Raw genomic sequence first — 72089 nt, 5'->3', positions numbered from 1 at the left:
ATGTTAGCTGCCAATCTATTCTAATCATCTCTCTTTGCCCCTCCTATTTCCTTTTACACTTCCCCTCTGAACTTTCTATATTCAGCCTGGTTCTCACTTGTATTTTTTTTTTATTCGTTCATGGGATGTGAACGTCGCTGGCAAGGCCAGCATTTATTGCCCATTCCTAGTTGCCCTTGAGAAGGTGGTGGTGAGCCGCCTTCTTGAACCACTGCAGTCCATGTGGTGAAGGTACTCCCACAGTGCTGTTAGGGAGGGAGTTCCAGGATTTTGACCTAGCGACAATGAAGATTGTCATTGCCTGGCACTTGTGTGGTGCGAATGTTGCTAGCCACTTATCAGCGCAAGCCTGAATGTCGGCCAGGTCTTGCTGCATGCGGGCATGGACTGCTTCATTATCTGAGGAGTTGCGAATGGCACTGAACACTGTGCAGTCATCAGCGAACATCCCCACTTCTGACCTTATGATGGAGGGTCATTGATGAAGCAGCTGAAGATGGTTGGGCCTAGGACACTCTCTTGAGGAACTCCTGCAGTGATATCCTGGGGCTGTGATGATTGACCTCCAACCACCACAACCATTTTCCTTTGTGCTAGGTATGACTCCAGTCCTCCAGCCAGTGGAGAGTTTCCCCCCCCCCCACCCCGGATTCCTCCACTCTGCTTGCGATCCACTCCGTTTGCGATCTCCCAGCTCTGACTTCAAGCTCTGTGCTTAAGCCTATCAGGAAAGGATGAACAGGCTGGGGCTCTTTTCTCTTGAAACGAGAAAGCTGAGGAGTGACCTAATAGAGGTCTTTAGAATTATGAAAGGTTTTGATATAGTGGATATAGAGACAGTGGGCTGGATTTTCATTCAGCAGTCGGGAAAGAGGCGGGAATACAACTTTCGGGTTTTAGTCCCGCCTCCATCAACATCTGGCCAATCTACGCGATTTTCCCTTGATTGACCTTGTTGAGCCTGCCCAGCGGGCTCAGCAGGCCAATTAAGGGCCACCCAGCAACAGGTGACATCAGACTGAAATTTCATCTGTCAAGACGTGCTGACAGATGAAATATCAGTGTTTCACAGCTGTTTGAAGCTGTCAAACACTGACATTCTGACTTCTAACTGTAGTGTATGTACCTTGAAGAAGAAACTATATTCTGCAGCCCCTGTATACTGCAGTACCAGTAGTGACCACCCCTGTATATAAGCCTGTGTAGTAACTTTGTATAGTAGTTCCAGTTTTGTCTCCATTCAGTAAACACCTGTTATAACCAACTTCTGTAGTCCGTGTCTCAATTATACACGGACGTTACATTGGCGACGAACAGATCCGAACTTACCTACAGTTCTGCACCACCTCACGGGGATCCATCCCTGAAGCGAAGTTGTTCAAGGTCGAGGCCAGAAGGAAGAAATCCCAACAAAAAAACAGAAGAAACGGGCGTCGACCGTGGGCAACCGCCCTCTGATTCATCGAATTCGAAGATTTGCAGGAGAGGCTGTCGAGAGCGGGGCTTGGTTATCCAGTCTATGGTGTTCCAGCTAATTGGGCTGGTGGCAGGTAGTACACTGATCCTTCCTGGGCTGCGGCAAGCTAGAGCTCAATCGGGTGGCTTTTCAACGGGGCCGAGCAGCATTGTCGGGAAGAGGAGAGAGAGAGAGATGGTGGAGCACACAGGGCGCGGTCGGTGCTACGAAGCCGGGCAGCGTACAGACCTGAGAAGAGGGAGGAAAGTGTCCCATAGGGTCTGCTCTGACGACGGGAGCAGTAATTAAAATAAAAGAAATTAGAAGCGCAGAAAGCCGCGAGGAGCTGCAGTTTGCCACAGGGACCGCGGAGAGCGGCGTTGGCAGCAGCGCGGGTTGAAGTGCGCGAAGAGCATAGGGCATCGCCATCAAGGCATAAAAACGCCAGCAACAGCGCTGGCAGCAGCGAAAAAGGCAGAAAGCACGGGAGGCGCCATCTTAATCCAGCGGGGAAGAAGGCAAAGCGCGGGAGGCGCCATTTTGTTCAATCGGGGAAGGCGGCCAAGCGCGGGAGGCGCCATCTTAGATCTCCAAGATGCCGAAGACTGGCAATATCACTGCCTTCGATAATGCAATAGAAGACTGGACCACGTATGTGGAAAGAGTCGAAGTATATTGCAAGGCAAATGAAGTAGCCGATGAGGAAAAGGCATCAGTACTACTAAACTTAATGGGAGCAAGAGCGTACGGCCTATTGCGGAACCTGATCACTCCAGTCAAACCGATGGAGAAGAGTTTTAACGAAATTGTTCATATCCTACAGGAACACCTAAATCCTACACCGCTGCTGATAGCAGAAAGATTTAAATTCCACAAGAGAAATCAGCATAAAGATGAGAGCAATGCTGATTACCTTACGGAACTACGCAAGCTATCAAAGCACTGCCAGTTCGGAGCAGGACTGGCAGATACCCTACGGGACAAATTTGTCTGTGGACTCCTGAGTGAAGGAACCCAGAAGAGGTTACTCTCAGAGAAAGAGCTGACGCTAGGTAAGGCTTTCAGTGTGGCAGTATCATACGAAGCAGCAGCAAGGGGAGCTGCGGAAATACAGCAAAAGCCACAGGAATACGGCACCCATGAAATGACACGGGGATTTGAAAAATGTTATCGCTGCGGCAGAACAACCCATGACCAGAAGGACTGCTGGTCCAAGGACAAAACATGCAGGCAATGCGGAAAGATGGGACACATGGCACGAGTTTGCAGGTCCGGGAAGAAGACTAACGACAACAAAAAGTCTACTAAGGAAAAGTACAGGAAACTACAAAAGATGACGGACAGTAGTTCCGAAGACCAGAAGAGCGATAGTGAATCCGGGAACAAGAGACTAAGCTGTCTCAAACTACACAATGTAATCACAAAAGAGGATCACCGAACCATTTGGGTCACCCTCACGATAGCAGGGTCCCAAGTCAAAATGGAATTGGATACAGGATCAGCCCTGACCGTCATAAATCGATGAGACTACGAGCGGCTATTCTCACACATACCCTTGAAAGACACATCCATTGTCTTGAAGACATATACGGGGCAGAAAGTATACCCCAGAGGGAAAATAAGGGTGCCTGTCGAATACAACGGCAAGGAAATACAGAAATTGTATCTGTACATACTGCAAGATGGTGGACCACCGTTATTGGGACGTGAATGGATCAGAAAGATAAGTTTAGACTGGCACTCCATTGAGGCACTGACTGTGGCTGGTAAAAAGGATGACGACGTCACACCTGGACGATTGTCAAAAATCTTGGCTAATGCTAAAGAGGTATTTCAACAAGAACTGGGAACTCTTAAAGGCATAACCGCCTCGATAAAAATAGAAGAGAATGCAATACCCAAGTTTTTCAAAGCAAGACCGGTACCGTATGCAATTCGCCCAGCCGTCGAGGCAGAGCTGGAGAATCTGGAGAATGCAGGCGTGTTAACTAAGGTAGACTGGAGCGAGTGGGTGACAACCATCATTCCTGTCATGAAGAAAATGTTAAACAATAAGTCTGAGGAGCCAAGGAAGGTTCGCATCCATGGGGACTTCAAGGTGACTGTGAACCCAATCCTTCACACAGTACAGTATCCTCTTCCGAGGATAGAAGATATTTTCACCTCACTATCTGGAGGGAAACGTTTTACAAAAATTGACCTAGCGCAAGCATATTTGCAGATGGAGGTTGAAGAATCCTCTAGGAAATATCTCACGATAAACACTCACAAAGGTCTTTACCAGTATAATCGACTGGTATTCGGAGTCGCATCAGCTCCGGCTATATGGCAAAGAGCGATGGAACAAGTCCTGCAAGGGATTCCGGGGACTCAGTGTTACTTGGACGACATCCTAGTGACAGGTGAAAATGACAGTGAACACATTGCCAACCTAGAGCAGGTGCTCACTAGACTAAGAGAACATGGGCTACGAGCCAATCGCCCCAAGTGCGAGTTTTTTAAGAAACAAATATCGTATTGTGGCCACGTGATTGATGAAGACGGGTTACATAAGTCCCCTGACAAAATTGAAGCGGTAGTTAAGGCTCCAGCGCCTGAAAATGTGTCGCAACTGAGGTCATTCCTCGGATTGGTGAATTACTACCATAAGTTTTTGCTGAATTTGTCCACAATTCTGCACCCACTGAACGCTCTGCTACAAACTGGAGTAGCATGGAAATGGAGCGATGAATGTAAGCGGGCCTTTCAGAAGTGTAAAGGCCTGATCACTTCAAGAGAAGTATTGGCTCACTACAACCCATCACTACCGATAAGACTGGCGTGTGATGCGTCTCCCTACGGCGTTGGAGCGGTACTGTCACATAAATCCCTTGATGGTTCAGAGAGGCTAATAGCTTTTGCGTCACGCTCGTTAACTGCAGCCAAGCGTAACTACGCCCAGATTGACAGAGAGGCCCTCAGCCTGGTGTGGGGGGTGAAGAAGTTCAATCACTACCTGCACGGATGGAAATTTACTCTACTAACTGATCATCAACCTCCTTTCTCCATTTTCAACCCTAAGAAGGGCATCCCGATAATGACAGCACAACGGCTACAGAGGTGGTCCCTTTTCCTAGGGGCACACCAATATGACATCAAGTACAAAGGAACTAAACAGCATGGGAATACTGATGGATTGTCGCGCCTACCGTTGCCGACGGTGGAAGAAGCACCTGCAGTGGATCCTGTGGAGATATTCCACTCGACCATAGTCGAATGTCTACCTGTGACGAATGCAAACATAGAAAAGGAAACACGAAATGACCCGACACTCTCCAGGGTCTATGATTTAACGGTGAAGGGATGGCCAGCACATGGCAAACCACTGTTGCCAGCATTCTCGCCAAGAAGAGAACAGCTGTCAGTGTGCCGAGGAACCTTGATGTGTGGATCCAGAGTAGTAATTCCACCCAAATTGAAGGATAGAGTGCTCAATGAGCTTCATGAGGGTCATCTGGGAGGGGTAAAAATGAAGAACTTAGCCAGAGCGTTTGTGTGGTGGCCGGGAATCGATAGAGAAATCGAAGAGATGACCAAGAGCTGTACAGGATGCCAGAAGGTCCAAAACGCCCCACCACAAGCCCCTCTACATCCATGGGAGTGGCCCTCATCTCCATGGCAAAGGGTACACATTGATTTTGCTGGTCCATTTATGGACTCGATGTTTTTAATTGCGGTGGATGCACATTCAAAGTGGCCAGAGGTAATAAAAATGTCCTCAACCACCACAGAAAAAACTATCACAGTCTTATGAACCATATTCGCCAGAAATGGGCTGCCTGAACAGATTTGCTCCGACAATGGACCACAGTTTGTGTCTGAAGAGTTCCGGAGGTTCTTAAAGAACAATGGTGTTAAGCATTACACATCCGCCCCATATCATCCAGCCACCAATGGATTGGCTGAGAGGTTCGTTCAAACATTCAAGAAGGCTGTCAAGGCAATGTGTAATGAAGACATACCCCTACAACACAAGGTGGATAACTTCTTGTTTGCCTACCGGAATGCGACACATGCGGTTACCAACCAAACTCCAGCCATGATGTTCTTCAATCGAAGACTAAGATGCCGCTTGGATTTGGTTAAGCCAAACATCAGAAGAGATGTGGAGAACAGGCAGTTTCAGAATATGAATGAAAGGCCAACCAGGAGTTTCAAGATAGGTCAACCAGTTTTGGCCCGGGACTACCGCACAGAGAAATGGCAGCCAGGAACGATCTGCACACGGCAAGGACCTCTAATGTATACTGTGGACGTTGGAGAGAGCATTGTAAGACGCCATGCTGACCAGATTCTAGAGTCACTGGAAAGCGTCAAATCTACACCACGATCCTATACACCTGGTGATGAAACCGAAGTACCAATTGCATCTACCTCAGAATCGGTGATATTGGAAGCAGACGAACCAAACAACGACGTTGGTCCTGAATCAACTTTGCCAGAAGAACCGGATACCCCAAAGAGGCGTTATCCAGACAGAATCAGGAAGCCTCCTCAAAGACTGAATTTATAATTGATTAACTTCAGCTAATGTGTATAGCAACTGTAATTGTAAATATGTTGTTTAATTATTAATCGAATGTTATGTACTGTTTAGCTAAAAGGGGAGGAATTGTAGTGTATGTACCTTGAAGAAGGAACTATATTCTGCAGCCCCTGTATACTGTAGTACCAGTAGTGACCACCCCTGTATATAAGCCTGTGAAGTAACTTTGTATAGTAGTTCCAGTTTTGTCTCCATTCAGTAAACACCTGTTATAACCAACTTCTGCAGTCCGTGTCTCAATTACACACGGACGTTACACTAACCTGAGTCCTTCTACGCAGACTCAGTTAGAACTCTCACCAGCACTGAAAGCTGAAGGCTGTCACATTTGACAATTCGCAGCCATTTTGCTTTCAGTGCCGGCTGAATGATGGACTCCCGACGCCTAGAGGAAGAAAGGCTGTTAAGGTAAGTACAGGTAATTTAAACTTCTTTACACACTTTAGACACACCAAACACACTTGCCTTTGCACTCATGCACCCATCACTCACCTGAACACCGACATCGCGACCCCTCCAAGTCCTTCAACCCGACGGCCCGCCTGCTCTAACCTGGCGTGGTTTGGAGCCATCGGGAATCCCTCATGACACCCTTCAAAATTGAGATTAGGCTGAAAACTGCCTGTTAACTACCTGTTAACAGGCAGTTAATTGGCACTAATCCCTTCCCGCCTCGGGTCAGCGGGTCCCAGTGCGGGGCGGGTACCCACCTCCTTTGAAACTTACGTGGAGGCGGGTTTTGGGCAGGATGGTGTCGGGACCCCCGAATTCGGGATTTTAGCCCCCCGCACGCCTAAAAGCCCGCCTCACGGCACACTGAAAATCTAGGCCAGTGTTTCTACTTGTGGGGAAGAGAAAAACTAGAGGCCATCAATATAAGATAGTCCCCAAGAAATGAAACAGCGAATTCAGAAGGAACATCTTTACCCAAAGAGTGGTGAGAATGTGGAAATCGCTACCACAAGGAGTGGTTGAGGTGAATAGCATAGGTGCATTTAAGGGGAGGCTAGATAAGCATATGAGGGAGAAGGGAATAGAGGGTTATGCTGATAGTTAGATGAGGAAAGACGGGAGGAGGCTCAAGTGAAGCATAAACGGCTGCACGGACTGGTTGGGCCTGTTTCTGTGCCGTATATCCTGTGTAATCCTATGTAATACTAAGGTGCTTCACACAGGTGTATGGAAAAATGGACACCGAGCCAAAGGAGAGGTTAGGTTACCAAAAGCTTAGTCTAAAGGAGGATCTTAAATAAGGAGAGGGAACTGGATAGGCTAGGGGTTTATGGAGGGAATTACACACAGTGAGACCTGGGCCGTTGAAGGCACAGTCGCCAATGGTGGAATGAAAGGAAAATTCATGGGTGGGCGTTGTACGGCTGGAGATAGGGAGGGGTGAGGTCATAGAGGGATTTAAACACAAGGATGTTAATTTTAAATTGGAGGCAATGTAGGTCAGCAAGGGAAGGTGTTTGGACCTAGAATTGTATGTAATTTCACCAGCATGCATTCAATTCCAGTCTATTTGCACATGGTTTGTGTTCTTAGCATAATGTAACCAACCTTATAATCTAGGGGTACCCTATACTAGAAAACTGGTTTCCTTGCACAAATGCTGCAGTTAAAGAATAAATTTGCCTGAGTCCAGTGTTGGGGCTCTGCCTAACATTGGAATGAATTGGGATGAGAATCCTTGGAGGTGGAATCTCATTCCCTACTCCAGGGAGTCTCATTCCACTTTGCTTTAAAGTCAATTCAGGCTCTCACACCCAAATTCTGCTCCAAGTTTAGCAAAGCGCTTTTAGTGTCACAGGAACACTAATCCTGTGGAGTGTGAATGCTCTGATAGAAGTATGCTTTGGCATTTTGGTCCAGGTAGATTACTACGATGGGCCAAGGAAACATAGTAGTGGGCTGTCAGCTTTGATATCTTACAACCTTGTTATGATTTTGATGTTTAAGGAAATCATTCTCTCCTGATCTTCAAAACAAAACCATTTAAATCTTCAGCTAAACAAGCGCATCAACTCAGGAATTTGAAAGCGTCTGTCCTAATGGTTAATGTGCAGCCTGATAGTCTTACAGTAATAGGCAGAATTATTTTAACCTTTAAAAGCAATTATCAAAGACAGAGATGGAATGGATTGGGGAGGACACGAAAGAGACAAGTTATGATTACCCTGCCAAGTTTACATTAGGGAACTCCCATGGTCCAATATAGATTTGGTTACATTCCAGGATAAACAAAATGAACGTACCTGTGTTCCGCCTATTCTTGGTACAGTATAGTTTCAATTTCAAAGGGAAGCTGAACATGGGATGGTACTTAGTAAGGACAGAGAGATGGAGGGTGGGCTTTTTTTGATGGGATGATGAAGATGGTTTTGAAAGGGAGAGGTCAGTGCCTAAGGAATGGGAACTGTTTGCAATATCAGCTTGCAATATCAGGCAGCATAGGTGCCTGCACGGGAAGTTGGGTGGTCAACAGTTTAGTGGGAATGGGATCAAGGCAGCAGAAGTAAACCTCACAGGCAAGATGTGATTCCAGACGCTAGGGTGGGTTGGGGCGGGGGGGTCATGTGGATGACACGACAGTGAGAGATGATTAAACACACAGACAACAAAATGAAACTGGCTATCCTAAAACTCTTCAACTTGGTTCTGAGTGTCGGTTATTTCCCTGATATCTGGAACAAAGGACTCATAACGCCCATATACAAAAGTGGGGACAAAATCGACCCAAACAACTATCGAGGCATCTGTGTAAACAGTAACCTGGGGAAGGTATTCTGTAGCATCATAAACAAAAGACTTATAAACTTCCTTGAGGAGCACAATGTCTTGAGTAAAAGCCAAATTGGATTCCTGCCAAACTATAGAACATCCGATCATATCTTCACCCTACAGACCCTAATTGACAAACACGTTCACCATAACAAAAGCAAAATCTACGCATGCTTTGTAGATTTCCAGAAGGCTTTCGACTCCATCTGGCATGACGGTTTATTCCTGAAACTTATCGAAAGTGGGGTAGGAGGGAAAACATATGATGTAATTAAATCAATGTATACAAACAACAAATGTGCAGTTAAAATTGGAGACAAACAAACAAAATACTTCCCACAGGGGCGGGGGGGTGACGCAGGGCTCGCCAATCTCACCGACACTCTTTAATATTTACATAAATGGATTGGCAAAACTACTTGAACAATCTACAGCACCCGGCCTCACCCTATATGAATCCAAGGTTAAATTCCTCCTCTATGCAGACGACCTGGTTCTGCTGTCACCTACTAAAGAGGGGCTACAGCAAAACCTGGACCTGCTGGAGTCGTACTGCCAGACTTGGGCCCTGACAATAAATCCCCAAAAAACCAAAGTCCTTGTGTTCCAGCAAAGATCCAAACATCAGGGACCCAAAATAAATTTCACAGTAGGAACAACCAAAATTGAACAAACCACTAACTACACATACTTGGGCTTAAAAATCAGTTCTACGGGAAACTTCAAACTGGCTGTGAATGAACTGAAAGAGAAAGCAAGAAGGGCTTTCTATGCCATCAAAAAATCAATCCAAATAGAAATCCCAATTAGCATTTGGCTCAAAATTTTCAAATCAGTAATTGAACCAATTGCACTCTATGGCAGTGAAGTATGGGGACCGCTAACTCAACAAGAATTTGCAAAATGGGACAAACACCCAATTGAGATCCTACATGCAGAATTCTGTAAAAGTATCCTCCGGACTCAAAGGAAAACAGTAAACAATGCATGCAGGGCGGAACTAGGCCAATATCCATTAATAATCACTATCCAAAAAAGAGCCACCAAATTTTGGAATCACCTACAAATGAGCAATCCCCAATGCTATCACTACGACGCCCTGAAATGCCAAGAGCTGACCATAAAGAAGAATACCCTCAGTCAACTAGTCCTGGGACTCAGTGAAGTAACTACTAACAATACTAACAATAACCAGCCCCAGGACAGTGACAGGGTAACACAAAGAATTCGACCCAACACAATCGTCGCTAAGCAAAAGGAAAAATATCTGACATATTGGGCAGAAACAACAAAAACCCAAAGCAAACTCAATTGCTACTTGGCCCTAAACAGACAATACAACATAGCTGATTACCTGACCATGGTAAAGGATAACAAACTGAGAAGAACCTTGACAAGGTACAGACTTAGCGAACATAGCCTAGCGATCGAAAAAGGCAGACACAGGCAGACCAGGCTGCCAAGAGAGGACAGGATATGCTCTCACTGCAGTCAGGGAGTGGTGGAGACAGAGATGCACTTCCTCACAGCTTGTGGAAAATATCAGGGCATCAGGGAGAATTTCTACCAAAAATTCTCACAAATATGCCCTGATTTCAGAAATCTGAATGACAACCAAAAACTCCCATTCCTACTGGGAGAGGAGAGAAGCTGTATAACACTGGCGGCACACTATGTTACAGCTTGCCATGAACAGAGGGACAACCAGTAAACTAAGAAAAGAATATATATAAACAATGCGAATGTATATTTATACACTCAAGGATATACCTGTTTATACACTGTATGAATAGAACTGCGTTTATGTGCTAAACCATAAATGTATTTTGATGCTTTGGCAACATAAGATGTAACTTATCATGCCAATAAAGCGATTTGAATTGTGAATTGTGAGAGACAGTGTTCAGGACTTGGGGCGGAGGAGAAATTCTGGCATAGCAAGTGGGAGGTGGGTAGGGGAACACTTTATTGCCCTCCAACAAGCCAGATGCATTAAAAGAGATCGGATTTTTTTTTTTAATGGATGCGATCTCACATAGCCCTATTCTCCTCACTTGCACAAAAAAAACATGCAATGCTTTGGAGCGTTTTCTTCCTTCCAAAAACACCTTCCCGGCCAGGAAGTGCCTGCAGCAACTGCCGGTGGTTGTTGAGGCTGGCGAGCAGAGTGGCCTCCGCCAGCTGTCAATCACGGCATTGTTGCGGAAGGTGGAACGCCGTGGGCGTTCGATTTCACCGGGCAGCGTTCGGATTTGGAACGTTGGGTGAGTAGCGGGCGAGCAGCGGATTGGCTTCCTCTTAGCAATGCGCCTTTGGAGGAGATCACCTTTAGGTTGCTGCACCCTTAAATTCATCGGTGCACACACACACTGAGAAAGAGAAAGCAAAGTTGCGTGTCTTTGGGGCCGGCTATAGGGGGGTGATGATGGCCCCCCCGGCTGGGGATGTTTAAAGAGGATTGGGTCACCCCATTCTCAATACAATACAATACAATACAATACAAATCGCTTTATTGGCATGATAAGGTACATCTTATGTTGCCAAAGCATCAAAATACATTTATGGTTGAACACATAAACGCGGTTCCATTCATACAGTGTATAAACAGGTATATCCCTGAGTTTATAAATATATTTTCGCCTTGTTTATATATACTCACTGCCAAGATTACCAAAGCTCAAGGCGGCCAGGCAGCCCCAGCTCCACAAACCCTGCAAAGCTCTCCAAAGCGAAACTAATTCGGTTGCAGTGTTAACTTTTTTTATTTTATTGGTTAGACTTAGAATCGTAGCAGGGCACAGCACAGGAGACCGTTCAGCCCACTGTGCCTGTGCCGGCTCTTCGGTAAGCGCCGATGGCCCGGAGCTTGCAGGGTCAGCGGCGAAGCGAAGGCCCCCCGGCCCCGAAATACGCACCTAACAACGATCTCGCGATCCCTGTGTTGAGAATGTCAGGTGATCTGACTTTCAGTTCAATTCAACGGAGGCGAGTGGGGAATTCCCTTGTACGAGCTGCTGTGACGTCAACAAGCTGCCTCAGCAGCCAATCAAAGAGTTAGGGAGCAAAACAAAGATTGGGGCTCTCGCATGGGGAAAAGGCAAACCTGAAATAAAGATGGGCAAACTTAAAAAAAATTCAAAAATATTTTTGAAAAGTTTCTTCATTTAAATTTTTATTAAAATTGATAAATTTGACACTGCATAAAATTAAAATGAGTTTTTCAGGGCCAGAACCTTTGTTTAGCAGTCAATACGCTGTTAAACCCCAAGTTACACCTAATTCCTTTGGATTTAACTTTTAGTGGGGAAATGAACTGCGGGAGAGCCGACGTTTTCTGTAGTTTTCCTGATTTGGGTGATTACACTGATTGCCGGCTCTGTGGGTGGGGATGGCCGCAGCCTGTTTCGGAGTTGTTAGTGACAGACCCCAACTTCAGCATTTCCGTCTGCAAATCCTGAAGTTGTGGTCAGTTTCAAAGGCGGAATGATGGCGAACGCTGCGGTTCGCCGTTGTCCTTGTAATGTTCGTGTGTAATTGAGACACGGACTGCAGAAGTTGGTTATAACAGGTGTTTACTGAATGGAGACAAAACTGGAACTACTATACAAAGTTACTTCACAGGCTTATATACAGGGGTGGTCACTACTGGTACTACAGTATACAGGGGCTGCAGAATATAGTTCCTTCTTCAAGGTGTACATACACTACAATTCCTCCCCTTTTAGCTAAACAGTACATAACATTCGATTAATAATTAAATAACATATTTACAATTACAGTTGCTATACACATTAGCTGAAGTTAATCAATTATAAATTCAGTCTTTGAGGAGGCTTCCTGATTCTGTCCGGATAACGCCTCTTTGGGGTATCAGGTTCTTCTGGCAAAGTTGATTCGGGATCAACGTCGTTGTTTGGTTCGTCTGCTTCCAATATCACCGATTCTGAGGTAGATGCAATTGGTACTTCGGTTTCATCACCAGGTGTATAGGATCGTGGTGTAGATTTGACGTTTTCCAGTGACTCTAGAATCTGGTCAGCATGGCGTCTTACAATGCTCTCTCCAACGTCCACGGTATACATTAGAGGTCCTTGCCGTGTGCAGATCGTTCCTGGCTGCCATTTCTCTGTGCGGTAGTCCCGGGCCAAAACTGGTTGACCTATCTTGAAACTCCTGGTTGGCCTTTCATTCATATTCTGAAACTGCCTGTTCTCCACATCTCTTCTGATGTTTGGCTTAACCAAATCCAAGCGGCATCTTAGTCTTCGATTGAAGAACATCATGGCTGGAGTTTGGTTGTTAACCGCATGTGTCGCATTCCGGTAGGCAAACAAGAAGTTATCCACCTTGTGTTGCAGGGGTATGTCTTCATTACACATTGCCTTGACAGCCTTCTTGAATGTTTGAACGAACCTCTCAGCCAATCCATTGGTGGCTGGATGATATGGGGCGGATGTGTAATGCTTAACACCATTGTTCTTTAAGAACCTCCGGAACTCTTCAGACACAAACTGTGGTCCATTGTCGGAGCAAATCTGTTCAGGCAGCCCATTTCTGGCGAATATGGTTCGTAAGACTGTGATAGTTTTTTCTGTGGTGGTTGAGGACATTTTTATTACCTCTGGCCACTTTGAATGTGCATCCATCGCAATTAAAAACATCGAGTCCATAAATGGACCAGCAAAATCAATGTGTACGCTTTGCCATGGAGATGAGGGCCACTCCCATGGATGTAGAGGGGCTTGTGGTGGGGCGTTTTGGACCTTCTGGCATCCTGTACAGCTCTTGGTCATCTCTTCGATTTCTCTATCGATTCCCGGCCACCACACAAACGCTTTGCCTAAGTTCTTCATTTTTACCCCTCCCAGATGACCCTCATGAAGCTCATTGAGCACTCTATCCTTCAATTTGGGTGGAATTACTACTCTGGATCCACACATCAAGGTTCCATGGCACACTGACAGCTGTTCTCTTCTCGGCGAGAATGCTGGCAACAGTGGTTCGCCATGTGTTGGCCATCCCTTCACCGTTAAATCATAGACCCTGGAGAGTGTCGGGTCATTTCGTGTTTCCTTTTCTATGTTTGCATTCGTCACAGGTAGACATTCAACTATGGTCGAGTGGAATATCTCCACAGGATCCACTGCAGGTGCTTCTTCCACCATCGGCAATGGTAGGCGCGACAATCCATCTTCATTCCCATGCTGTTTAGTTCCTTTGTACTGGATGTCATATTGGTGTGCCCCTAGGAAAAGGGACCACCTCTGTAGCCGTTGTGCTGTCATTATCGGGATGCCCTTCTTAGGGTTGAAAATGGAGACAAGAGGTTGATGATCAGTTAGTAGAGTAAATTTCTGTCCGTGCAGGTAGTGATTGAACTTCTTCACCCCCCACACCAGGCTGAGGGCCTCTCTGTCAATCTGGGCGTGGTTACGCTCGGCTGCAGTTAACGAGCGTGACGCAAAAGCTATCGGCCTCTCTGAACCATCAAGGGATTTATGTGACAGTACCGCTCCAACGCCGTAGGGAGACGCATCACACGCCAGTCTTATCAGTAGTGATGGGTTGTAGTGAGCCAATACTTCTCTTGAAGTGATCAGGCCTTTACACTTCTGAAAGGCCCACTTACATTCATCGCTCCATTTCCATGCTACTCCAGTTTGTAGCAGGGCGTTCAGTGGGTGCAGAATTGTGGACAAATTCGGCAAAAACTTATGGTAGTAATTCACCAATCCGAGGAATGACCTCAGTTGCGACACATTTTCAGGTGCTGGAGCCTTAACTACCGCTTCAATTTTGTCAGGGGACTTATGTAACCCCTCTTCATCAATCACATGGCCACAATACGATATTTGTTTCTTAAAAAACTCGCACTTGGGGCGATTGGCTCGTAGCCCATGTTCTCTTAGTCTAGTGAGCACCTGCTCTAGGTTGGCAAGGTGTTCGCTGTCATTTTCACCTGTCACTAGGATGTCGTCCAAGTAACACTGAATCCCCGGAATCCCTTGCAGGACTTGTTCCATCGCTCTTTGCCATATAGCCGGAGCTGATGCGACTCCGAATACCAGTCGATTATACTGGTAAAGACCTTTGTGAGTGTTTATCGTGAGATATTTCCTAGAGGATTCTTCAACCTCCATCTGCAAATATGCTTGCGCTAGGTCAATTTTTGTAAAATGTTTCCCTCCAGATAGTGAGATGAAAATATCTTCTATCCTCGGAAGAGGATACTGTACTGTGTGAAGGACTGGGTTCACAGTCACCTTGAAGTCCCCACGGATGCGAACCTTCCTTGGCTCCTCAGACTTATTGTTTAACGTTTTCTTCATGACAGGAACGATGGGTGTCGCTCACTCGCTCCGGTCTACCTTAGTTAACACGCCTGCATTCTCCAGGTTCTCCAGCCTGTCGTCAGAGCAGACCCTATGGGACACTTCCCTCCCTCTTCTCGGGTCTGTACGCTGCCCAGCTTCGTAGCACCGGCCGCGCCCTGTGTGCTCCACCCTCTCTCTCTCCTCTTCCCGACAACGCTGCTCGGCCCCGTTGAAAAGCCACCCGATCGAGCTCTAGCCCGCCGCAGCCCATAAAAGGATCAGTGTACTACCTGCCACCAGCCCGATTAGCTGGAACACCATAGACTGGATAACCAAGCCCCGCTCTCGACAGCCTCTCCTGCAAATCTTCGAATTCGATGAATCAGAGGGCGGTTGCCCACGGTCGACGCCCGTTTCTTCTTATTGTTTTTTTTTTCTTTTTGGATTTCTTCCTTCTGGCCTCGACCTCGAACAACTTCACTTCAGGGATGGATCCCCGTGAGGTGGTGCAAAACTGTAGGTAAGTTCGGATCTGTTCGTCGCCAATGTAATGTCCATGTGTAATTGAGACACGGACTGCAGAAGTTGGTTATAACAGGTGTTTACTGAATGGAGACAAAACTGGAACTACTATACAAAGTTACTACACAGGCTTATATACAGGGGTGGTCACTACTGGTACTGCAGTATACAGGGGCTGCAGAATATAGTTCCTTCTTCAAGGTACATACACTACAGTCCTGACCGCACATTCCGGGCCATATGATTAGTCCCACTCCCCTGTTCTTTCCCGAAGCTCTTTAATTCCCCCCCCTTCAAGTATTTATCCAATTTCCTTTTGAAAGTTACTATTGAATATTTCACTTAATGCATTCCAGATCACAACAATGTGTCAAAAAAATGCTTCCTCATTGTCGCCTTTGGTTCTTCACAAAATGCAGCGCGTGAACTGGTGGCTACGGATAGCCCATAATTTGCTGGGGAAAATAACAGCGAGTTTGATGCGTGGCCATTGTTAGTGTGTAAATAACCCAGCAGTTTGTGCTGAGGAAGAGATACGTGGCAAGTTGTAAATCGCCACAAATTGTTGGACGATTTGCGCGGCTCCGCCATTAGCCTTGCAAAGACGGGAGCTTGCCATCAACTTTGTCGGCCCATAAAGGGCATAATTCAAACTGTGGAGGCCCATTCCTGCAACTAGTCACTTGTTGCTAGAGGTTTTTAAAATTACATTTTTTGTTTCTAATTGCTTTTCCTTTTTGTCTCTTTTATTTCTCTCTCTCAATCCAATCTTTCTTTCCCTCAATCCAATCTTTCTTTCCCTCATTCTTTCTCTTTCTGTATCTAATTTGGCTCGGATTCACCCTATTTCCTTCTCCGTCATTCCTCTGTTTCTTTCATATCCTTAAGTCTCACTGTTTAAGGAGATAGACTGTTGGTCCCGTTGTTCACCAAGGTCACAGACGCACTTCCAGCAATTTGCGGCGCCAAACGTTTTTATGCTGAAGGGTGAGGAAAAAAATCTAACAAATGGGGCACGCTGCGAGATTATCCCTCCAGCAAATTCTGGGCCGATGTGTTTATACTCTTTGGTCACCTGAGTGTGTGTCGGAGATCGAAACCTGATCAGACATTTGGAGATGCCCTCCCCAGTTATCTTGTACATCGTGGATTCTGTCAGGATCACCCAGGAGCAGACCCAGCAGCAGGTTCTCCAGTTTGCTTGCACTGTGTACCAGGTGACCAAATATGAACCTGGATTTGTGGGAAGTGGGTCATTTCCTGCAGGTTATCCGATGACACATTTAACAGCTGTTGGATGAAGAGAGGTGCCTTGAGTATTTTAGACAAAGTATGTACTTCCATTATTTTTTTTTAATCTCCCCATTTTCCCCCCAGCTTTCTTCCCTTTTCTCTTTTTCCTGAGTGAGCGTAGATGGTGGTGTCCGCAGACTTTACGACCACAGAAAGCATCATAGCTGCACTCAATCCTGTCCTCACTAATGTCGGCTATGAGAGCACCTTGGATAGTGCATTTTGTGTCCTTGTGTTGACTCTGACTGATGTAATTTCCTACTGTTTTAACAAAGATATTTTTGATTACAACGGACTTTGTTTTGTTTATCCAATTCCATGCTCAAGCTGATAATTAGTATTTCTCTCCATTTTTATCTGCTGCAGTTGTGTGCTGGCAGAGGTTTTTTGTTGCAGAAGCTGGGTTCTGATGAATATGTTGGTTTCCAAAGAACCATACAGCACAGGAGGAGGCCATGTGGCCCATTATCTCTGTGCTGGCTCTTTGTTGGACAATCCAGAACTCATGGCGTGCCCTTCTCTCTCCCTATAGCCCTGTAACTTCCTCTGCTTCAAATATTTATCCAATTTTCCCTTAAAAGATTCCCTGCTCTCTGCCTCAACTGTTCCCTGTGACAAAGTATTCCATGCTCCAAGAGCCCACTGCATAAAGGAATTTCTCCCAGCCCATCTCCTCACTCTTTTCATGACAATTTTGAATTGATGACCACCTGTCATTAGAGGAATTGGTCTTTCTCTATTCATTTTATTAAAATCCTTCATAATTTTAAAACCTTTTAATAAAACTCACTTTGGCCATCTCTGCTCCAGCAGTGGGTGTCCCAGTTTCTGTCCCTTCTCATAACCAATGGGCCAGAATTTTCTTGAGCGGGGCATCTCGTGCCCAGTTAGACTTTTTCCTGCACCCTTTTGCCCAAAAATGTTTTACCCTATAAGTTGTTGGAAGAGCGAACTGATAACGGCGTGGTGAAGGCAACAGGGCATCTGGGACCTTAGTGAACAACAACAGCAACTTGCATTTATATAGCGCCTTTAACGTAGTAAAACGTCCCAAGGTGCTTCACAGGAGCGTTATCAAACAAAATTTGACACCGAGGCACATAAGGAGATTTTCGGGCAGATGACCAAAAGCTTGGTCAAAGAGGTAAGTTTTAAGAAGCAACTTAAAGGAGGATAGAGAGGTGGCGAGGTTTAGGGAGGGAATTCCAGAGCTTAGGGTCTTGGCAACGGAAGCACGGCTGCCAGTGGTGGAGCGATTAAAATCGGGGATGCTCAAAAAGGCCAGAATTGGAGGAGCACAGATATATTGGAGGGTTGTAGGGCTGAAGGAGGTTACAGAGATAAGGAGGGCTGAGGCCATGAAGGGATTTAAAAACAAGATGAGAGTTTTAAAATTGAGATGTTGCTTAACTGGGAGCCAATGTAGGTCAGCGAGCACAGGGGTGATGGATGAACAGGACCTGGTGCAAGTTAGGACACGGGCAGCGAATTTTAGATGACCTCAAGTTTACGGAGGCCAACAGGATATCTCCTTAAATAAAAACAGAATGCTGGAAATACTCAAGCAGGTCAGGCAGCATCTGTGGAGAGAGAAACAGAATTAACGTTTCAGGTCGATGACCCTTCGTCAGAACTGGAAAAAGCTGGATATGCAACAGGTTTTTAAGCAAGTGCAGGGGCAGGGAAAGGGGGGAGGGGAGGAAAGAACAAAAGGGAAGGTCTGTGATAGGATGGAAGGCAGGAGAGATTAAGAGACAAAAGGGATGATGATGCAAGGCAAAAGGAGAAGGTAATGGGACAAGTTAAGAAACAAAAGATGGCTCTAGATGAAGTGTAAATGGCACTGGCAGAATGAAAGACAGCTACCATGTGAGAGAGAGAAAAAAGATAGGGGCATAGGTTATGGTCTGAAATTGTTGAACTCAATGTTAAGTCCAGAAGGCTGTAAAGTGCCTAATCGAAAGATGAGGTGCTGTTCCTTGAGCTTACTTTGAGCTTCATTGGACCAGTGTAAGAGGCCGAAGACGGTGAGGCCTGAGTGGGAGTGGGGCGGAGAATTAAAGTGAATGGCGACCGGAAGCTCGGGGTCACCCTTACGGACTGAACAGAGGTGTTCCGCAAAGTGGTCACCCAATCTGCGTTTGGTCTCCCCAATGTAGAGGAGACTGCATCGTGAGCAGCAAATACAGTATACTAGATTGCAAGAAGCACAAGTAAATCGCTGTTTCACCTGGAAGGAGTGGTTGGGGCCCTGGACAGTGGGACGGGAGGAGGTAAAAGGGCATGTGTTGCATCTCCTGTGCTTGCATGGAAAGGTGCCGGGTGAAGGGGTGTTGGGGGTGATAGAGGAGTGGACTAGGGTGTCGCGGAGAGAGCGGTCCCTTCGGAATGCTGAAAGGGGAGGTGAGGGAAAGATGTGTTTGGTCGTGGGATCACGCTGGAGGTGGTGGAAATGGCGGAGGATGATCCGTTGAATGTGGAGGCTCGTGGGGTGAAAGGTGAGGACAAGGGGAACCCTATCGTGGTTCCGGGAGGGAGGGGAAGGGGTGAGAGCAGAAGTGCGGGAAATAGAATGGACACGGTCGAGGGCCGTGTCAACCACAGTAGAGGGGAATCCTTGGTTGAGGAAAAAGTGTATCTTCTTAACCAATTAGATTTAAGGATTGAGAAATAAACAGAGGATGGACTGAAAAGCAGGGTGAATTAGAGTGGTTGAATTCAGTGTCAAATCAGTTACAGAAAGAGAAGGAAAGAAAGATTAGATTAAGAGAGAGAGAAAAAAGATAGAAAGGAAAAGTAAGAAAAATTAAAACATTGAAAATTTGACATTTTCAGTATCTCCAACAACAATTCATTACTTGAAGGACTGAGACTCCACAGTTTAAATTGTTCACTTTCTGGGCCAGAGAGGTTGTTTGGCAGTCATTAACAATTATCACGTCATTAAAAAAGTACTTGCGCTATTAGTTACCAGCCTTAACTTTCTGTGGTGAGTTTAAAGGTCAATTAAAGTGCAAATGCAGCAACTTCATGACATTCACAGGGCGGTTAAAGGCGAGCTGCCATTTTTAAGAGGCTGGTGGCAGAATGACGCAAATCGCCCAGCAATTTGTGGCAATTCGCAATTCCCGGGGTGTCTCTTCCTCACAAGTTGCTGGACGGTTCACCTTTCTAACGATGCGCGCATTAAACTCGCCGTTACTCTGGTAGCAAATTCTGGACCATAGTTTCCTGTTCCTAGTCTCATTCTGATGAATCTGCTTTGAATGTTCTCTGTGGTTTTACTGTTCTTTCTATAGTGGGGCTCTCAGGTTGGTGCATAGCCCTCTTAACTGTGGCTGGACCATTGTTTTGTGCAAATTTATTGTAACTTTTTTCCATTTTACTGTAAAGTCCGTCAGTACGTAGTTAAGGGAATAAATCCATGGTTCTGATGGGCCAGGCTTATAATGCAATAAAATTCGCATTTTAAATTATTCCTGCCCAGTACACAGTGTACGAGAATTTGCTGAATGCCTCACCTGTGTGTCTGAGACTGTTATATTGTAACTTGAAGTCAGTACCAAAACTAGGGCACCAGATTGGATTAGGGGCTGATCTTAAGAAAGATGAGGAGTGAGCTAGCTGAGGTGAGATGGAAGGAGAAATTAGCACACAGGACTGTAGAGCAATAGTGAGATCTCAAAAAGATTGTAAAGGTAGAGAATATGTTCATTGCATTAAAAATGAAGGAAAGAATGCCGTGGATAAATAAAGGTTAGAAGCCAATTAAGAATAAAGAGGACCGGTAAGGAACTTAATCATCAAAAAACTAAAGGAGAACATGTGAAAATAAGAAAAGTGGTTAAGGAAAGCTAAGAGAGTATGAGGAAAAAAATTTAAAAAACATCAAAAGGAACAGTAAAATATTTCACAAGTATATCAGTAAAAATATAACTGTGAAAAGCAAGGTTGGATCCTGAGAGGAGAGGATTTTTAATTTGTAGGTAATGATCAAAAAATGGCAGAGGTATTTAAGTACTTGGCATCATTCTTTACTAAAGGAAAGGATATTGGAGCGGAGGTGAATCCTGAAGGGGCTGAGAGCAAGAGGAGCGATATTAGAAAGAAAGAAAGAATTTGCATTTACATAAGTGCCTTTCATGCCCTCAGGACATCCTAAAGCGCTTTACAGTCAATGAAGTACTTTTGAAATGTAGTCACTGTTGTAATCTTGAGAAATGCAGCAGCCAATTTATGCATAGCAAGGTCTTGCAAATCACAATGATATAATGAGCAGATCATCTGTTTTAATGATGTTGGTTGAGGGATAAATGTTAGCCAGGACACTGGGGAGAACTCCCCTGTTCTTCTTTGAATAGTGCCATGCGATCTTTTACATCCACCCGAGGGGGCAGACGGGACCTCGGTTTAATGACTCATCCAAAAGAAGGCACCTCTGACAGTGCAGCACCCCCTCGGCACTTCACTGAGGTTATGTGTTCAAGTTTCTGGAGTGGGACTTGAATGCACAACCGACAGACTCAGAGGCGAGAGTGCTACCATTGAACCAAGGCTGACACCTGATATTAGAATCATAGAAATTTACAGCACAGAAAGAGGCCATTTGGCCCATCTTGTCTGTGCCAGCTGACAAAGAGCTATCCAGCCTAATCCCATTATCCAGCTCATGGTCCATAGCCTTGTAGGTTACAGCACTTCAAGTGCATATCCCAAGTATTTTTTAAATGTGATGAGGGTTTCTGCCTTTCAGGCAGTGAGTTCCAGACCCCCACCACCCTCTGCGTAAAAAAATTTCTCCTCAAATCCCCATTAAACCTCCTACCAATTACTTTAAATCTATGCCCCCTGGTTATCAACCCCTCTGCTGAGGGAAATAGGTCCTTCCTATCCACTCTATCTAGGCTTCTCAATTTTTTACACCTCAATTAGGTCTCCCCTCAGCCTCCTCTGTTCCAAAGAAAACAACCCCAGCCTATTCAATCTTTCCTCACAGCTAAAATTCCCCAGCCCAGGCAACATCCTCTGCACTCTCTCTAGTGCAGTTACATCATTCCTGTAATGTGGTGACCAGAACTGCACGCAGTATTCTAGCTGCGACCTAACTAGTGTTTTATACAGTTCAAGCATAACCTCCCTGCTCTTATATTCTGTGCCTCAGCTAATAAAGGCAAGTATCCCGTATGTCTTCTTAACCACCTTATCTACCTGTCCTGCTACCTTCAGGGATCTGTAGACATGCACTCCAAGGTCCCGCTGATCCTCTACACTTCTCAGTATCGTACCATTTATTGCATATTCCCTTGCTTTGTTAGCCCTCCCCAAATGCATTATTTCACACTTCTCTGGATTTTTATTATGACTGATAAAAGAAAAGTTTTAGGCTAAAGGATGACAAAGCACCAGGGCCCAATGGGATTTGGTAGATAAATCATAAACCAGAGCACTTAGATCTGTGAGTAATAGCAACTTGAGATGTAAGCAACGTGATGAAGATAAGAATTTAAACTTTATATGCCCCACACCCCCAGACTCCATGGGCTTTGTGGCTTGGACATCCTTGTTTTAGAGGGTGCCATTTAGCTATAAAATGATTAAAGGAAAAATAGAGCACATGCACAGATAAAGACATTAACTTACTGTGCAAGGCTACAATTGGTTGAAGTAGCCTCCAATTTTACACTTTTTATCAGAGGTTATTAACTTCTATAACTAGCCTTCCTGTTTGTTTTATGAAAGAGGAATGGTTTAATGCTTTTTACAGCATCTTTGTAACTGGCCAGTCTGTTGATGCACGAGTTATGTGACTGCTGCATACCTTGTTACCTGCAGGCTTTTATCAATTTTTACAAGCCTTAAAACTGAAGAGTCTCGTGGGTGGCTAATCCACCTGAGTGGCTTGAGCCAATAATTAGATTCACTCCAGTGCAGTACTAAAAGCTGAATTGCCAAAAGTGCCATGCTTTGGATGAGTTGTTTAAACCAAAGTCCCGTCTGCATATTCAGATGGCCGTTAAAGATCCCATGAGACTGTTTTGCAGAACAGGGAGTTCTCCCTGAAGCAATGCCAGAAAAATAAACCGTTTAAAACTGGTCATTCATCTCAATGCTGTTAATGGGATGTTTAGTGCAGAATGGCTGCTGCGTTTACTACCAACATAATGGTCGCTGCAGTTTTAACATTAATTTATTCGGTGAAGAGTTATAGATGTTTCATTGTGATGAGGCAGTGTTGTGTAAATGCAAGTATTTGGTGTTTTGCAGTACACCCATTGTATTTTCAGCTGATACACTGCCTTTCAGTTCCTCTGTTCATTCAGCTGTGGCCCTGCTCTACTATTTTACTAAATAGATTTACAAATTACTCGGAAGAAAGAAGGTTGTCCCTGTCTGCTCCAACGGTTGAACATTTCAACTTAAAGCACCAGTCCAGCTTCGCCCAATGTTGTTCATCCTTATGTAACTCCCCCCACTCCTCCATCTGGAATGTCTTCTCCAGTATTACAGGCAAAGCTCATTGAAGCTACCATTCCCAAAGCCTGCCTTCCGTGGATTATTGGATAGTTTTATTTAGATTGGATGGCTAAGAGGTTGCTCCAGCCCCTCTTCTTGGGTAGGCCTTGAAACTCGCCTTGCCATCCTACCCTGAGCTCCAGAGAGCACAAGTTAAACGATTTTCTGTTTCTTTCCTTCACATCTAATGCTGTCAAGGCTGGTTGTGTGTGTGCCCGAAGCTCTATCAAACACTGTGACATGTTTCTGGCATTTGATGACAGCCTGCTGCCGAGGAACCCCTTCATGCTCTTGCTACAGAAAAACACGAGTTACTAACTGGTTCCTATGGTTAGCATCTTGCAGTCATCACAGAGATGACTCTGACATGTCTAAAGTGACAGTGATCACCAGAGGCCACGGGATGCTAGCTTGTGTTTGGGGATGATGTGGCACTTGATCTTTACAAGAGTGCATTGTTTGGTATCTGAGCCAAACTGATGTCAATTTTGAGAGAAGTTCACTCAATATTGTCACTGGACTGCCTTAACTAGTAATTGCAATCAATGGCCCGGTATTTGCGGTCAGCGGCGTTGATTTCCCCTATAACGGCATCAATTTCATTCTGACGCCATCTATAGGGGATCTGTGGCATCCAGGAACAGTGAACTCATCAAGCAGGCTAAGCAGCCAATCAGATTGAAGAACTCTCAGACAACAAACCAGGAAGTAAAAAGCACCTTTTAATCATCTTACAGAGAGCGAAATAAAGATTGGGACATACATATGGGATTAAGGTAGATGCTAAAATATTGTAAACAAACTTTAAAAAAAATTAAAATTAATTTTATTATTGTAAAAATTTATGGAATCTCTATCATGGAATGGAGGGAATGACATTCCACACTTCTAAAATTCATTTTTCAGGGCCAGATAGGTTGTTCGGCAGTAATTATGACTTGGTGCGCCATTTAAAAACTCAGTTACACCTCATTCAACAAGGCTTAACTTTTTCGGTGGTTTTTATAGTGATGTTAGTACGTAAAATGTTGAATCACTGATTCTGTGTTGATTGCATCGGCGAAGACTGCAACAGCACACCTTGTGGAGGAGCAGGGTATCACTGACAGCAACTTCTGGATTTCTGCGTTTACTGTGCAGAAGTTGCTGTCAGTTTCACAGAGCAATGACGGCGAACGCTGACAGTTTTGCCGTCATTACAACCGCAAATTCCGGGCCAATGCATCTGGAGCTACTGCTTGTCTCCTGGTCCTCTGCACAAGGCTTTCTAATGTAAAATTTGCCTCATCTAATAGTATAATGGCGCAGAAAATTTTAAAAAGCAGTACTGTAAATTGGCGGATTAGAGTTAGGATATGTACCTAAGTGCTGCATAATTGAGCTTTAATTGACATTATTTGAAGTTTAAAATTTCAGTGCTCTTTAGCCATTGTTCAAAGGAATAAAGTTCACTTTGAATCTTGCAGACTGTAAGCTTATTTTCTGCGTGTAACTTTTTTCCACAATCTTATCTCACTTGCTCTCTATTACAATTCCATTTTATCTAAAATAATCTGTTACCAGCGCTGCAACAATCCGTCCCAGACGTCTCTGTTCAATTGTAAAATAGTGAAGATAAGAACAACAGGATCTTGCAACCTAGTAATAAATGTGGGTGAAGTAATTTGTTGTATTTTTGGCCTAAACTTTTAACAGCTGTGGTAAAAATGATGTAGGCCGATGCTTTTGGGAGAAAAAAATTGCACCTTTGTGTAGAATCATGTATTTGGTTATACGCTGACTGACTTCCTTAAGGTGTACTTTAATCTGTTTTAAGGGTTGAGCTGTTTATAAGAAGTGGGCAGCTTTCCCATCAATGTTCGTCCGTTAGTGGTGCTATACAGCACTCGGTCCCACTCACCCCATTTACATTTCCAGCTGGCACAGTTCACCATCAAATGCTGGGCAGAATCTGAGCTGCTGAATCCTGTGGCAGTTCATAAGACCCACAAAAAAGCTGTGATGACACTATCACATTATTCCTGTTGCAGACGATGGTGCAAAGACAACATGGCCTGGAGTTTCCGCTCAGTTGCGCTGGGATTTTTTCGGCGCAATTCGTCCGAGGTCAGCGTAACCGCCACAAAATATCGTGGAATTTTAAGCGCAAATTACGTCCAGCGCAAATCGAGTTTCTGCGATCTTTTGTGCTAGTTTAAAAAAAGTAATGCTTGAAGCTGGCTCCGCCCACAAAACTGGCCACACACCCCCAGATCGAATTAATCACCATTGGGAATTACCGGTAATTGCGGCCGTTTGCGAATCTTCAAGGAGGCTTTTTTTTAGGCACAAGGACATTAATAGGCACATTTTAAAAGCTTTGGGGGCTAAATTTGGTTGATTTGTGCCTCCCGTTAGCGCCTGGGCAGGGCGCTGCTAACGTCTTCTACGTGGCTAACCGATAATGCCGCGTGGTACTGCACCACCGGCGAAGACATCATCGCCGTGCGCAGCGCCCCGCTCGTGCCCTGGCTGTAATACTGAGTGGCGCCGCCCGACTTACCGGGCGTATGTCCGCTGGGGCCAGGGGGGCCTACCTGCGGCCGGGGCGGTGCTACTTAAAGGGGAGGTGGTGGGCGACCATTTTTGTTGCTGGCCGCCTGCCAGCACCTGCCCCCGTTGCTGTCCCCGGCCCCCGTGAAACCCCGCGGGGTGCCGGCTGCTCTCCGTGAGCCCAGCACTTCTCTTGAGTGCCGGCCTCATTTGCCGGCACTCCCAATCCCTGGTGGCCCAGCTGGGCGCCGGGACGCGCTGCACCAGGCCCCGCCCCTCCTTACAAGTAGCAGCTCCAAGTGCCCCATCCTACTAACTCGCCGTCCTTCACGCCCAGCGTGCCGACTGGGGGCTAATCTTGTCGATCTCCTCCCTGTCCCAGTGCTGACCCTGTGGACTCTGGCAGAGGATCAGCTATCACCGCCCCTCTCCGCATCTCCCTCCAGAATATCCGTTCACTTGTGAACAAGGCCCTTGCCATCCATGAGCTTATTGTGGATGATTGCTTCGACATCATGGCCCTGACAGAAACCTGGCTGAGGGCTTTCATCACCAAATCACACCTTGGTCTGTCCCCCTACTTCTCTGGCACTTTTTCCTCCTTTGGGCATCTCACCTTGTTCCACCACTCTCGCCTCTCATTTAAAATTCTTCTTCTCTACCGCGCACCCAAATACCATAAAAATGTTCTCACCGAGCTATCTTCACTGTTTTCCTCCCTCAGCCTTAGCACTGAACGACCTCTCATCCTCGTTGATTTCAACCTCCATCTCAATTCATCATGCCCTCCTCTGAGTTCACTGCCCTCCTGTCCTCCCTTAATCTCTCCCTACATGTAAACTCCCCAACCCATATTCACAGCCACCACCTTGATCTTGCCACCTCATGTGGCCTCGCTACTCTCATTGTGTCAATCATAGATAAGGCCATCTCTGATCACTTCCTTGTATCGCTCTCCATCCACATCCCCCTCCCAACCTACTTCCTTCTGTATCCGTCCCTGAAAAAAACTCTCTCCCAAGTCACTTACAACTTCACTTTCAAAATCCCAACAGTCCAGCCTTTGGTCCTCCATTCACCATGACATTTCTGCAGCTACCGATCTGCTCAACCACACCCTCACCACCACCTTCAATGCCCTAGTCCTCATTAAAACAATTACTGTCTCTCACCCTGGCCGTTCCCCCTGGTACGGCCCTCATCTCCGCTCCCTTAAGTCCAAGGGACACAAACTTGAACGTTTATGGCGGACAACTGGTTTAGCCATTCACCGCCAGATCTGGCTGGACCACATAACGCATTGTCGGGTCCTGCTCTCCTCTGCCAAAACTATTCACTATTCCAGGATCATTCTGGAATGCAAAGATAACCCCGGCTTCTATTCTCTACTCCAAGCCCCCTTCTTAAACGCCTCTCCCCTGTCTCCTCCGCCCTCACCTCCAACAAGTGTGAAGAGTTCATGAACTTCTTTGTCTCTAAGATTGAGACCATCCGTTCAGCTGCCTCTGCCACTTCCCTTCCTTCCCCTAGCCCACCGGGCCAAACTTCCTCTAAGGCCCGCCCCACCCCCACCCTAGTCCTGAACTCACATCTTTCTCCAGTTTCACTGCGATCTCCCCTCATGCCCTCTCCGAGCTCATCTTGCCCATTAGACCCACTACCTGCTTCCTCGACCCTATCCCAACAAACTGCTGACCATCCAACTTACGTTTCTGGCTCCCATGTTAGCTGACATTGTTAACGGTTCTCTCTCCTCAGGTACTGTCCCCCTCTCCCTCAAATCTGCCGTCATCACCCCGCTCCTCAAAAAAACCTTGACCCCTCCATCTTTGCAAACTACCACCCCATCCCCAACCTCCCTTTCCTCTCAAGTCCTTGAACGTGTTGTCGCCGCCCAAATCCATGCCTATCTTTTCTGGAAGTCCATGTTTGAATCCCTCCAATTAGGTTTCCGTCCCTGCCACGGTACCAAAACGGCTCTTATCAAAGTCACAAATGACATCCTATGTGACTGTGGCCATCATAAACTATCCCTCCTTATCCTTCCCAACCTGTCTGCAGCCTTTGACTCAGTTGACCACACCATGTTCCTCCGAAGCCTCTCCACCGTCGTCCAGCTGGGTGGCACTTCACTGGCCTGGTTCCATTCTTATTTATCCAAGCGTAGCCAGAGAATCAACTGCAATGGCTTCTCTTCCCGCTCCCACATCGTCACCTCTGGAGTTCCCCAAGGATCTATCCTTGGCCCCCTCCTATTTCTCATCTACATGCTGCCCCTTGGTGACATCATCCAAAAACACAGCGTCAGTTTCCACATGTACGCTGACGGCACCCAGCTCTACCTCACCACCACTTCTCGCGACCCCTCCACTGTCTCTAAATTGTCAGACTGCTTGTCTGACATCCAGTACTGGATGAGCAGAAATTTCCTCCAACTAAATATTGGGAAGACCAAAGCCATTGTATTCAGTCCCTGCCACAAACTCCATTCCCTGGCCACCAACTCCGTCCCTCTCCTTGGCAACTGTCTGAGGCTGAACCAGACTGTTCGTAACCTTGGTGTCATATTTGACCCCGAGATTTCCGACCACATATCCGCGCCATCACTAAGACCGCCTATTTCAACCTCCGTAACATCACCCGTCTCCGCCCTTGCCTCAGCTCATCTGCTGCGGAAACCCTCATCCATGCCTTTGTTAACTCTAGACTTGACTATTCCAATGCTCTCCTGGCCGGCCTCCCATGTTCCAACCTCCATAAACTTGAGGTCATCCAAAACTCTTGCCGCCCATATCCTAACTCGCACCAAGTCCCGTTCACCCATCACCCCTGTGCTCGCTGACCTACATTGGCTCCCAGTTAAGCAATGCCCCGATTTTAAAATTCTCGTCCTTGTTTTCAAATCCCTCCATGACCTCGCCCCTCCCTATCTCTGAAATCTCCTTCTGCCCCACAAACCCCCCGAGATATCTGCGCTCCTCTAATTCTGCCCTCTTGCGCCACGCCGATTTTAATTGCTCCACCATTGGTGGCCTGGAATTCCCTCCCTAAACCTCTCCGCCTCTCTACCTCTCTTTCCTCCTTTTAAGACGCTCCTTAAAACCTACCTCTCTGATCAAGCGTTTAGTCATCTGCCCGAATTCTTCCTTATGTGGCTCGGTGTCAACACTCCTGTGAAGCGCCTTGGGATGTTTTACTGTGTTTTACTATGTTAAAGGCGCTATATAAATACAAGTTGTTTGTTGTTGTGTTTATTAACGAGTTAGATGATGGGATAGAAAGCACATATCCAAGTTTGCCGATGACACAAGGATAGGCGGCATTGTAGGCAGTGTAGGTGGAAGCATAAAATTACAAAGAAATATTAATAGAGTGAGCGAATGGGCAAAACTGTGGCAAATGGTTTTCAGTGTAGGCAAATGTGATGTCATCCACTTTGAACCTAAAAAGGATAGAGCAGGGTACTTTCTAAATGGTGAAAAGCTAGAAACAGTGGAGGTCCAAAGAGACATGTACATAGATCATTAAAATGTCATGACCAGGTACAGAAAATAATCAAAAAGGCTAATAGGATGCTGGCCTTTATATCCTAGAGGACTGGAATACAAGGGGGTATATGGAGTTAGGTCACAGATCAGCCATGATCTCATTGAATGGCGGAACAGGCTTGAAGGGTTAAATGGCCTCCTCCCGTACCTATGTGCTCCAGAGGCTGCATTAGATTAGAATAGAACCCACATTCTACCACTCCACTGTATGTTATTTATGGGCCTGAAAGCCCCTCCCCCGTTGATAATTTCAGCGAGTCTGTGATTCTTCTCCACCCACACCAGATGTGAGAAGGCTATAACTCTTCAAAATGGTATCACATTTAATGGACTGAAGAATAGAACAGAATTGAGCTCTGCTGTCTCAGACTTCATTGCAGCTGCCTCTGCCTTTGTTTACAGCTTTGTACTGCAGCACAGACAAGGAGAGAAATTCAGTTATTGCCGATAGGGAAGAGGAAGGCTATCAGCAGCAGCAGATGTTAGAACATTGTGCCTCTCTGGAGTGAGAACTGAGTGAAGCGTGTGGCTGGGATAGAAAGGTGGTTTACAGAAGCTTTGCTCGAGCCTTGCACGAAAGCTGCCTCTGTTCGATATTATAGCACTTTTTTTTAAAAAAGCAACATTTTATATTGCTGTCACTTTTTGACTTTTTTTTAAAAGGTGACAAAGGGTTAATTAGTTGAGCTGTTCTCTAAATTGCACCCCTTCTTAATTTGAGACCTGGCATTGGTTGCAGCTTTGGATGGGTGGAGCTTCAAGATTTCCAGGCCTTTAAAAACAGGAAGTTGAGTTGCTGTTACTCAGCATAATTCTTTGTCCTTTCAGAACTGCACTCTGCTCACCAGAGCGATGTCGTACCTCCCCAAACTTTTCAAGTACATCGATGACAATCAAGAGTTGTACATCAAAGTAAGTGTTTACTGTTACTGCTCTTTGTAGCTGTTAATCCGTTCTCTACAGCTTAAGTAGTACTTGGCTTTTTTTGTTGCTCTCCTACAAGCAATTTTTATTAAAAAAGAAAATCGCAAAGTGAATGAATAATCTGGGGAAAAAGAGGAAGCTGGCGGGGAAAGAGATGGAAGTTTGCTCTGCTGATCATGTGGCATTGCCAGGAGTGACCTGACCAGGAGTGTCTGATGTTTCTGCAGGTTGATGGAGAAATCCTTGTGCTTTTTCAGGAGTTTGTTTCTGTGTCACAGTTACATTGTTGTCAGTAGCTGTAATCTGGGCTCAGTGCTTCCATATGGCAGATTACCATGATTCAGAATCAGACCGTTCCACAACAACAATAGTCTCATTTTAAATAAACTTCCTGGCACTTGTGCTGTATGTAGTTCATCCGTCCAATGTTTCTTTTAAATTAGAAGATCATCTGTGATGGGCAGCGCACTGACTGAATGCAGCAGTGCGCGATTCAGTGTCTGCGATTGGGGGCAGGAAGGTGGGGTGGAGAGAAGATTTGGCTTTGCCTCTGCTGCCAGGCTATACTGGCTAGTGTCTGAATTGGCAGCCAGCCCTTAAGGCAGGTAATCGTCACACCTGAGCCCATGTTTTGGATGTTAAATTTCACTGTTTTCAATTAAATCAAAACTCCAGAGATATGGGCCTAGAAATTGCGGTTGGAGGCGTACCTCCGGAGTACGCCTCTGACCCATGAAACATTTCCGAAATTACCTGCTGGCGCCCAGGCTGTGAAGAGTTACGGTCTTGGGCCTTGAGGCGGAGGGCAGCATAATGGCCCACAGATCCCAGGGATGCAGGTGGTTCGGAAGCGTACCTGGGATCACGTGGGCCCGGTCCTCCAATGACGAAGGAGCATTCCATTGCAGTCATTTACAAAGGGAATCCTCTAATGAGATGCAATGGAATCCCCAAATGTAAAAATTATGCAATGTACAGAATTGTAATTTTATTCAAAGTTCCTTCATTGCACCAACCTCTCAAAATGTAATCTTTTGATAATTTTAAACATCATTAAGACTGTAATCAGGGCCAATACTTGCATAAACTCATTTAATAAAGTGTGTGCATAATTTAGGATATAAAGATGTTTAACTTAAGGCTTTGATATCCCCTTGCGCATCAACCGTAAGACTTACATGGCCAATTGCTGGCCAGTCGCTGGGCAAATAGCGCAACTCTGCGCCAGCAATACTCAGTTTTCAGGTGGTTCGGATGATCTGCCAAGACATACCTTGACAGATCGTGCACATGTGCATCCAGAACTTGCGGGGCATTTCAAATCAAATCAACTTTTATTGTCATTGTTAGTGCACAAGTGCAGTACCACGAAATGTAGGCTTGCGGCTCCCGAGAGTGTACATTTGGATTAAGACATTTAAACATTCAACATACATTTGGCTTGTAGTATATTAACATAACATAACCATAATAAAGTGCATTGGCAGATGTGCAGGCTTTAGAGTTTATTTGTGGAGTTCAGTAGGATGACAGCCCTGGGAAAGAAGCTGTTCCTAAATCTGGTCGTACGGGTGCGAATGCATCTGTAGCGTCTCCCAGATGGCAGGAGGGCGAACAGACTGTGGCTGGGGTGGGTAGGGCCTTTGATGATGGACCGTGACTGCCGTAGACAGCGTTTCTGGTATATGTGCTCTATGGTCGGTAGCCGGGTGCCGGTAATGCGTTGGGCAGTTTTGACTACCCGCTGCAGGGCTTTCCGGTCATAGTAGCTACAGCTGCCATACCATACTGTGATATAGTTTGTCAGGACGCTCTCTATAGTGCAGCGGTAAAAGTTAGAGGATCAGGGGTGACATTACATCCCTTCAGCCTCCTTAGGAAATATAGGCGCTGCTGGGCCTTCTTCACCAGAGAGGAGGTGTTGAGGGACCAGGAGAGGTCTTCGAGGAACTTAAAGCCTGTCCACCCTTTCCACCACAGCCCCATTGATGTGGATGGGGGTGTGACTTCCGCCTTTGGACTTCCTGAATTCCACAATGATTTCTTTTGTTTTCTTGCTGTTAAGGGCCAGGTTGTTATCGGCGCACCACTTCACGAGATGCTGGACCTCCTCCCTGTAGGCTGACTCACCGTTGTTGGTGATCTGACCTACTACCGTGGTGTCATCCGCAAACTTGATGATGGTGTTGGATGACACCACGGTAGTAGGCCAGATCGCCAACAACGAGGGTGAAGAGGGAGTAGAGGAGGGGATATGATGGCGTACACCATCGTAGACTCCGGCACTGAAAAATTCAGTCGGATCCTTCCTTGAAATCAACTCTCGGATCAAATCCAGCTTCAAGCTTTTTTTAAAAAAAAAAAACAAGCTCAGAACTATTTCCATACAGATTTAGATGAGCACTTGAAACGCCATAGCATGCAAGGCTACGGACCAAGTGCTGGAAAATGGGATTAGAATAGACAGGGCTTGATGGCCGGTGCGGACACGATGGGCCAAAGGACCTCTTTCTGTGCTGTATAACTCTATGGGCTGGATTGTCATTCAGCAGTCGGGAAGGAGGCGGGACTACAACTTGTTGAGCCTGCCCAGCGGGCTCAGCAGGCCAATTAAGGGCCACCCGGCAACAGGTGACATCACAGACTGAAATTTCATCTAAGAGTTTTTGACAGATGAAATATCAGTGTTTCACAGCTGTTTGAAGCTGTCAAACACTGACAGTCTGACTTCTAACATGAGTCCTTCTATGCAGACTCAGTTAGAACTGTCACCGGCACTGAAAGCTGAAGGCTGTCACTTTTGACAGATCGCAGCCATTCAGCTTTCAGTGCCAGCTGAGCGATGGACTCCCGACGCCTCGAGGAAGAAAGGCTGTTAAGGTAAGTACAGTAATTTAAACTTCTTTACACACTTTAGACACACCAAACACACTTACCTTTGCACTCATGCACCCATCACTCACCTGAACACAGACATTGCGATTCCCTCCAAGTCCTTCAACCCGACGGCCCACCTGCTCTAACCTGGCGTGGTTTGAAGCCATCTGGAATCCCACACGACACCCCTCAAAATAGGGATTAGGCTAAAAACTACCTGTTAATTGGCACTAATCCCTTCCCGCCTCGGGTCGGCAGGTCCCAGTGCGGGGCGGGCACCTGCCTCCCTTGAAACTTGCGTGGAGGCGGGTTTTGGGCAGGATGGTGTCGGGACCCCCGAATTCGGGATTTTTCACCCCCGCACGCCTAAAAGCCCGACTCACACAATCTGACCCTATGACTCTATAAAGTCAATGTATATTTTGTTTTATCCATAGTTCAGCAATTTACCCCCCCCCCCCCGGTGTGACGTGACAGTTTAAAGAAGTGGTTCTGTAATGTTGTCTGAGGCTCCTGATGTCGATTCGTTTCCCCCCAATGGTTGCCAGTCAGACTTTTACTTTTAATACATGGGATTCTGGGATCATATTCTTTTATCTTTCCTGTCTTTCTGTAAAAACTGTAAACCAGTTACCTTGGTCACTTGAGCTGTTTGCTTCTGGTTTGGCACCTAATCTGCCACTTAATTGCAAGTTATCTATGATTCTCTTGTGACCTCTCTAATCTCAGTTGAAGAGCAATTCACTGTTTACTTAATCTGTGGGGCAAATCACAGACGGTGAAGGTATCGTTTGAAGTTCCCTTACTGAGCTGTCTTGTTTCACTAGCGTCTCGCAGAATGGGTGGCAATTCAGAGTGTGTCCGCATTGCCAGAGAAGAGAGACGAAACCAAAAGGATGGTGGAGTTTGTGGCCAAAGAGGTGGAGCGACTGGGCGGATCAGTGGAACTGGCCGATATAGGTCAACAAATGGTGAGAACCAATAGAACCTATGTGTTTGGAACATCCTTCAGGCTTTTGATGATGTCTCTTCCAAATGTTCTTTCATTTTTCTCTCTTCTCCTCCAAGTGTTGAATCTTGGAGTATGGTTCCCTAGGTGCTGTCAGCCCACTCTCACCTTCTGACAGATGAATGGTTTATTTCATGTAACCAGCTCTTTAGAATTGTACATCTGAAATTATATACACCTCTCTATCTCTCTCCGCTGTAAAGTTTTACAATCTGCCATTGATCTTACATTTTATTGTTTGCAATGTACTTTTTATTTTAAATTAGCTTCCTGATGGAACAAAGATTCCTCTTCCTCCAATCCTATTGGCCACACTCGGCAATGACCCAGGAAAGAAGACTGTATGCATCTATGGGCATCTGGATGTTCAGCCTGCCCAAATTGAGGATGGATGGGACACTGAGCCCTTCACGTTGATAGAGAAAGACGGTAAGAAGGATTTTTTTTTTGTTATTGCAGTTGCTAGAATTCCATTTCTGGCCTGAGTTGTGGTCCTGATTTCACTGACTGCAATCCTGGTTTGATCACTTGGTCTCTAGTCTTCCATGTCATCTCTGGACCATGAACTTTGCCAGTCCGGTTGGAAAACTTTGAAATTCCAAAAACAAATTGGTCAACTGCTCAAATTTCCACGGTTCCTGTTTGACCAATACAAATGCAATGCATTTCATGGAAAGCACAACCCTTCAAACTGTTCTCCAACAGGAAATGGCATTTCAGGAGAAGTGTGATGGGGAAGAATTATTTTGACTATTCCTACAGGATGTCAAAATATTGTCCAATTATAGTCAACATTTCTTTTTAAAATTTGTTGGTACTCCTCATCTTTGCTCTGTTGGTAACACTCACTGCTGAGTATAGACCCCACTCAAGAGACTTGAGCACATAACCTGGGCTAACACTTCAGTGCCGCATGGAGGGAGTGCTGCATTCAGAGGTGCTGTCCTTCAATTTAACTGAAGCCCCGTCTGCTCTCTCAGGTGAATGTAAACGATCCCATGGTACTATTCGAAGAGTGGAGGAGTTCTCCCGGTGTCCTGGCCAACATTTATCCCTCAACCAACATCACCAAAAAACAATTATATCTGCTCATCGATCTCCTTGCTATTTGTGGGCCCATGCTGTATGCAAATTGGCTGTAGTGTTTGCCTATGAAACAACAGTGACTACACTTTAAAAGTAATTCATTGGTTATAAAGCACTTTGGGACACATCCCAAAGCCCTATATCAATGCAAGTTTTTTTTTTTTTTAATTTGTTCTTGGAATGTGCGTGACACTGGCGGACAGTAAGTACTGCACTATCTCCTGCGGCACTAAAAATCAACCATAGTGTGGGACTGGAGTCATGTGTTGGGTACTTTGAAGTAAATTAGTGAAACCAGTTGGAGTTTTGCATCTTTTGTGGACTACCCCACAAATTACTAAATTTTATTGCATTCAGTTTTACAACTTGTCATGGTGGGATTTGCACTCCTGACTTCTAGGTTTTTAGTCCAGTACCATCCCACTGGGCTACTGTACCCTTCTCTCCCTCCCATAGTCATGAAAGAATAACGAAATGAAATTATATGTGACAATTGGTCGTTTATAGAATTCTGCTCACTCTTTCAGTAGAGGTTAAATCTTAATCTGAAGATGTATTGTTTAATCATATGCAACAATATTAATTGCCCCAGTTGCCTTGAGACAGTGATTTTGACATTAGATTTTGATCTGAGAAAATGTGTTTTACTATTTAATACTAGAAGCCCACTTCCTTTATTATTTTGTGACCTAATGCATGGTAGCCAGATCCTGTTCTGAGCAATTATGTTTTTGTTAAACTATCAGCAGTTTAAAAACACGAGCAAGAAAAATGTGAAGTCATCTGCAATTGAAAACATTCAAAAAATCATGTGAAGATTTGTCATTGGTGCGTTGTGGTTACTTAAAAAAGAAAATCAGTGAATTGCCAAAGAATGAGTCTCTGCACAGATCTGAAAACTCACTAGTCACCCAACCTTATCCCTGTTTCCTATACATGGATTTTCTGAGCCTTCTCTGCCCACAGTCTTATTTTTCATATCTATTTTCACCCCCTTTTTTGATTATATTCATACACCTGCCCATTTCTTATTTTTCAGTTTTGAAGAAGGGTACGCACCCAAATCTTAATTTGTCTGTTCTTTCCACAAATGCTGCCGGACTGCTGAGAGTTTCCAGAAGTTTCTGTTTCATATTTCCAGGACCTGTCCCTGATTTTTGCTTTCTGCCCACATTCGTCCCATCAACACAGTTTTCACTGGTGCGCTGCACTCTGTGCTTTTCTATCTTCAAGACTAAAATATGTGCTATCTCTGTTTGATTTTGTGTAATGTGTTCTGTGAACTTCCAACGTACAACATTTAAACTTAAACCAGATGTGCAGTACAAGCCATCTAGGATGATCCTAAATGGCCTCTGCCGCCTCCTGATTCCTGACCTTGGAGGCAGCTGTCTTGGCTGCATTGGTCCGGGCAGGACATTGGAGCAGTGCAGTTAGGAGGTTTCCCTGCAATATTTGGTACAGCTCATCCTGGATAGAGGAGACCGGTCACCTATTAAGGGATATTCAGATTTCCATTCCAACTTCTGATAAAATGGAGTTTACTCCTTGCTGTAAGTCACGTGCCAAATGGTGTGCTCTGCCCCTTCCGGCCAGGAAATGTGCTCATTGGGGATATTTATGGACCTTTGCTTGGACTAGAAGTCAGAAGTAATTAAAATTGGGATTTTGATATTTCATTTTAAGGTATCAAACGATGGTTACAAAGAATTGCCATACTACAGTACTTGCATATTTTGTCTTGCATGGCCTTTGAGAGGAACAGTAGCATAGTGGTTATGTTACTGGACTAGTAATCCAGAGGCCTGGACTAATAATCTGGAGACGTGAGTTCAAATCTATGGCAGCTGGGGAATTTAAATTCAGTTAATTAAATAAATCTGGAATAAAAAGCTAGTATCAGTAATGGTGACCTTGAAACTACCGGATTGTCGTAAAAACTATCTGGTTCACTAATGTCCTTTAGGGAAGGAAATCTGCCGTCCTTACCTGGTCTGGCCTATGACGCCAGATCCACAGCAATGTGGTTGACTCTTAACTGCCCTCTGTGGTTCAAGAATGTGGCTCACCACCACCTTCTCAAGGGCAATTAGAGTTGAGCAATAAAGGCTGGCCTTGCCAGCGATGCCCACATCCCATGAACACTTTTTTTAAAAATGTACTGGAAGAGTTGGTGAGAGTGACATTGAGAGCAAAATGACCTTTTTTTCCCTTTTAAAAGCTGAACAGAGGTCACAAATCAGTGTCTCACCAATGAGCAGAGTTTGCAGAATAAATCTGAATAGCTGTGCTTGATATGTGGACCGCAGCAGATAACGCCATTGAGTTATCTGCGCAATTCCCCTAATGACTACACCAGTAACGTATTGTAAAATTGATTTCTACTGATTACTTCATGATGTTTGTTTCTAACCCTGTGCTGTGTTCTTGACTCAATTAATTGACTATACAGCTAGAATAAATTGCACTGCGGGCAACAAACATGAAACGGTTCTTTGTAATTGGGTACTTCACACAAATGAGAAGGGACAGTGGGAATACCAGAACTTTCCTTAGTGTATTATTTAGAGGGGGAGACTCTCAAGTTAAAAATTACACTTCCTTGCTTGTCCAGCTTGCAACTATTCCTGGTCTCTGCCAATGCTGCTCTCAAGCTAGCTGTAAGAAGGTTTGTCAGAGTAAAGAGGGTCAGCTTGCCCTCCTTTAGAAAGCAAAGTTTCAACCTGAGATCAGGGGCTAGTCTGTGGAAATGTGGACGTGACCATACCTTCGATACTCCTTAATGCACTAGTACACTCGTGTCACATGCTGATCGCTGTCTCAAAGCTGTGTGTTAACACCAGTATTACTTGAACAAAATAATTTCTGGCGTGAATGAGCGCAGCAGCTGTCCGGGGTCATAAGGTTGCAAATGGCTGTGTGCAGAAAGTCATGTGCTTCCCACTGCACACTGAGTGTAAGTTTACTGAGAATAAAAAGCCTGACTTTGAGAAACTGAAACAAGAAGATGAGGATGTAATAACAAATTAGGGTTCAATAAGATTCCTGTGTTTATTTTAGTAACAAAATTTAAATTAATTCATTTTCTATCAAGCTCTGTGTAAAAGTGGGATAATTTGTTATTTCAATGAAGGGAAATGATTTTTGGGAATGCTGCTCTTCCTGAGTCCTTTTGCAATGTCTTTCTGTCGCTCATAGATGATCATTGCATGAGAGAGAAAGGAATAGAAAGATATGATGATAAGGTGGGAGGGGGCTCGTGGGAGGGGGCTCGTGTGGAGTATAAACCAGTTGGGCTGAATGGAGGGGGCTCGTGTGGAGTATAAACCAGTTGGGCCGAATGGCCTGTTTCTGTGCTGTAAATTCTATGTAATTTGTATATAAGGACTTCATTCTGGCCCTTCTCTTTTTCCTCATTCTCTATAGCTTCATTGCACCAGATTTCCTGAATCATTCTGTTTAATAATTTGCCAGTAGTTGTCTTTTATTGTGTATATGGTGTTTTTTTGGTTCCTTTTTATAAGACTGTCTGTTATTTGCCCTTCTCCACCTGTTCTACCCAATCCCACAATATGTTTTTGAAGTTCTGTTTGAGTATTCCAGCGCACAGTCTTTGGCCAATAGGAGCAACCTAACTTCAGTTTCAATCCTTGGCCTCCATTTGCTAGCTCCTTGAGTTCAAGATTTGTGTTGAGCATTTGGTTCTGGTGACTGATATCCATGACGCTCACTTATGCTGTCTTCCGATGTTGCAGAATTCAGTTGGACAAGATTAACCTAACTTGGAAACATTCATTATTGATGCAGGAATTGATTTAACATATTTTCTACCTGTTGATTGTTTGTGAGGTGGGAGGCCTGATGAAATGTCCTGGATTGGAGCAGACTGTGGGAACAATTGCTTCTGACACTTGCAAATATCAATAAAGCACTATTTCTGTATGTGAGTTTTGAGGAGAAAGCATTTAGTGTCAGTTGCTAGTTGTACTCACTTAAATAACTTGTTAATAAAAATTAATCTTCCTTAGGTTTTTATTTTTAGGGAAAATTCCTCTTTCTCTTTTTCTCCACCACCCCCCCCCCCCCCCCCCCCCCCCCCCGTTTCCTCAGGCTATATACAAACCATGGGCAATCTTCCACCAGTATTCCGTGTGTTTTTTTTCCTGTCTCTCTTCACACCTTGTCCCTTCTCTCTTCATTCTAAGCATATTTGCACAGTTGCAATAAGGTTGCTGCAACAGTGGTGTAGGTGAACAGTTTTTAATCAGAGGGTCTCTAAATGTTAGACCAGTTGATAGTATTTATGGCAGTTTCTTCATAATAGGTTATCTTAAGACTGCATTACGCAGTAATTTTTACCGTGCAGTTCTCTTCTAACTTTTTTTGTTTTGTAATCATGAGGACTCATTGTTTCGACAAAAAGACATGAAAAATCAATGGATGTAGGTTGTAATTTTTCTGAAGCATTTGAGTATTTCAAAATGAGGGCAAAAGTAAAATACTGCGGATGCTGGAAATCTGAAATAAAACCTAAAATGCTGGAAACACTCAGCAGGTTAGGCAGCATCTGTGGAGAGAGAAAAACGGAGTTAACGTTTCAGGTCGAGGACCCTTCGCCAGAACTGATGAAAGGTCATCGACCTGAAACGTTAACTCTGTTTCTCTCTCCACGGAATGCCCCCTGACCTGCTGAGTGTTTCCAGCATTTTCTGATTTTTTTTTTTATTTCAAAAATGAGGGTACTGATGAGACCAGTGTTTTCTATTGTATTACTTGTTCTTGCAGTGACCCCCCCCACCCCACCCCGGACCCATAAAAAGAATTCTAATGTTTGGAACTTTTATAGGAAAGCTATACGGGAGAGGTTCCACTGATGACAAAGGACCAGTGCTGGCATGGCTGAACTGTATTGAAGCTCTTCAGAAACTGAAGCAGGTAATAAAGTTTATCATTGGTGCTTGGTTTTTGATCTGTGCTGTAACTCATTACCTCTGTTGGAAGGCAAAGAACAGTTCAAAGATATATGCTTACAACAGCCTGACCTTGCCAATAGCTGAACCTAACCCTCCAGAAATTGGTGCAAAATGTAATGACTCAGCAAGACCCAGTGAGGTCTTTGACATCATGATTGCTGCGTGGATACGTGTTGTACTATGAGTTCTCTCAAAGGAGCGTTCGGAGTCAACACTTCATTACAGAAAAAGTGTCCCTTTCACGAATGGTTTGATGCTGTAAACGCTGCATTTCTGAGAGTTTACCAGATCAAAATTAGTTAGAGCAAAGGCTTCAGCTGTTTAAATATTTTATGGATTAAGATGGGGCACAAGTAGACAGAGTTAACTAAATCTTGCTCATTGTTGGTCAGGGGAAACTTTCTGAAGTACAGAAATAATCCCTTCTGGTTCAAAGATTTGAAATGTTTGTTCAGCTCTTGGATTCAGAGTGCAAACAACGCAACTCTCTTTTCCCCTCCCCTTTCCCCACCTCCTTCGATTTTCTTCCCTTCCTGAATCCTGCTGGGGTACAGTTTCACAGGACTTCCTTATGTGAGTTTCAAGAGAAGGACTTGCTATTCCAGCTTTAGGGGATCACAACTGAGTCTAATCCTGCCTCAGCCAGTGTGCCTATGCTTTCCAGTAGGGAGCCCCTTGAGCAGGAACGCTGGGTGATTTTTAATGCTGTCCTGATGAGAGCAGATAGCAAATATAAGCAGTAGCTGAAGCTGGGAAACTTCTTAATTTTGTTGAGAACTGCAACCCTTTTTGAATCCAGGGTTGACAATAAAATAAATAGTGCTGAGGTGAAGGAAACTCCTAAAGAGGATTCAGCCTGAGGTGTGATTGGCACTATATCTGTGAATGCAGGATGAATCCGATGAGGATAATCCTGGAGAACTCCACCACTGCGGTATGCAGGCCTGCTCCATAAACCTGCCATGCAGCCCTTTGAACTCCTTTGAACTATCTGCCATATTGATGAGGTGGTCGCTGTCACTATTAGGCTTATGTTTTAGATTCTTATCGACAACAAATGATCTGAGTGGGGATGGCTTTCTTTAGCAGTATAAGGCAGCTGTCTGAAAATTGTACCCTTATTGTACCTAGTATTAGTGCTCCAGCACGCTGTGCATAAGGGACCAAAGGTCTTGCTAGTTTTATTATTTATATAATGGGTCAATAAACCTTATCTGATCAATAAATCTTACCTATTAAATGCTATTATTAGTGAATCCAAAATACTGTGATATTTAATTAAGCATGGTTGGCTAGTCATGTTTGGTTTTATGAATGTAATCATTTTTGTCTTATTTACTGGAACAGCAGTACAGAAACAAGTAATCCTGTGCTGACGTTTTACTGGTGGCTTGCATTTCCATTCAATCGTTTTTAAGTGCCACATTGTGTAAATGAATTCTGATGCTGGAAAACTGTGACTTTGGTTCCTTGTGGCCTTTCTGTAGGAAGTCCCAGTTAATATCAAGTTCTGCTTCGAAGGAATGGAGGAGTCGGGGTCAGAAGGCCTTGATGACCTAGTATATGCTCGCAAAGACACCTTCTTCAAGGGTGTGGATTTTGTCTGTATTTCCGATAATTACTGGCTTGGCAAGACAAAGCCATGTATAACGTATGGTCTCCGAGGCATCTGCTACTTCTTTATGGAGGTATAGTTTGCAATTTTTTTTTTTTTCTTTTTTGCTTTACATATGGTCCTAGCAGTTTTATTTCATCCTCCAACTGTTTAAAGGTGGGCTTATTTATTCAATGCTGCTTCAAATAGATCCCTGCAATGTTTAAATTCCACGTTCAATATGTAGTAGAACCTTTGTTAATTTCAAGCATTTTTGTTTTTAAAAACTTATCAGGCAGCATCTGTGGAGAGAGCGAAACAGAGTTAACGTTTCAGATCCATGACCTTTCGTCAGAACTGGAAGAAGTTAGAGGTTGAACAATTTCTAAGCAAGTGCAGAGCTAGGGGGGAAAGGGTGGGGGAGGAAAGAACAAAAGGGAAGGTCTGTGATAGGGTGGCAGGCAGGGGAGATTAAATGACAAAAGGGATGATGGTGCAAGGCGAAAGGAGATGTAATGGGACAAGTTTATAAAAAAAAAAAAGATGGGCCTAGAGGTGTCAAAGAGAACTTTTTATTTCAGATTTCCAGCATCTGCAGTATTTTGCCTTAAGTTTTTTGATTCTGGATCAGTGTGGTAAAGGCTTTAGTGGAAGATCCCCGCTGGATGTAATCGCTTTAGTATGCCCTGCACTTGCAGTACTGCATTGGAGCTGAATACCCAATCCTGTTCTATTAGATATTGCTGCACTGACCTAGCAGTAAGGAATAAAAATGAGCAGTGTAAAGATGAAGTGTTAACATGTCACGGTTCCAATGTCCAGGTTGAATGCTCTGATAAGGATCTGCATTCGGGTGTCTTTGGTGGCACAGTACATGAAGCGATGACTGATCTGATTCATTTACTGGGTAAGAGCTTCTGAATTACTGACTCCTGAATTACTATAAGTGGGCTTACAGTAATCAATCCAGTTTTATAATTTGAAATTAAAGGGAGCATATATTCTAAATGTTGAATAAAGGATTCACAACATGGGGAAAAATAGTGAGTTATGTCAACTGTGGGCCAAAGAAACACTGGTCATTTAATGTATATTCTGTTTATATAAACAGATCGAATTTTTTAAAGTCCTTATTCATTCAGTTTCCACATACAAATAGGATGTTTCCATCATTTCATGGTTTGGGGAGGAGGAAACGCCAAGAACACTGTCCCTTAAGCAATTGATGTGGTCACCTGACATGCAAGGCCTCTTTTCCCTGTCATTGGCAGCAGATCTGTACTGTCTGCAGCAACAGGAACGGTTGCAACACCATGGGGGAAAAATTCAGTTGTTTGCGCCTCCCATTAGCGCCTTAAGAGGGCGCTAATGGGAAGCAAAGCAACTAGTGCCCGGGCGCGGTGATGTTTGCGCCGCTCGTGAAATTAACTAGACATTTTGCGGTGGCGCTAAACACTGCTGCCACGATCTCCTGCGCCGGCAGATTGTGACGTCAGTCGTATGCGCAACGCCCCGTTAGCGCCTCGGACCGGATTTTGAGTGGCGCCCCCTGCCTTATCCCCTGCCGCTAGCAACGACAGGTTGAGGGGAGCGTTATGCTGTCAGAAAGGGACTAGGGGAGCGCTATTTAAAGGCGACCGCTTCCTGCCTTTTTTTGTTGGTGACATTTTTGCACCACGCATTCTGAGATGGAGAGATTCAACGCTGTGTGGAGGAGTTTTGAGTACTGAGCAGCACGTTGCAGGTTTATTTTGATTTGCCCTTTCTTGCTTCGCCAGCGCTCTGAGGTAGCGCCTCGCTCCTCGGCCTTTGCGCCTTAAGACAGGTGTGAAGCGCCTGATTTAGTGCTCCAATCACCTCCAGGGGCGATAAAAGTCAAGTTTGTTGTCGGAGGCGATAATTAGCGCCAGGCACTAAACTTTGCACGCGGCCGATAATGGCGCCCCAAACGGGGCGATACTGAATTATTCCCCCCATGTGGTGTTTTATTGTTTAATTTAAATATAACTGCAGAGAAGAGAGTTTTCTCCATTTTTCTTTTGATTAGAATTATTAAGTGTGCTTTACTGACAGCATGTTAAGCATCAACTCACTGCAGTCTACTCGGCAAATGAAATAAAAGTGCCGTTAGTTATAAGTAAATGTTGTTTTTCTGCAAAATTAACGAAACCTCCTGAGTTAAGGCAGCGAATCTGTAGAGCCCTCACAAACCCAACCACTCAAGTGGGCCTGAAGATGTGGCACCTTTCACATTGTGCGCTTGGTCTGCCGGGACTGCCACCTGTTGGAGAGAATTAGGATCGAAGCATGGGCTTTAGTACAGTGCAGTGGCCAACAGTAACCCTGAAATTTGCATTTTACTGTTTCACTCTCAAACACACATCCCACATTTACTGTATGAATCACTTGGGTCTGAAAGAAGTTTGTATGTGGGCTGAGATACCCCAGGAATTTTTCACATTGCAAGTTTTCATTCATGCAGGCTTCTCTTCCCGCTCCCGCATCGTTGCCTCTGGTGTCCCTCAAGGATCTATCCTTGGTCCCCTTCTATTTCTCATCTACATGTTGCCCCCTTGGCGACATCATCTGAAAACACCGCGTCAGTTTCCACATGTACGCTGACGACACCCAACTCTACCTCACCACCACTTCTCTCGACCCCCTCCACGGTCTCTAAATTTCTGACTGCTTGTCCAACATACAGTTCTGGAATAATCAGAAATTTTCTCCAATTAAATATTGGGAAGACCGAAGCCATTGTTTTCGGTAACCGCCACAAGCTCCGTTCCCTAGCCACTGACTCCATCCCACTCCCTCTGTCTGAGGCTGAACCTGACTGTTTGCAACCTTGGTGTCATATTTGACCCTGAAATGAGCTTCCAACCACACATCCGTGGCATAACAAAGACCGCGTGTTTCCACCTCCGTAACATTGCCCGTCTCCGCCCTGCCTCAGCTCATCCGCTGCTGAAACCCTCATCCATGCCTTTGTTGCCTCTAGACTTGACTGTTCCAATGCACTCCTGGCTGGCCTCTCTCATTCTACCCTACGTAAACTTGAGGTCATCCAAAACTCTGCTGCCCATGTCCTAACTCGCACCAAGTCCCGTTCGCCCATCACCCCTGTGCTCACTGACATATATTAGAGCTATTGGTTAAGCAATGCCTCGATTTCAAAATTCTCATCCTTGTTTTCAAATCCCTCCATGGCCTATCTCTGTAATCTCCTACAGCCCCACAACCCCCCAAGATATCTGCGTTCTTCTAATTCTGCCCTCTTTAGCATCCCTGATTATAATCGCTCAACCATTGGTGGCCGTGCCTTCAGCTGCCTAGGCCCTAAGCTCTGGAATTCCCTGCCTAAACCCCTCCACCTCTGTTTTCTCCTTTTTAAAATGCTCCTTAAAACCTACCTCTTTGACCAAGCTTTTGGTCATCTGCCCTAATTTCTCCTTATGTGGCTCGGTGTCAAATTTTTTGTCTTATAATACTCCTGTGAAGCGCCTTGGGACATTTTACTATGTTAAAGGCGCTATATAAATACAAGTTGTTATGAATTGACCGCAACACATTCAAGGAAAGAGAATGTTTTTGTGTATGTAATGTAGATTCTCCCTTGTGCTCCAAATACTTGCTATAGAGCAAACCAGCTTTGTTATAGATTCCTAAGTCTCTTCAGACACAGTTTTAGATCATTTGCTCACTTTGCTTTGTTGTGCTGATTACATATTCGTTGATGCAGAGGCATTGGGACCTTTAGGCATGTCATAGAGGATTGGCCAACTAACAGAAAACAGAGTCGGGATAAATGGGTCATTTTCAGGTTGGCAAACTGTAACTAGTGTGGTGCCACAGGGATCAGTGCTGGGGCCTCAACTATTTACAATCTATATTAATGACTTGGATGAAGGGACCGAGTGTACTGTAGCTAAATTTGCTGACGATACAAAGATAGGTGGGAAAGCAAGTTGTGAGGAGGACACCAGAGTCTGCAAAGGGATATAGATAGGTTAAGTGAGTGGGCAAAAATTTGGCAGATGGAGTATAATGTGGAAAAATGTGAGGTTATCCACTTTGGTAGTAAGAATAGAAAAGCAAAATATTATTATTTAAATGGAGAGAGACTACGGAATGCTGCGGTACAGAGGGATCTGGGTATCCTCGTTTATGAAACACAAAAAGTTAGCATGCAGGTACAGCAAGTAATTAGGAAGGCAAATGGAACATTGGCCTTTATTGCAAGGGGGGTAGAGTATAAAAGTAGGGAAGTCCTGCTACAACTGTACAGGGTGCTGGTGAAACCACACCTGGAGTACTGCGTATAGGTTTGGTCTCCTTATTTAAGGAAGGATATACTTGCATTGGAGGCAGTTCAGAGAAGGTTCACCAGGTTAATTCCTGACATGAAGAGGTTGTCTTATGAGGAAAGGTTGAGCAGGTTGGGTCTATACTCATTGGAGTTTAGAAGAATGAGAGGTGATCTTATTGAAACATATAAGATTCTGACTTGACGGGGTAGATGCAGAGAGGAGGTTTCCCCTCCTGGGAGAATCTAGAACTAGGGGGCATAGTTTCAGAATGAGGGGTCGCCATTTTAAGACGGAGATGAGGAGGAATTTCTTCTGAGGGTTGTGAATCTTTGGAATTCTCTACCCCAGAGAGCTGTGGAGGCTCAGTCATTGAATATATTCAAGGCTGCGATAGACATTTTTTAACTACAAGGGAGTCGAGGGTTATGGGGAGCGGGTGGGAAAGTGGTGTTGAGGCCAAGATCAGATCAGCCATGATCTTATCGAATAGCAGAGCAGGCTCAAGGGGCCAAATGCCTACTCCTGCTCCTATTTCTTATGTTCTTATTGGCAGCAGTCTAACCAAAATCCCATTTTAAATAGGCAAGTTGGTGGACAGAAAGGGAAAGATCCTCATTCCTGGTGTTGAAGAATCAGTGGCACCAGTCACTGAGGAGGAAAAGAAGTTGTATGATAAAATAGAGTTTGATATTGAAGAATACTGTAAAGATGTAGGTGCCTGTCAGCTGCTGCACAGCACTAAGGTACGTCTATATTTAATTAAACTCTCACTTCTGTGGACAGTTTTTTTTAAGGTGGGTATAACAGTTCTTTTTCTGGCAAGCTTTCTGAATTGTGTCTTTGTTCTCTGAGTGCACTTGATGTGAAATTGTAGTGTGGGAATCTAAAGAACTGAAACTCCAATGATTAAGCAGTTGTACATGCCTATAATTGTACTGATTAATACAGTTCATATAGGCCCAGATTTTACGGTCAGTGGCAAATAAACAGTGCTCGCCAATCATTATGCTCACACTTGCCCGCATCATTTCCGTGAGCTTTTGCGTTGGAACTTGCGGTATTAGAGAACCATTTTAGCGCAGTGCCCTACAGGGGATCTGAGACCTGTGAACAGGGAAAGCAACTGTGTCTCCTCATCCAATCAGATTGAAGAATCCTACCTGAGGCATGCAGAGTCTAAACCAACAAGTGTAAGTTTGAATATTTAACTCATGTCAAATCATGTCCAGAAAGCAAAATAAAGAGGGGGGAAGAAAAGATGGGATTAAGAGAGAGAGAGTTAAAAGAAACAAAGAAAAAGGTTTTTTTTAAAAGAAGTATATTTTTAAATCTCCAACAATAAATATCTGAAGGAATGAGACTCTGCACTCAATTTTTTTTTTTTTTTTTTTTTTTTTTTAAATTCAGAGCCAGAGATTGTTTGGAAGTAATTGAGACTTATCACGCCATTAAAAAATTCACTTACACTTGAATGGACAAGGCCTAAGTTTTTCTGGCGTGTTTAGTGGGTTGCTAGTGGGTAAGTACTGCAACTTCACAGCCTTCATGTGTTTGAATGCCGAGTCTCTCCACGAGGTACTGGTGTAGTGAAACTTGTGGAGGAGTTTAACTGCAGATGCTAGAAGCTGCTTCCTTAATAGCAGTGAGCATTGATAGCCTCACTGTTCCTTGGCCGTTAATTTTCAACTCTTTTGCACCACAGGGGTCGATTTTTATTTAGCAATTAGCAGAGAGGCAGTGCTTGAGGTGACAGCAGCCAAGGTGATCCCCTTGCAGCAACACCAGATACTTAACTTTCTCAAAAGTACCTATAGTTGCCTTTTGACATTCAGGAAGGGTTGACTTTTTTTTTAAAGTATAGAAAAATAATTCACTGCATTTAAATTGATACTGATATTTAGCCAACAATTGATGTCAGTGATGTGTAATTAAGTTGAATTGTTTTCATGGAGGTTAGTGTGAACTCCTGCTAGAATCACATTGGACATTATTGAAAATAGTTTGAGGTTGAAGATTCCACTTTCTGTGACTACCATCTTTCGGTCTAAACCTACAAAAAAAATTCTAACTTTTTTAAAGTTGAAAATTAATACTGAAATGTAGTTTTGCAGTACTAGCTGATTCCAGCCACTGGGATTTGCTGCAAGCTTTTGAGTAGCTTTTTTGAATCCTTTGGCCTGAAATGAGATCTTGCAACTTGACACCAAATCAAGATAAGATGAAATCCAGAACCAACATGTCTTATAATCTCATATGCCTGAGTTATTAACATCAATGTTTGTGATTTTTCTTAAGTCTGTTGAACATCTTGTATGCATTGGAGTTCACTTCAGTTAAACTGTAGCACCTCTTTGATTTTTGTTTACAGGAACAAATTCTGATGCACCGATGGAGATACCCATCCTTATCTTTACATGGAATCGAAGGGGCTTTTGCTGGTTCAGGAGCTAAAACAGTAATTCCTAGGAAAGTTATCGGGAAGTTTTCTATTCGATTGGTGCCTGACATGGATCCAGAGGTGGTTCAGAAACAGGTATGGAGCTTTTACTGTAAAGACAGCAGACATTTGTTTTACCCTCGCACAACCTCCTCAGACCCCTTACACACCCTCCTTGGATCCCGTACAAAGAAAGAAAGACTTACATTTATATAGTGCCTTTCCCGACCACTGGAGATCCCAAAACGCTTTACAGCCAATTAAGTACTTTTTGAAATGTAGTCACTGTTGTAATGTAGGAAATGCAGCAGCCAATTTACGCACAGCAAGCTCCCACAAACAGCAATGTGATAATGACCAGATAAATTTTTTTTAGTGATGTTGATTAAGGGATACATTTTTGGCCAGGACCCCAGGGATAACTCTCCTGCTCGTCTTCAAAGCCGTAGGATCTCTTGCGTCCACCTGAGAGCAGACACCCTCATACAACCTCCTTAGACATCGTACACTCTCTCACACCCTCCTTAGATCTCATACATCTCGTACAATGTCCTTCGACCCCTTATTCACTTGTATGTGCTGCTGAGACCCTCACACCCTCACACAAAATCTTAAGCCGGAGCTGTGGTACATGCTTTCAGCTCCTAAACTGCTGGGATACATTTGGTCTCCTTTTTATTAAGTTACGTGACGATGAATGCAAGAGTGTGTAATTTTAGCATTTCTATCAGTTTGATCACAATGTAAAATTAACTGCTAGTACCCATGGTTATCATAGTACTACTGGGACCTGGGTGGCCTGCAGTGTGTTAGCAATGTGTCCTTTAACCTGGGACACCCAGGTTCAAAACCAGCCAAGACTGATCAGATCAAGGTTCCCTCCTACATAAAACAAGGTTGAGCGGCCTGGTGGAATGCAGCATAAGTTGCACAACAAATTTCCAATCTCGCGGGGGGAAGGAAGGCTGAAGTTTAAGCTAAGAGCAGGAGTTTCACCCTGGATCGAGCTCTGCTCTAATTGACACTGAGTGACGAACACCTTTCTATTGCCCAGCACTGGCAGCCCTCGCTTTGATAAGTACAAATAGTAAGAAGAAAATACGACTTCGAGTTCTTCATTACAGTCAGAGCTTGAGCTTAGTGCTTCAAAGACAATTTGGTGCAGCGGCTGTGACTTAATTGGTGAAAGGTTCTATGGCTGAATGAACCTGTTGAATATTTAAGCGTTTAGAGTCCATTTACAATTTTAAAAGGCCACCATTTGTAACAGATAATTTTTTCTTAATGCCTTATAATTACTAAATCCTTTGCATAAAAGCCTGCAGTTTGTAAAAAATTGAAGAATTATTTGCTTTCAAATAATTCTTCTGGAATTCTAAGGAAACATGTCCAGACCCAGCTATAGATGGAAGTTGAGCAAAATGAAACCTTTGATTTAGTACTTTGCTAAAATACTAATCCATGAGAAAGCTAATGGTATTAACAATGAGGATTGGTTGGTAAATTGAAATTAGAATGCATTATTAAGAGATAAAGGGAATGTTCTCTGATTGGCGAGATACAGCAAGTGGTGTTCCCAGGGATATGTACTGGAGCATCAGCTTTTCACCATGTATATTAATGACATGGACGATGGAATAGAAAGTTGTATATCCAAGTTTGTAGATGGCACTAAATTAGGAGGCACAGTACATTGTGTAGATAAAGACAAGAAGTTACAAAGGGGCATAGAGAGACTAAGTGAGTGGGCAATTGACATTCAAGTGTGAGGTCATCCACTTTGGATCCGAGAAAGACAAATTGGAATATTTTCTTAATGGTGAGTGACCAGGTGCTGATTCACTAAATGATGGCAGGGCTTAGAGTTAAATTATGAGGACAGGTTGCATACAGTTCTTTGGTGGGGGAATCCAAAACAAGGGGGCATAAACTTATAATTGGAGCCAGGCCATTTAGAAATGCAATCAAGAAGCATGTTTTCACACACACCGTAGTGAAAATCTGGAACACTCTCCCTAAAATGATGCTGAGTCAATTGAAATTTTCAAGACTGAGATCAATAGATTTTTATTAGGTAATGGTATCCAGGGATATGGAGTTGAGCTACAGATCAGCTCTAATTGAATGGAGCAACAAGGGCAGCAGGCACATGGGAACACAATCACATCCGAGTTCCCCTCCAAGTCGCACACCATCCTGACTTGGGCATATATCGCCGTTCTTTCATCATCGCTGGGTCAAAATCCTGGAACTCCCTCCCTAACAGCACTGTGGAAGTATCAGCACAACACGGACTGTGGTTCTATAGGACAACCAGGAATGGCCAATAAATGTTGGCCTTGCTCGCAACTCCCATATCCCAAGAATTAATTTTTAAGAACACGCTCGATGGGCTGAATGACTATTCCTGTTTCTATGTCCCTATTAAAAGTGGGAATGGGTTGAATAGCAATGCTCCAATCAAAAGATTCAGTTGATGTTGTAACGTGCAAGAGTGACGATTCAGCACCTTGTTAGTAATTTGTAACTCAAGGGTGGATTGCTGTTGGTAATTTAACCTTCTGATTGTGGGATAAAACCTGGAGAAGCCAATATCCTGCAGTTCTGTTGTGATGTGCACAGCTATTATTCTGTTTGGGATCATGAATGCTTTGTCTTCTCTCCATACTAATGGGTAGTATCAACATAGAACACATCTTCATTCACCTCCGTCATGTGGAGATGGCTGAACAAAGTTTCACGTTTCAGGTAGTTTGCTTGTAATTCTCTGCTATTCCAGTATCTTTTGAAAAGAATGAACTTGTAATAATATAGCACCTTTCACATCCTCCGGACATCCCAAAGTACATTATAGCCAATTAAGTACTTTTATACTGCAGTCACTGTTGTTTTGTAAGCAAATGAGGAAGCTATTTTATGCACTGGTAGGTCACACAAACAGCAGTGAGGTGAATGACCTTTATTGTCTGAAGGATTAATGCTTAATAGTTTTTAGGAATATGTTTTGGGAGTCGTGTTGTCCATATGTTAAATCTCATGCTGAGTGAGAAAATAGGACCCGATTGCCGATCATTTTGGACTGTAAATCACAGAGGGATTGGATGCTTTCTGTATAGCGCTGTATGAGATCGCAGTTTTCAAGCCCCCGCCCACCTTTTTCTTTGATTTTTGATATTTAGGTTGTGGATTACGTCAAAAAAGTGTTTGCTGAGTATGGAAGTCCCAACACATTGAAGGTGTACATGGGTCATGGTGCAAAGGCTTGGCTGTCAGACTGTAACCATCCCCACTATATAGCTGGCAGGAATGCAATGAAAACAGGTTAGTGGAAAGGATCCACTTGGAACACTTATTCTGTATTTACAGCAACCATAAAATGCTAATGCCTGCACAAGCATTCATATCCTGTAATTAAAGTTGTACTAATTTGTCTGTGCTTTTTTTTTTCCCCCTGGGGTGGTGAGAAAGCAGATCTAACAATTGGGGCAACTTGGATCTGAATGATGCAGTTACTGGTTGCAGTATTAGTGGTTTTTAAGAAATATTTTCTTTATATTTATTGCACATATGGAGCTTGTGTGCATTGTAATTGCACTAATTACTGAAATTCACAACCAAGACATTCAACGGCATTACCATCGCCAAATCCCCCACCATCAACATCCTGGGGGTCACCATTGACCAGAAGCTTAACTGAACCAGCCACATAAATACTGTGGCAACAAGAGCAGGTCCGAGGCTGGGTATTCTGCAGCGATTGTCTCCCCTCCTGACTCCCCCAAAGCCTTTCCACCATCTACAAGGCACAAGTCAGGAGTGTGATGGAATACTTTCCACTTGCCTGGATGAGTGCAGCTCCAACACTCATCCAGGACAAAGCAGCCCACTTGATTGGCACTCCAGCCACCACCTTAAACATCCGTTCCCTCCATCACCGGCACACCGTGGCTGCAGTGTGTACCATCTACAAGATGCACTGCAGCAACTTGCCAAGGCTTCTTTGGCAGCACCTCCCAAACCCGCGACCTCTTCCACCTAGAGGGACAAGGGCAGCAGGCACATGGGAACACCACCACCTCCAGTCACACACCATACTGCCCTGGAAGTATATCGCCGATCCTTCATCGTCGCTGGGTCAAAATCCTGGAACTCCCTACCTAACAGCACTGTGGGAGTACCTTCACCACAGACTGTAGCAGTTCAAGAAGGCGGCTCACCACCACCTTCTCCAGGGCAATTGGGGATGGGCAATAAATGCTGGCCTTGCCAGCGACGCCCACATCCAATGAACGAATAATTTAAAAAAGTGTTGCCTACAATGAACTTGAAGGTCAATTTAGATGTTGCTAACCATTCTGCTCTCCACCTGTATCTTGTACCATATCAAGTCCTCTGCAATGTGAATGGCTGGAGTTTCATAACAACTCTGCACACATTGGGCCATGGCACTAACACAAGTGTCTTGAAAGGGAAACTAACTGAACTTCTAAAATGGTACAGTTACCATATCAATTAAATCTGTTGTAGTACTCCATAGGGATAAAGAGCCTAAGAGTGCCTGCACTCAGGATTTTAGACTTGACATGCAGAATGTCTGTTGCAACAATAGGGGTTTTCAACCAGGAGTAGAGGGATTCAGAAGGTCCGCCATAAATAACTTCCGGGATTAAAATAAAAAAGAAAATGCGCGTTGTGTGAAGGTGGCATCGAGCTGAGCAAACTGGTGGCACTGGTCCCGACACGAACCTTCGTTTCCTCCCCCATCCCCGAACATCTGTGGCAGCTGCCACTGAGCCCAGGCCACCGCTTGCTGAGAAGGGAGAGAGAGAGAGAGAGAGACACGCCAGTCGCTGAGCGCAGATTCCCTGGCTCGAGCTCTTCGTCCTCCGCTCTCCTCTTGCTAGGTCCTGCTGTACATGTGGGTGGACTGGCCTGCTGGCCGCACGGCTGCAGTACAACCGGCAGAGCGCCGTCAGAACCACCTGCGTGTCAAACCGGTTCGACATCTAAAATCTTGTTTTTTAAATTGCAGTTGTTTTGCCTCAACTCAATGTAACTTAGCCCAATATACGGTGTAATGCTATATGCGTCTCAAGATTTTTTTCCCTTTAAACTCTACTAACCCTAGTAAGTCAGAGGTCTTTGAATACTGAAAAAAACGAGTGTAATCGCGGCACTAGATATTGACTGCACGAATGATCTAAATCACTACAGGATGCTTCCAGATGTCCATAATTAGAATTGTGGATATCCCTGTAAATTAGTTATATTTAATGTAAGGGGCTATGTGGGAGCAATTGTACAGAAATTACCTTCAGCCCACAAAAACCCTGCAGGGCCTGCTGAACTCTGCACCCAAAGTCCCTGCAGGGCCTGCTGAACTCTGCACCCAAAGTCCCTGCAGGGCACGCTGAACTCTGCACCCAAAGTCCCTGCAGGGCACGCTGAACTCTGCACCCAAAGTCCCTGCAGGGCACGCTGAACTCTGCACCCAAAGTCCCGGTATGAACTCCTAGTGGGTGACGCTCTGGAGCGCACATTTGTAATATTGACCCTTGATGAAGACCAATCACTGCAGATGCACAACTGAAGTTCTGACAAGGCAGCAGGTTCCCATTGTTAAGCAAGTGCTGCAGGGTAAGTAGTGCTACAGTGGACCTCATGTTATCTGCCGTAATGGAGGAGACTCCTGGCTGTATAATGGAAACTGACTTGACAGATAATTGAGAATCCCATATTTTTGTTAGAGATACAACAACAACTTGTATTTATATAGCGCATTTAATGTAGTAAAATGTCCCAAGGCACTTCACAAGAGCATTTTAAGACACAAAATTTGACACCGAGGCACATGAGGATCAATTAGGGCAGGTGACCAAAAGCTTGGTCAAAGAATTAGGTTTTAAGGAGCGTCCTAAAGGAGGAAAGCGGTAGCGAGGCGGAGAGGTTTAGGCAAGGAATTCCAGAGCTTGGGGCCTAGGCAACAGAAGGCACAGCCACAGGAATATAGGATACAGGAATGGAGTAGAAAATAAATCGCAAATTGAATTTGACCTTTGAGGTTGGTGGTGTTGATCTGAGCAATGAGGCAGCATCTTCTGCAAGGCTCTGCCGTGTCAAAATTCTAACAGATAATTGGAGCACGAGTAATGGATGCTGCAATTTGTGTGTCTCATTTTAACCCTGCTTTAAGTGTAAAATATACAAACTTTTCTTCCTGTGAAGTATTCGGAGTTGAACCAGATATGACCAGAGAAGGTGGAAGCATTCCAGTTACCCTGACATTCCAGGAAGCCACAGGGAAAAATGTTATGTTGCTGCCGATTGGAGCTGCAGATGATGGCGCTCATTCGCAGAATGAGAAAATCAACCGGTAAGAGACTATTTTCTGGTTCTTGTCCTCCTGAGTCTGCTTGAGTTTGTTGGTTGAGTGGTCCTGGCAATACATGCATTATGCTCCTGTGAAATAATTTTAGGTTCTTCCTGCCCTCCCTGTTTCTCCTGAAAGCACAGACTTGTATTGAACTGTGGTGACATGGGTTTTGCTGCCCTCTGTTGGAAGAGGGAAACCAAGCGAAGCCTGACCCTGCCTTCATATGATGTCCACATAGGCCTGCATAACGAGCAGGAATCCTAGCTGCTTTTGTCATCTCTCCTCTCGCACAAAAAACAAATCTTAGACTTCCTATTATTGCCCCATTAGTCCACTATTCTTTTAAACATGCACTGGTACACCATTCTCTTAATGTTCTTAATCCCCTCTCTCTTTTCTCCTGATCTATATAACAAACTGCCCATGAGGGGATATACGCAGTTACCCACATTTGAGGGATAAATTCTCATTCAGGAGCTTACTGTTTATTGAGTTTTTTTAACCTCTTTGTTCCACTCTGCAGGGATGGCCAAAATACTCTGAGAATTGCACCAGTTGGACAAAAGGTTGAAATCTGTGTTCTCAGGATGAGAATCCTGTGTTTTACAGCTGAAACTAGGAATATATCAGTAAAATAAAAGTGTAACATACAATTTACAGCACAGAAACAGGCCATTCAGCCCAACTGGTCTATGCTGGTGTTTATGCTCCCCACGAGCCTCCTCTCGCCCTTCTTCATCTAACCCTATCATTAAGAATATAAAAATATAAGAAATGGGAGCAGGAGCAGGCCATTTGGCCCTTCGAGCCTGCTCCGCCATTCAAGATCATGGCTGATCTTCTAACTCATCTTCACTTTCCTGCACTATCCCCATATCCCTTGATTCCCTTAATATTCAAAAATCTATCGATCTCTGTCTTGCATATACTCAACGACTGAGCCTCCACAGCCCTCTGGGTAGAGAATTCCAAAGATTCACCACCCTCTGAGTGAAGAAATTTCTCCTCATCTCAGTCCTAAATGGCCGACCCCTTATTCTGAGACTGTGACCCCCCCTGGTTCAAGACTCCCCAGCCAGGGGAAACATCCTCCCTGCATCTACCCTGTCAAGCACTAAGAATTTTGTATGTTTCAATGAGATCACCTCTTATTCTTAACTCCAGAGAATATAGGCCTAGCCTACTCAATCTGTCCTCATAGGACAATCCCCCCCATCCCAGGAATCAGTCTGGTGAACCTTCGTTGCACTCCCTCTATGGCAAGTATACCCTTCCGTAGGTAAGGAGACCAAAACTGTACACAATACTCCAGGGCCCTATATCCCTCTATTCCTTTCTCCCTCATGTACTCATCTAGCTTCCCCTTAAATGCATCAATGTCCCAATTAAGTGCATCTATGTAACCAATCACAATCCAGCACCAAGTGTATGTTTAAAAAAAAATGCAACTTCATAAAAAGGATTATTGTATGTATTTGCATCTTATCCATTTTAATGTGGCCATTCAGACTTTTTAACCTGCTCCAGTACTTCTGTTAATATTTGGCGCAATACTTTGAAAGTTATACAACAACAATTTGCATTTATAGAGTACTTTTGCTAAATATCTCAAAGCGCTTGACAGAGGAGTACTCAAAAATGAACTCCAAGCCAAATTAGGAATGATGACCAAAAGCTTGGTCAAAGTGGTGGGTTTTAAGGAGGCAAGGGAGGTGGAGAGGTGGAGGGGTTTAAGGAGGGAATTAGTGTGGGGCCTGGGTGACTGAAGACACTGCCACCAATGGAGGCGTGAAGGCAGCGGGCATGCATAACGGGCAGAGTCCGAGGAACAGAGTTCAGGGAGTGGTTTTCGAGCTGAAGGAGGTTATAGAAATAGGGAGGAGTGAAGCAATGAAGGAGATTTAAATTTTATGGATTTTTTAATCATTGTTGTTTCTCCAACAGGACCAACTACATTCAGGGAATCAAGGTGCTTGGTGCTTACTTCCATGAAATTTCTTCTTTGAAGTAACAACTGTTCTGAGTTGGTAGAATTGTTGAAGTGATTTTTTTCTAAAACTGTAGACCCAACAAGATTCCTTTAATTGTATACTGCATTATTAGGAACTGGATGATGTGTTATTGAAGTAGGTACATCACTGTGCAATTAAACTAAATATTAAAGACACTGGCTTTGTTTCTTACAATTAAGCAATAAAGACTAGATTTTGAACCTGTGCTGAACAACCAATGGTCCTGCTCAAACATTCTGGTGACATTATTGTACCAGTTAAATTTGGCTTCCACATTGTAAAATGGTGATCAAATGGCTGCAGTTAAAAACTTAAACCTCCAGTTATGAAATTTCTGTTGCAAATAACAGGAACACGTAAGTTTTGATCCATTAGATATAGAATTCTCTTAGCTTTTTGTTAAAATACCTTCAGTTGCAGTGTTCCTAGTCCATACAGCTTTCCTGATGCAGTTGAGTATGAAGTGTACAAGAGCAACCAAGGGTTAATCACAAGCTGAATTTTAGGTCTAGGTTCCCACCCCCCCCCCCCTTCCTATATGCAATACTTTGCATTTGTTTGCATTGAATTTCATCTGTCACAGTTCAACCTACTCAATTGTTTTAACTTATTCTGTTAGTTTTGGGCTACCTCCTTTTTAATAACACTGCCACATCTAGTTTGGTATCAACTGCAAATCTAACCAACTTGCATTGAGTTTCTGAATTCAAATGTAAATTAGAATCCATTGTGGTCCCAACACTTGAGAGCTGGGGCACCCCAATTTTGAGCTCCACACTATAGGAAGGATGTTGAGGTAATAGAGGGTACACGTACACATTTGCTAGGATGCTGCCTGGTATGAGGAAATACAAATACGAAGAAATACTTTTTTTCATTAGAACAGAGATTATGGGCCGCATTTTGCGACCACCCCGCCCCCCCCCCCCCCCCCGCGCGTGTGCGTACGAGGTGTGTACGTGCCCGGAGCGGCCGCACAAGTTGTGGGTTTGGGTGCGCTAAAACCCGGCACTTGCGATCTGTCAAGCATTCTCTTGACAGATCCTCCACATCCCCGGGAAAAGGGCCTCTGCGGGCGAGTTGCGCTATTTGCCCAACTTCCGCCCGCTGAATGCATGTCAAATTGTTACGCCTGGTAAAAGCAGGCGTAAGGCCTGCTTTTACCAGCGTAAGAGTTTTAAAAAATATCACTCATTTATAAATTAAAAATACTCTTCAATAATTGTTAGCCCTGTAAAAACATTTTTTCAAAAATTAAATTTTTGTTTAAAATATTTAAATGGCATTTTAAATATGTAGTTTTTAAAATTTATTTCATGTGTTGGTGTATTTTTTAAGTGATCCCCATTCATACTTATGGGAGTTCCGTACGTATCCAACTCCAATAAGTATGAATGGGGATTCCCTTTTATTGGTTGGGCCGGCCCACATGATCCCAGGGGCGCCTATGAACCACCTGCGTCCCTGGGATACGGGGACCTCTGCCCGCGCGGACCCGGAGAGGCCCAGGATTGCAAGCCTCTGTACCTCCCGGGCCACCAGGTACATTTGTAGAATTTTTGCAGGTTAGCGGCATCTGCCTGCGGGAAGCTTCCCATCGCAAATGTTGGCCCAATAAATCACTGGTTAGGCCCTGGCTGCAGTATTGTGTCCAATTCTGGGCACGACACTTTAGGAAGAGTTCAGAGGAGATTTACTAGAATGGTACTGGGGATGAGGGACTTCAGTTACGTGGAAAGACTAGAGAAGCTGGGGTTGTTCTCCTTTAGTGCAGGGACGGTTAAGGGGAGATTTGATAGAGGTGTTCAAAATCATGAAGGGTTTTGATAGAGTAAATAATTAGAAACTGTTTCCACTGAGCGAAGGGTTGGTAACCAGAGGACATAAATTTCAGGTAACTGGCAAAAAAAAAGGCGAGATGAGATTTTTTTTTTTAATATATGTAGCGAGTTGTTATGATCTGGAATGTACTGCCTGAAAGGGTGGTGGAAGAAGATTCAATAATAACTTTCAAAAGGGAATTGGATAAAGACTTGAAGGGGAAAAATGTGAAGGGATATGAGGAAAGAGCAAGGAAATGGGATTAATTGGATAGCTTTTTCAAAGATGAGATGAATGGTCACCTGTGCGGTATCATTCTATGATTCTATAAAAATTGTAATTGAATTCAATAAATCTGTTAATTGAAATCAATAAATTTGTGCACTGGCTCCAGAAGAAAAATAATCAAAGCCACAACATTGTTGTAAAAACCTAATTGTTCAATGAATGGCCTTCAGAGAAGGGAATCTACCACTTCAGCCAGTCTAGCCTACATGTGACCAACGTTCCCTGGAAGCTGAGCAGCTGTCGGCCGGTCCCGCGCAGCCTGGGACCAGCTTTTCCAATGTGAAATTTTGAATGGTGGCGCAGACCTTTAAAGGGACCGCGTACTTAAAATTAGGGGGAACATTGCATGTTGACTCCAGGCCAACACTTCTTACTTGGCTTTTACTGCTCTCTGCAGTGGCCTAACAAGCCAGTGCGTTATAAAAAAAATTGTTACCAGGGCAACAAGGGATGGGTAATAAATGACACCTAGTCGCCGCCGGCCAGATCCCGAGAACAAAGAGTTTTTTAAAGGTCAAATAGCCTACCAACACCTGCACTTGAAGAATGCCCATATGAATGAGGTACTGGAGGGCTGCCAGTGATCATTAAACCACATCCTAGAAAGAATCGGCATGTTTGGGGAAGAGAGAACAGAGAGAAAATTGATTTTTTTTATAAAATGGAATTAAAAAAGAAATAACTGACATTATGTGTCCCGCAGGACATAAAGATTGCTGAGTCTGGCTATCCTTTCCTTCTGCTCTTTTATAGCATCTAGAAAATGGAACTTTCATCCCTAATTATACTTTTGTCGAGGAGGATAAAATGAAGGAATAGTAATTTCCTGCTGCCAATTAAATGAGACTAGAGTAACCATTAATTTCCGCCATGGTCGAGAAACCGCTGCGTCCTCATGCTGTGTTAGATATGTGTGATGAAATATTCCATTCACCACTGCCTGTGACTGAGATCGGTTTCAGTGTCATTTCCCTTCCCCCAGACCTCATTGTATTGTGTACTGGAATGTGCTGTATTGTATACTGGAATGTGCTGGAATGTGCTGTGTGTAGGGCTCCGCCCATACCTGGCCCCGTTTGTAAGCTAGCTTCAGTCTAGCCCCAGTCTCCAGAAGGAAGACATCTCTCTCTTTTACGTGTTACTTTCTAAGCTAATAAAAGCCTTGTTTTGTTCTGCTAACTTCGAGTCTCGGAATTATTGAGGCACATCAATATGGCTATTCAGTTTATAAACCCTTCGAGTTTACTGAATTAGCGAGCTGAAACTTGTCTCAGTTGGAATCTTCCATGCAAGAAGGCTTTGAGCAGCATTCAATACTTGGTAAAAATTGTTTCCTAAATTCAACAAACAAAATTGAAATATCACCACTATAAATGAGTAACATTTGACAGAAAGGTCTTGTAAGATTGACCAAGTTTACAGCCTGGGAACAGCACCAGGAAGTGACCTATCTGCACATTCCAGTGAAAGGAACTGCTGAGCAAACTCAAGAAGGCACTTTAACATGATGCCTGGAGAGACGGTCCTGTTAGTAATCACTTGGCATATCCATATCAAGGACATATTAAAGGCACATCCCAATAAATTTTCCGTCTGGGTGATCCATTGTTAATGTAGGATATACTGGAATGAAGGAAAGTGCAATTGCTTGCTATCACCGGGATAAAGGAGGCATTATTGGATAGACAAAGGGAAGAACTTGACTTGTGGGTGCTGTTGGGTCATAGCACCATGGGAATTCAATTGTGTAGTTTTGACCATAGCGCCGAGATGTTGGATGTTGCAGCAACCATAGAGAAAAGTCTCCTGTTGACTGTAAGTACACTTTGTACAGTGTGGATCAATAGAAACCCCATTACAATAATCAGATTCCTCTCTTCGCTGTGGCAAGTGGTGCAGTGTCCGTCTTTAGCAGCAACACAAGCAGGGAGCTATTGCAATGCCTGTTTGCTTCGCCGTGAGGTTAAGGGGGGGAAGTGCCCTGTATATTTAAACATCTGCACAGAGCATTGTTCATGGGCTTCTGAGTGCCAATTAGTCTTTTTGATGGTTGAAAAAAGCTGATAGCATTAAACTGTGAATGGTGGTACGGTGGTCTGCCTGAGTTGCTTTTTTAATTGTTAAAACCTAGCTTTCTTTTGATACACATTACACCATTACTTTTATAGTACAACTGATGCCCAGCATGACCACTGCAAGACCAGCTGGCACTGATGCAGCAGGTTTGGTTTTGGGTTGGGATCAGAGAGGATACAGCACTAACGTCAAAACTGTAGTGTAAAAGAAGCATTAATTTGGCACGATACTGAATTAGCACTGGACAGATATTTGCATGAGTCACTTAAACAGAGATTCTAGGTGGAAGGCCAGTACTGTACCTTGCTGCTCCACTTAGACCCAAAACATTTTGCTTGCTCACTAATTTGAAAATGTGTTTTGCAAAATCAATGCTGTGCCCCTGTAATTGTCTGATCATCTGGAACTGGACTGTCCCAAGTCTTCACCTGATTCCCAGCTTCAGGCCAAGGAACAGCTCCTGATAATAAAAACATCGCTTTGAACAACCTGCTGGAAGAAACAGCTGGTCTGTTGGTGAAATAGACAGACTGCTCTATGTCTCCTGTCAGGTCCTACAGTTTTGTGCTTTTCTGAGGTGGGTCCTGATTGGAGAAGAGACGCAGCACTGGGATCAGAATTGTCAGCTCACTGAGAGCAGAGTCCTGAATTTGCATGGGCTGTACCCAGGATAGCGCCTTCTGGTACCTTACAGTGCTGACCCCACCAGCGTATGTAGGGCCAATGGGTGGGCACCTAATTTACATGGAGCCAGTGACTGCCCGCATCACCAGAGGCACATCTCAACCGCTCACTGCCCCGCACTTCCGTGCCAGCTACTCTCCAGGGGTCAGAGGGTGCCCATTCCAAGTCTGCCTGGAAAAATGATACACATTAGCAAAATACTGCGGATGCTGGAAATCCGAAATAACAACAGAAAATGCTGGAAAAACTCAGCAGGCCAGGCAACATCCGTGGAGAGAGAAATAGAGTCAACGTTTCAGGTCGAAACCCTTCGTCAAGACTGAAAAAGCACAGGAAATGAAACAGGTTAAAAGGCCAGTTAGGGGAATGGGGATGAGAGAACAAAAGAGAAGTGAAGAGACATTAAGAGGTATTCAAAACGAGACGAGATGGTGATAGGACTAGTGGAGAGACAAAAGACGGCTCTAGATTAGGTATGAAATGCACTGGCAGAATGAGAGACAGCTGCCATGTGGGAGAGAAAAAAAGGGGGAAGGGCCAAAACAAAGGTGTGGATAAAAAATATATGTAAAAATGTAATAGGGGCCAAGGTTATGATCTGAAATTGTTGAACTCGATATTGAGTCTGGAAGGCTGTAAAGTGCCTAATCGGAAGATGAGGTGCTGTTCCTCGAGTTGACGGTGAACTTCCGTGGAACAATGCAAGAAGCCGCGGACGGTGAGGTCTGAGTGGGAATGGGGTGGTGAATTAAAGTGACAGGCGACCGGAAGCTCAGGGTCACCCTTACGGACTGAACGGAGGTGTTCCGCAAAGCGGTCACCCAATCTGCGTTTGGTCTCCCAAGTGTAGAGGAGACCACATCGTGAGCAGCGAATACAGTATACTAGATTGCAAGAAGTACAAGTAAATCACTGTTTCACCTGGAAGGGGTGTTTGGGGCCCTGGACAGTGGGAAGGGGGGAGGTATAAGGGTAGGTGTTGCATTTCCTGTGCTTGCACGGGAAGGTGCCGGGTGAAGGGGAAGGGGTGCTGGGGGTGATAGAGGAGTGCACTAGGGTGTCTCAGAGGGAGCGGTCCCTACGGAATGCTGAAAGGGGAGGGGAGGGGAATATGCGTTTGGTGGTGGGATCACGTTGGAGGTGGCGGAAATGACGGAGGATGATCCATTGAATGTGGAGGCTGGTGGGGTGAAAGGTGAGGACAAGGGGAACCCTATCGTGGTTCCGGGAGGGAGGGGCAGGGGTGAGGGCAGAAGTGCGGGAGATAGAACGGACACGGTCGAGGGCCGTGTCAACCACGGTAGAGGGGAATCCTCAGTTGAGGAAAAAGGAAGACATGTCAGAAGCACTGGTGTGGAAGGTGGCATCGTTGGAGCAGGTGCGGCGGAGACAGAGAAACTGGGGGAATGGAATAGAGTCGTTACAGGAAGCGGAGTGGGAGGAAGTGTAGTCCAGGTAGCTGTGGGAGTCAGTGGGCTTGTAGTGAATGTTGGTCAATAACCTATCCCCAGAGATGGAGACGGAGAAGTCGAGGCAGGGAAGGGAAGAGTCGGAGATGGACCATGTGAAGGTGAGGGAAGGGTTGAAATTGGAGGCTCCACTAGTCCTATCACCATCTCGTCTCATTTTGAATAGCTCTTAATGTCTCTTCACTTCTCTTTTGTTCTCTCATCCCCATTTCCCAGCCCCCAAACTGGCCTTTTAATCTGTTTCATTTCCTGTGCTTTTTCAGTCTTGATGAAGGGTTTCGACCTGAAACGTTGATTCTATTTCTCTCTCCACGGATGTTGCCTGGCCTGCTGAGTTTTTCCAGCATTTTCTGTTGTTATTTTGGAAAAATGATTTGTTGGCCACTTCGGCCTCTTTTGTAAGGCATCTGAATTTTTATTTAAATAAATCTTACCTCATCTTCAATAGCCCACTTCAATGATTTGTGAATCTGTACCCCTAGATCCCTTTGCACCTCTACCCTATTTAATCTTATTTTGCAAGGGATAGAAGATACAATGGAGCTACAAATGCACCATGCCACCCATAGCAACAATATTTTAACAACTAAACTATGAATGGCTTATTCGTAACTGGTTGCCTCATCTCCACTTTGTTAGCATTATCCCTTTCAATTGGGAAGCAGCTCATATGATGCAGTGAAGGTTGTAAACAAGTGTATTGATACAATCAGTAATCTCAGTCATAGGTACTTGACCTACTTACTGAATGTGTTTCTTGGCATGCGCACAAAAGCTCCATTAAAGAGTGTGCAACCAGAGTCTAGAATAAGCATAATATTTCAACGCAGCCACTTTCCACACAATCGTGCTGCTCATATGATGAGGAGCTTCTGCTAGGCTCATAGAAACATAGAAGATAGGAGGAGGAGTAGACCATTCGGCCCCTCGAGCCCGCTCCGCCATTTAATGAGATCATGGCTGATCGTTCAAATTCAGTACCCTGTCCCTGCTTTCTCCCCATATCCCTTGATCCATTTAGCCTCAAGAAACATATCTAACTCCTTCTTGAATATATTTAATGAATTGGTCTCAACTGCCCTGTGTGGCAGAGAATTCCACAGGTTCACCACTCTCTGGGTGAAGAAATTCATCCTCATCTCAGTCCTAAATGGCTTACCCCTTACCTTTAGACTGTGACCCCTGGTTCTGGACTCCCCCTCCATCGGGAACATCCTTCCTGCATCTAGTCTGTCTAGTCCTGTTAGAATTTTATAAGTTTCAATGAGATCCCCTCTCATTCTTCTAAACTCTAGCGAATATAAGCCCAATCGACCCAATCTCTCCTCATACGTCATTCCTGCCATCCCAGGTATCAGTCTGATAAAAGGGAAATCTGTAGGTTTGTTGGAAATGGCAAGAAATGAGCTTCTCGGTAAGAAGGATGAAACAATATGATCAGTGCGCATATATGATCCAGGCAAACATTTCATAAATGTGCACAAAAAATAATTAGGATTGATACAAGAATTTTTACGCCACAGTGCTATTAAGAAAGAAGAAGGAAGAATCTGAGGAGCAGTGTGTCAGGAGGTTTAGGCTAAGCAAGCAGTTAATCAGATTTTCTAAATGCTGTGTCCAGATTTAAAGGGTGTCTCTCTCACTGTAGCTATCTGCAAGTGGTTGTGATATTTACAAAACCTTTTGTTTTTGGTTGTGGGGATGTGATTTCCTCTGTGCACTTGGTGTAGTGAAATCACAAATGTATTTATGAAGGATATGTTTTGGGATGCCAAGTGCACAGAGGAACTCCCCCCCACATAGTCTTTGCTGGTGGAAATGCAACAAAAATACCACATCTTTGAAGATTCCCTAAGATAAAAATAGCTCAATTAATAACTTATAGCATCTTGTGGAGGGCGTAATTGGGAAGTTACTCCTGAAATTACGCCCATTCTGCTGATATCAATTTACGTCCAAATTTCCTGCCAATCTCATTACAATACTGTAGTTGGAGTGTAAAATTTGGTGTAAACAAGTGGAAATCAGCATAAACAACTGGGACCCGGGGAAATCACCGAACTTGCACCGTATATTCCTTCTTTAAGTATGCAAATTAAAGTTCAAGCCATCTAATGATCATTCATGTTTAAGAGCCTGCAACCATGCAAGCTTTTCAATTTTCAATGTGACTCATACTGAAGCCATAAAAATGTATTCAATTAAGTAGAAAATACAGTGTGGGTCTCAGCGAGGATATTTTTTTTTTAAAGCTTTAAAAAACCACAATAATACATCAGAAAAATGATCTTTGACGTTGGGTATTTGCTTTATGCCCCTATTACATGTGTCCCTGGGCGCAAATACACAGGAAATTCCACCCAGTTAAGGGAATGGTAGCATAGTGGTTATGTTACTGGGCTAATAATCCAGAGGCTGGACAAATGATCCAGAGACGTGAGTTCAAATTCCACCACGACAGCTGAGGAATTTCAGTTCGGTTAATTAAATAATTCTGGAATAAAAAGCTAGCATCAGTAATAGTGACCTTGAAACTACCGGATTGTTGTAAAAACCCATCTGGTTCACTAATGTCTTTTAGGGAAGGAAATCTACCGTCCTTACCTGGTCTGGCCGATATGTGACTCCAGACCCACAGCCATGTGGTTGACTCTTACCTGCCCTCTGAAATGGCCTAGCAAGCCATTCAGTTGTAAATAACTGCTACGAAAAAAGAATCAAGAAGGTGGCTCACCACCACCTTCTCAAGGACATCTAGGGATGGGCAATAAATACTGGCCTTGCCAGCAATGCCCACATACTGTGAATGAATTTTTAAAAAATTATATTATGCATATATAGTTGATGTTCTATAAGCAACTCACATACATTATCTTGGTTAATAAAGCTTTTATTACTGTTGATTGCCCATCTTTGTCTCCTCCTGTGCAATAATTGAGTACAGTCTGACACAGCCTGCTCCCTGCTGCCTCTGTCCGGAGAACGCTGCGTTACAGTTGCATGAACAAAATAGTGAGGAGGGAACTGACAAAACAGAATGCAGAGCATCTCACACGCATGGCAAGAGCCGAGATAACACACGTCGTCATGAGTGGATTAAATTCTATGTTCTCATTGTCCAACTAAGTATCTTCTATCACTGTGTTGTTTCACGGCTGCCCGTGTCCTAACTCACACCAAGTCCTGTTCGCCCATCACCCCTGTGCTCGCTGGCCTACATTGGCTCCCGGTTAACCAACACCTCGATTTCAAAATTCTCATCCTTATTGTCAAATCGCTCCATGGCCTCGCCCCTCCCTATTTCTGTAATCTCCTTCAGTCCCACAATGCTTGGGATGTTTTACTACGTTAAAGGCGCTATATAAATACAAGTTGTTGTTGTTGTTGTTGTTCAGTGAATGAATCAGTTACCGAGATCATGACTTTTGCTTCAGTGACACTGTCAGTCCTGATAACAGTAGAAACACAGCGAATCTTTTCAAGATACGTCTGAGTCATTCAGATTGGCGTCTTCTACAAGGAGTGTAGTGTTGAGTTGACTCAATGCATGGCTCTGGAAAACAGTATATCCCTATTAATTTCAGTGAGGGAGCATGCATCAAAAGGTTGTTGTAATGATGTACTAAGTCGCTAGAAACCATCATTACATTTTTTTTAATAGCCTTTATTATCTGTATAATATTTGATCTCTTCTAATGAGGAGCAGGCACATGATGATGTGTGCTGCTCATTTAATTATCACGGTTCATTTAGCTGCTTGATTCTGTGTTGTAAAATTCTATGTCATTAGTTTCTTCAACCCATTTTCTTCAGGATCTAAGGCTCAGTTCTAGCATTGCTTGACACTGGATCTTCATATGTCACAACTAACATTTTGGGGGAGGAGAAGGATCAAATTCCATGATGATGTGTACCTACTGATGCAGAGCTGTTGCATATGCAAAGTTTGTTGTCAATAACAACAACAACAACTTGTATTTAAATAGCACCTTTAACATAGTAAAATGTCCCAAGGCACTGCACAGGTGTATTGTAAGACAAAAAATTTGACACCGAGCCACATAAGGATAAATTAGGGCAGGTGACCAAAAGCTTGGTCAAAGAGGTAGGTTTAAAGGAACATCTTAAAGGAGGAAAGAGGTAGTGAAGCGGAGATGTTTAGGTAGGGAATTCCAGAGCTTAGGGCCGAGGCAGCAGAATGCACGGCCACCAAACAGTGCAAATCAACAACAAAATGACCCTTTTTTGATTTTGATTATACGCGCTTAATCAGGTCTCTGCATTTTCTGTTTTACTCTTCTTTTTAGTGAGTTTTTGTGCTCATTTAGGCAATGGACGTCAGTGGTGAGGACTGGAACATGTTTCCACTCATTGCGCCCAATACCAACATGAAACACCCATTGGTTTCTACAGACTCACTGATGCTCATGGTTCCAGTGCAATACCTCTGCTTTGCCCTTCATTCTTGTGAAGGAGAAGGTGAAGGCCCAATACCACCTTCTCAGGGCAACTATGGGCAATAAATGGAGCCTTTCCAGCATCACCTACATCTCAAGAACAATAAAAAAAATTCAAAGCCCTCCATGGCCTTGCCCTTCCCTATCTCTGTAATTTCATCCAGCCCCACATTGGATCATAGAATCATAGAAATTTACAGCCATTCGGCCCATCGTATCTGTGCCGGCCGAAAAAGAGCTATCCAGCCTAATCCCACTTTCCAGCCTTGTAGATTACAGCACTTCAAGTACTTTTTAAATCTGATGAGAGTTTCTGCCTCCACCACCCTTTCAGGCAGTGAGTTCCAGACCCCCACCACCCTCTGGGTGAAAAAAAGTTCTCCTCAACTCCCCTCTAATCCTTCTACCAATTACTTTAAATCTGGAGACATTGGCCTAGAAATTTCCTACCTTAATGCCGTGTGTTTGCACTCCTTCAATTCTGCCCTCTTGCGCATCCCTGATTTTAATCGCTCCACCATTGGTGGCCGTGCCTTCAGCTGCCGAGGCCCCAAGCGCTGGAATTCCCTCCCTAAACCTCTCCGCCTCTCCACCTCTCTCTCCTCCTTTAAGATGCTCCTTAAAACCTACCTCTTTGACCAAGCTTTTTGGTCACCTGCCCTAATTTCTTCTTCTTATGCGGCTCGGTGCCAAATTTTGTTTGCTAACGCTCCTGTGAAGCACCCTGGGATGTTTTAAGCGCTACATAAATACATTAAAGGCACTATATAAATACAAGTTGTTGTTGTTGTTCACTCCAATTTTAGAAGAACATCATGGGTTGGGATAGTTTCAATCCTCATACCTGGTCTCCCTAACATTACTAATTTAATGCATTCATAGAAACATAGAAGATAGGAGCAGGAGTAGGCCATTCAGCCCCTTGAGCCTGCTCCGCCATTCAATGAGATCATGGCTGATCATCTAAACTCAGTACCCTGTCCCTGCTTTCTCCCCATATCCCTTGATCCCTTTAGCCTTAAGAAATATATCTAACTCCTTCTTGAATATATTTAATGAATTGGCCTCAACTGCATTCTGTAGTAAAGAATTCCATAGGTTCACCACGCTCTGGGTGAAGAAATTCCTCCTCATCTTTGTCCTAAATGGCTTACCCCTTATCCTTAGACTGTGACCCCTGGTTCTGGACTCCCCCGCCATCGGGAACATCCTTCCTGCATCTAGTCTGTCTAGTCCTGTTAGAATTTTATGAGTTTCAATGAGATCCCCTCTAATTTTTCTAAACTCCAGCGAGTATAAGCCCAATTGACCCATTCTCTCCTCATACATCATTCCTGCCATCCCAGGTATCAGTCTGGTGAATCTTCGCTGCACTCCCTCCATGGCAAGAACATCCTTCCTCAGATAAGGCGAACAAAACTGCACACAATACTCAAGGTGTGGTCTCACCAAGGCCCTGTACAACGGCAGCAAGACACCCTTGTTCCTGTACTCAAACCCTCTCGCTACGAAGGCCAACATACCATTTGCCTTCTTAACCGCCTGCTGCACCTACATGTTTACCTTCAGTGACTGGTGCACAAGGACACCCAGGCATTATTGCACTTCCCCGTCTCCCAATCTATTGCCGTTCAGATAATAATCTGCCTTCCTGTTTTTGCCATGAAAGTGGATAACCTTGCATTTATCCACATTATACTGCATCTGCCATGCATCTGCCCAATCACCCAACCTGTCCAAATCATACTGGAGTTTTTCGGCATCCTCCTCACAGCACACACGCCCACCCAGCTTTGTTTCATCTGCAAACTTGGAGATATTACATCTAGTTCCCTTGTCTAGATCATTAATATATATTGTGAATAGCTGGGGTCCTAGGGCCGATCCCTGCGGTACCCCACTAGTCACTGCCTGCCACTTGGAAAAAGACCCGTTTATTCCAACTCTTTGCTTCCTGTCTGCCAACCAGTTCTCTATCCAAGTCAGTACCTCGCCCCCAATCCCATGTGCCTTAACTTTACACGCTAATCTCTTATGCAGAACCTTATTGAAAGCCTTCTGGAAGTCCAAAAACACCACATCCACTGGTGCTCCCTTATCTATTCTACCAGTTATATTCTCAAAAAATTCCAGTAGATTAGTCAAGCACGATTTACCTTTTGTAAATCCATGTTGTAAGATTCGAAATTTTCCGTAATTTAATCACGCAACAAAACATGGTTAATAAGACAGTTTATTGACCAAGAGAAAGCTTGTACAGAAAAACCTTTGATAAAAAGGGGCATACAAAATGGCCGCCGGACCTCGTGATCAGTTTCTGGGACCATTTGATTTCTGTTACTGCAAGCCAGACAGGCTTGTGGATTGAGGACAGTAAGCCTGCGAAAGCCAGTATCGGGAAACCGAAACTCAGGGAACTGAGCATACATATTAATTGGATTCTAAGTACAGGACAGTTTCAGGTAACAGGATGGGGCCCATCAAGAAATGGGCGGACAATTGAATGAACACTTAAACCCATTTACTGTACAAAGGAAAGACCGTTTAACAGCCATCAAGGGCAATCTCCAGACCGATCAATATGCGAACCGAGTTACGGTGACAAATTAAAAGACATTATCGGCCAGGAAGGCCAGTTAAGCTATCACCGGCTCCCGTTACAAGACAAAGCGCCCCTGCAGAGATTTCTGCCCGCCAAAAATATTACAAAGACTGGAATATGATTTGGCGGGAGATAAGACTGTCCCAAAAAGGTATAACTATGGATTGAAAAGTCCATCAGTAGCTTAACGCTTCAGAACTTCATCAGGAGCTTCGGAACTCAAACGGTTCTTCTACGGTACGCCTCTTCTGGAATTCAAGCTTCACCTCGGGTTTTCATTTCTTCAACGCACCGGGACAGACTTTCCGGTTAAGACAGCACTTCGGTTTCGGGACGTGGTCGATGTTCGGCCAGGCAAGGCTCGGCCACGACGAGGGTGGCCCGGGTACTTTTGTCGGGAGATCATCGACGACCCAGGCCGAAGAAGAAGACACCCTCAGGAAAACCGACGATCCAGGCCGGAGAAAAAGGACATCCGGGCCTAGCCCTCCAGGGCCTCAACACACCATTCGACCAGGAATCGGTGACTGAGTCTTCCATGGACATCCAGTTCTTAAAGTCCCGCCGGTAACGGGTTCAGTCATGACGAGCGCTCATCGAGACTGTGTCCGCTGCCTCATCGCCTGAGAGAGAAAAACAAGCTGCGCCAGAAGTTTCCAAATCCACATGACGATGGAAAGCTGTGCCAAAAGGGCTGCGAACCCCCTCTTTTGCGAATCTGAAAGTGGTGAGCATGATTCCGAGTTCCTCAAGTCGAAACTTAGTCTAGGTCTAGGGGAGGGGGTAAGGGTAATCGTAATGTGTTTCCCCTTTTACGATGTGCCGTGTGTTTCCCCATTTCCATAGAGTTAAGTTTATAGATATGTGTATGCTTGTAGTTACATTAATCTGTGCTTATGACATGTATTTTTTAATGCTGCAAACTGTTTAATAATAAAAGCATCCATTTCGTGCTATTCAACCTGGTCTATTGAGTTTTTCTCTGCACTACAGTTCCCTGCACCTAAGTCTAAGGTCTAGAACCGTAGGGGAGAGTGGGTCGAACCACTCAAGGGTAATTATTGCACGAAGCCTGGTAGGAGACCAGAATGAGCAAGAGAAACCCCCTACAGAGATGGCGACCACGGCAGGACCTTGGCAGCAGGAATGTAGCGTGTTAGATCAAGGTTTGAATAAGCGAAATGTGATGGATGAGAGAATAGCAGATTATGTTTTTGGGAAGGTAAACCTTACAAAACAGTGGATATCTGACCTATTGAGAGATAGGCGCCCGCTAGACGCAGCCATCAAGTGGACAGAAAGTAAAGAGCATAAGAAATCGGTAGAAAAGGCGGTCTGGCTGATGTGTTACGAGAAACAAGTCCAGCTTTTGGACCAGGTCGTTGTGGCACAGACAGCCCAGATCAAAGGGCTGCTTACAGAAGTAGAGGAAAAGGTTGCGGGAGGTCAGAAACTGATTCAATCGCTTAACGCGCATGAATCAGGAACGCCAATCCACAACTCACCGCCATGAGACCCGGATAGAGTATTTGGAATGTCAGGTCATTGAGGCC

At 44.4% G+C, this 72089-nt stretch overlaps 1 protein-coding gene across 1 annotated transcript; it reads left to right on the top strand.

Annotated features, from left to right (window-relative positions):
• The first annotated feature begins 30336 nt into the window (after window positions 1-30336).
• On the top strand, window positions 30337-57294 carry cndp2 (carnosine dipeptidase 2). The gene is made up of 11 exons (XM_085993417.1): window positions 30337-30456; window positions 34173-34316; window positions 34621-34783; window positions 40287-40375; window positions 41901-42101; window positions 42830-42914; window positions 46900-47060; window positions 48686-48850; window positions 51934-52075; window positions 54980-55127; window positions 57072-57294. Exons 1-11 carry the CDS (start codon window positions 30397-30399, stop codon window positions 57136-57138), a joined length of 1425 nt encoding a protein of 474 aa, XP_085849543.1. The 5' UTR covers window positions 30337-30396; the 3' UTR covers window positions 57139-57294.
• Window positions 57295-72089: the final 14795 nt, after the last annotated feature.

The sequence above is a fragment of the Somniosus microcephalus genome, chromosome 7 (assembly GCF_052327205.1).
Source record: "Somniosus microcephalus isolate GS21.2 chromosome 7, FLI_Smic_1.0, whole genome shotgun sequence".
Lineage (NCBI taxonomy): Eukaryota > Metazoa > Chordata > Chondrichthyes > Squaliformes > Somniosidae > Somniosus > Somniosus microcephalus.
The sequence above is the reverse complement of the archived record's forward strand: the minus strand, read 5'-3'. Positions and strand labels throughout refer to the sequence as shown.

What these genes read in the sequence shown, in the direction of transcription:
- cndp2 (XM_085993417.1), top strand. Translation starts at nt 30,397, where the DNA reads ATGTCGTACCTCCCCAAACTTTTCAAGTACATCGATGACAATCAAGAG. An exon ending in AGCTGCTGCACAGCACTAAG is followed by an intron (nt 47,061 to 48,685) that starts GTACGTCTATAT and finishes TTTTGTTTACAG; the next exon opens with GAACAAATTCTGATGCACCG. An exon ending in CAGAGGTGGTTCAGAAACAG is followed by an intron (nt 48,851 to 51,933) that starts GTATGGAGCTTT and finishes TTTGATATTTAG; the next exon opens with GTTGTGGATTACGTCAAAAA.